Consider the following 72,089-nt stretch of genomic DNA (forward strand, 5'->3'; position numbering starts at 1 on the left):
TTTGAAAATCCATTGGCACTCCTTTTGAAGGAGTAATTTATCTACATTACCACCACGAGGGTTACGCCGCACAACCTCAAGGACACAAAACGAGATTGCCCTACTATCATTCGAATGGGCTAGTCTGACATGTTTTGCTATTGGTGTATCCCGTCCATGCTTGATGTCACCAAGGTGCTCACCAATACGTCTACGTAGCTCTCTTGGTTTTCCCGATGTAGTTAAGTGGACACAAACAGGTGGCCATATATACCACTCCCTCAGATTTACAGTTTGCAAAATCCCTCATACAATAAATCCTGGCTGATGTGGTACTTTAAGGGTATGTGTCCACGTTCAGGATTGCATCAGGATTTGGTCAGGATTTTATGTCAGTATTTGTAAGCCAAAACCAGGAGTGGGTGATAAATACAGAAGTGGTGCATATGTTTATATTATACTTTTCCTCTAATTGTTCCACTCCTGGTTTTGGCTACAAATACTGACATAAAATCCTGACCAAATCCTGATGCAATCCTGAACGTGGACACATACCCTTAAAGACTTTATCCTTTCTGACCCATGGGCAGAATTTACAATCCCCACATTTAAAAGTACCACAAGGCTTGCGATCCAGCCAAGTGCCAGTTGGTTTGGGTCGATCATAAAAGCTATGGACTAAGCGATCCTTAATGGATCTGCCCTTCTTATACGTAATTTGAGGGACAGGTGGAACAAAGTCTTTTAATTCAGGATCCGCTCTAAGGATCCCCCAATGTTTTCTTAGAATGTTCTGTACCACACTAGATTTGTTATCAAACATGCCAATAATTCTCGAGATTTCAGGTGTGTCCACTTTGGGTGATGGATGAAGTAGGTCATGACGGGCACAACCCGCTGCATGCCTCCAAGCTCCGTCGAGCACACCCCCAGGGTAGCCCCTCTGACCAAATCTACACCTCAGATCAAAAGCCTGTGTAGTAAAATCATGATTATCAGAACAGTTCCTCCTAATACGTAAGAATTGACCCTTGGGGATACCTTTACGTAGAGCTCCGGGATGAAAACTATCCCATCTGAGGAGACTATTAGTTGATGTTGGTTTATGAAAAGTCCTGGTGGAAATCCCACCTTTATGATTCTTTGTTATGTTGAGGTCAAGGAAATTGATGGATTCAACTTGTATCTCTGATGTGAACCTCATATTGAGTGTGTTATCATTGATGCACAAAATAAATTGGTTGAACTCATCAATTGTGCCAGTCCACAGCATGAACACATCGTCGATAAATCTCGACCAAAACAAAATCTTGGGGAACCACCAGGCCTCTTCCAGAAAAATAAAAGTCTCCTCCCACCAGCCCAGGAAGAGATTGGCATACGATGGGGCACAAGGACTCCCCATCGCCGTCCCCCTGAGCTGGTGGTAGGTACCTCAAAAAAAAGAGGAAACAGTTGTGATTAAGAATGAACGACATAAGTTCCACCACAAAATTATTGTGTGGAACACATTGGGTAGACCTGGTATTGAGAAAAAATTCTATCCCCCTGATGCCTGCCTCATGTGGGATGTTACTGTATAATGCTTCTACATCAATAGATGCTAGAAAGGTATTACTCCCAATGTCAATGTCTTCAAGTTTCGTAAGAAGATCCATTGTATCCCTCAGATACGAGGGTAATGCGATGACAAAAGGACGAAGGATCTTATCAACATACGTCCCCACAGAGAATCAACACCAGACACTATGGGGCGACCTTTGAGGGGAGTTAGTCCCTTATGTACCTTAGGGAGACAATAAAAGGCAGGCACCAGAGGTAAGGAAGGGCAAAGAAAGTCGAAAAGAAAAGGTGTGAAAGTTTGGGTATAACAGCTGATGACCTTGAAGCCGTTGATGTATTGACGAATTTATTAGCGGATAGCGGAAGATATCCGTGGATATCTTCCTCAAAGTTGTTGAGGAAGAATTATTGAGGATAAATCCTAATGATAAGGGAAATGATGTACATTCTAACCTTTCTAGATCTGAAATGTTGGCTCTAACTGGATTGGAGAATAATAAAGAAATTGTTATCAAGCCCTCCGATAAGGGGGGCAATATGGTTATAATGAGCCATAATCAATATATGTCTATGTGCCAACTGATACTTGATGACAAAGAGACGTATGAAATATTGAACAAGGACCCTACTCCACAATATATTAACATCTTGATGGATATCTTAGGGAAAAAGCAAAATCTATATACTGACTGTTGGTCACATAGACGGTACCACTATAAATAATATATATAACAAAGCATAAGTGGAGAAAATAAAACGTAACTTTTATTGAAACTAAAGCCACACAAAAACTAAACCAAACACCCAAGTGAATTAAAAACTGGGGCAAAGTCTCGACCAAATGGTATGGTGACCACAGAGACTAGTTGTCCCCACATAGGACTAGAAGATTTCCTCTACAAAATGATAGAGAAATCCCAATAACCTAGGTTATGACCTATGGAAAAGCTAGAGTTGGAATAACATCCATAACACTCAGCGTCAAACCTAGCTGCATGAACAGACAATAAAAATACTCTCACTAGTAGCATGTAATATAGGCAATGCTACTGGTGGCAATATAGATAAGGTAAAAGGAACAGTCTCACCAGTTCCAAGACGTGGGCACAGGAGCACCGGATAATATCTGGTCAGAAGATGATCCGGAAACAACGAAGGAGACGACAATCCCTGTGTCAGTCCCTATGGGGCTATCAGTAAGCTATCCCCAGAAGCTCCTGCCCTTACAAGGGCAGTCCACAGCTACCCCTGTATAAACATGCCCTGCACTCTCCCTATAAATCCGTACCGACGCGTTTCATCCAAGCCGATTCTTCAGGGGACTTGCTTGTGCATGGAGCTAGAGTGCCTAAATATGGATGGATATCTTAGCCAGAGGTTTGGACCTTAGATTGATTATTAAGGATGAATTCGACTTTCTTTGCCCTTCCTTACCTCTGGTGCCTGCCTTTTATTGTCTCCCTAAGATACATAAGGGACTAACTCCCCTCAAAGGTCGCCCCATAGTGTCTGGTGTTGATTCTCTGTGTCAGAATGTGGGGACGTATGTTGATAAGATCCTTCGTCCTTTTGTCATCGCATTACCCTCGTATCTGAGGGATACAATGGATCTTCTTACGAAACTTGAAGACACTGACATTGGGAGTAATACCTTTCTAGTATCTATTGATGTAGAAGCATTATACAGTAACATCCCACATGAGGCAGGCATCAGGGGGATAGAATTTTTTCTCAATACCAGGTCTACCCAATGTGTTCCACACAATAATTTTGTGGTGGAACTTATGTCGTTCATTTTTAATCACAACTGTTTCCTCTTTTTTGGGGGTACCTACCACCAGCTCAGGGGGACGGCGATGGGGAGCCCTTGTGTCCCATCGTATGCCAATCTCTTCCTGGGCTGGTGGGAGGAGACTTTTTTTCTGGAAGAGGCCTGGTGGTTCCCCAAGATTTTGTTTTGGTCGAGATTTATCGACGATGTGTTCATGCTGTGGACTGGCACAATTGATGAGTTCAACCAATTTATTTTGTGCATCAATGATAACACACTCAATATGAGGTTCACATCAGAGATACAAGTTGAATCCATCAATTTCCTTGACCTCAACATAACAAAGAATCATAAAGGTGGGATTTCCACCAGGACTTTTCGTAAACCAACATCAACTAATAGTCTCCTCAGATGGGATAGTTTTCATCCCGGAGCTCTACGTAAAGGTATCCCCAAGGGTCAATTCTTACGTATTAGGAGGAACTGTTCTGATAATCATGATTTTACTACACAGGCTTTTGATCTGAGGTGTAGATTTGGTCAGAGGGGCTACCCTGGGGGTGTGCTCGACGGAGCTTGGAGGCATGCAGCGGGTTGTGCCAGTCATGACCTACTTCATCCATCACCCAAAGTGGACACACCTGAAATCTCGAGAATTATTGGCATGTTTGATAACAAATCTAGTGTGGTACAGAACATTCTAAGAAAACATTGGGGGATCCTTAGAGCGGATCCTGAATTAAAAGACTTTGTTCCACCTGTCCCTCAAATTACGTATAAGAAGGGCAGATCCATTAAGGATCGCTTAGTCCATAGCTTTTATGATCGACCCAAACCTGGCACTTGGCTGGATCGCAAGCCTTGTGGTACTTTTAAATGTGGGGATTGTAAATTCTGCCCATGGGTCAGAAAGGATAAAGTCTTTAACCCCTTAGTGACAGAGCCAATTTGGTACTTAATGACCAGGCCAATTTTTGCAATTCTGACCACTGTCACTTTATGAGGTTATAACTCTGGAACGCTTCAACGGATCCCGCTGATTCTGAGATTGTTTTTTCGTGACATATTGTACTTCATGTTAGTGGTAACATTTCTTCGATATTACTTGCGATTATTTATGAAAAAAACGGAAATATGGCGAAAATTTTTAAAATTTTGCAATTTTCAAACTTTGTATTTTTAGGCCCTTAAATCAGAGAGATATGTCATGAAAAATAGTTAATAAATAACATTTCCCACATGTCTACTTTACATCAGCACAATTTTGGAAACAAAATTTTTTTTTGTTAGGGAGTTATAAGGGTTAAAAGTTGACCAGCAATTTCTCATTTTTACAACACCATTTTTTTTTAGGGACCACATCACATTTGAAGTCATTTTGAGGGGTCTATATGATAGAAAATAATGAAGTGTGACACCATTCTAAAAACTACACCCCTCAAGGTTCTCAAAACCACATTCAAGAAGTTTATTAACCCTTTACGTGCTTCACAGGAACTGAAACAATGTGGAAGGAAAAAATGAACATTTAACTTTATTTTGCAAACATCTTAATTCAGAACCATTTTTTTTATTTTCACAAGTGTAAAAACAGAAATGTAACCATAAATTTTGTTATGCAATTTCTCCTGAATACGCCAATACCCCATATGTGGGGGTAAACCACTGTTAGGGCGCACCGCAGAACTTAGAAGTGAAGGAGCGCCGTTTGACTTTTTCAATGCAGAATTGGCTGGAATTGAGATCGGACGCCATGTCACGTTTAGAGAGCCCCTGATGTGCCTAAACAGTGGAAACCCCCCACAAGTGACACCATTTTGGAAACTAGACCCCTTAAGGAACTTATCTAGATGTGTGGTGAGCACTTTGAACCCCCAAGTGCTTCACAGAAGTTTATAACGTAGAGCCGTGAAAATAAAAAATCACTTTTGTTTACACAAAAATGATCTTTTCGCCTACAAATTCTTATTTTCACAAGGGTAACAGGAGAAATTAGACCACTAAAGTTGTTGTGCAATTTCTCCTGAGTACGTCGATACCCAATATGTGGGGGTAAACCACTGTTTGGGCGCACCGCAGAGCTTGGAAGAGAAAGAGTGCCGTTTTACTTTTTCAATGTAGAATTGGCTGGAATTGAGATCGGACGCCATGTCGCGTTTGGAGAGCCCCTGATGTGCCTAAACAGTAGAAATCCCCCACAAGTGACCCCATTTTGGAAACTAGACCCCCCATGGAACTTATCTAGATGTGTGGTGAGAACCTTGAATGCCCAAGTGCTTCACAGAAGTTTATAATGCAGAGCCGTGAAAATAAAAAATATTTTTTTTCTCCACAAAAAAGATTTTTTAGCCACCAAGTTTTTATTTTCACAAGGGTAACAAGAGAAATTGGACCCCAGAAGTTGTTGTCCAATTTATCCCGAGTACGCTGATGCCCCATATGTGGGGGTAACCCACTGTTTGGGCGCACGGCAGAGCTCAGAAGGGAGGGAGCACCATTTGACTTTTTGAGCGCAAAATTGGCTGTCGTGTTTGGAGACCCCCTGATGTACCTAAACAGTGGAAACCCCCCAATTCTAGCTCCAACCCTAACCCCAACACACCCCTAACCCTAATCCCAACCTCATCCATAATCCTAATCACTAACCCTAACCATAATCACAACCCTTACCCCAAAAGAACCCTAATGTCAACCCTAACCATAACCCTAATCAAAACCCTAAATCCAACACACCCCTAATCCTAATCTCCACCCTAACCTCAAACCTAACCCTAATCCCAATACACCCCTAATCACAACCCTAACCTTAACCCTTATCCCAAACCTAACCCTAATCCCAAGCGTAACCCTAATGCCAACCCTAACCCTAATACCAACCCTAATCCCAACTCTAACCCTAACTTTAGCCCCAACCCTAGCCCTGACTTTAGCCCCAACCCTAACCCTAGCCCTAAGGCTACTTTCACACTTGCGTCGTTTGGCATTCCGTCGCAATCCGTCGTTTTGGACAAGAAACGGATCCTGCAAATGTGCCCGCAGGATGCGTTTTTTGCCCATAGACTTGTATTGCCGACGGATCGTGACGGATGGCCACACGTCGCGTCCATCGTGCACTGGATCAGTTGTGTTTTGGCGGAGCGTCGGCACAAAAAAACGTTCAATGAAACGTTTTTTTGTACGTCGCATCCGCCATTTCTGACCGCGCATGTGTGGCCGTAACTCCGCCCCCTCCTCCCCAGGACATAGATTGGGCAGCGGATGTGTTGAAAAACTACAGCTGCTGCCCACATTGTGCACAATTTTCACAACGTGCGTCGGTATGTCGGGCCGACGCATTGCGACGGCCCCGTACCGACGTAAGTGTGAAAGAAGCCTAACCCTAAGTTTAGCCCCAACCCTAAATTTAGCCCCAACCCTAACCCTAAATTTAGCCCCAACCCTAACCCTAAATTTAGCCCCAACCCTAGCCCTAACCCTAGCCCTAACCCTACCCCTAACCCTACCCCTAACCCTAACCCTACCCCTAATTTTAGCCCCAACTGCTGTTCTCCTGCCGGCCGGCAGATGGAGACAGATGGCGGGCGCACTGGGCATGCGTCCGCCATGTTCTGCTGCCGGCGGCCAGGAGGAGCAGCAAGAGGATCCAGGGACCTAGCTGAGTATGCTAGGGTCCCCGAATCCCCCTATTTCTCTGTCCTCTGATGTGCGATCACATCAGAGGACAGAGAATTACACTTTACTTTTTTTTTTTTGCGGTCGCCGGTAAACAGTTAATTACCGGCGATCGCAAAACAGGGGTCGGTAATACCGACCCCAATCATGCTCTTTGGGGTCTCGGCTACCTCCGGCAGCCGAGACCCCAAAGATTCTCCCGGTGCCGGCCGGCGGGCGCACTGCGCATGCGCCCGCCATTTTGAAGATGGCGGCGCCCACCGGGAGACACGAAGAGCATCGGGGGAGCTAGGTGAGTATTGGGGGGCCACCTGGGACCTCTTTTCTCTGTCCTCCGATGTGCGATCATATCGGAGGACAGAGAAATTAAAAAGAGATCGCTTTTTTTTTTTTTTTGCGATCGCCGGTAAACGGTTAATTACCGGCGATCGCAAATGCGGGGTGGGTTAAAACCCCCCCCGAATCATGTTCTCTGGGGTCTCGGCTACCCTCGGCAGCCGAGACCCCGGAGAAAATTGGCCTCTGGGGGCGCTATGGACTTTTTCCACAGCGCCGTTAATTAACGGCGCTGTGGTTTAAGTACCCTTAGCGGCTGCCGTTAAAAGGCGTATCGGCGGTCGCTAAGGGGTTAAAAGTACCACATCAGCCAGGATTTATTGTATGAGGGATTTTGCAAACTGTAAATCTGAGGGAGTGGTATATATGGCCACCTGTTTGTGTCCACTTAACTACATCGGGAAAACCAAGAGAGCTACGTAGACGTATTGGTGAGCACCTTGGTGACATCAAGCATGGACGGGATACACCAATAGCAAAACATGTCAGACTAGCCCATTCGAATGATAGTAGGGCAATCTCGTTTTGTGTCCTTGAGGTTGTGCGGCGTAACCCTCGTGGTGGTAATGTAGATAAATTACTCCTTCAAAAGGAGTGCCAATGGATTTTCAAACTGCGTACTCTTGTGCCGGATGGTCTGAATGAGCAGCAGAATTATTGCTGCTTCCTATGATGCAGTGGTCTATTATCACTAGCCAGTCTATGTATTTGGATATGTTTATCCGCTATTTATCATTATTATTATTTATCTGCTTTATTTATATTTTGTTTGTAGTACCTGGTTGGGTCTCCATATGGTATTTTTATTAGCTATATGTTGTTGTGTGTGAGCAATACTATTGGGATGTTTGGTGTAGGAGCCTGTTTATCTATGTATGGCGTATTAGCGTTTGTTTCCCATCGGCCCTCTAATTGGTGTTGCTATGTGTGGGTAATTTGTGTGGCGCTACAGCGTTCATTGAGTCTTTGCGCCTGCGCATGAGATACACCGCTTTTGAGGTCTTTTGGCCTCTGCTGTTTGGCGCTTGCGTATTCGTCCGCCGCCTGTCAGCGTTACCATTTGGTATGCACTTGCGCACTAGCCTTTTATCGGCCTCTATACCTACTGCTTTTCAGCGCGTGCGCCGTGGTGGGTGGGGGTGTGTTCTACCCCATCTCGGACGCCTGCGTACTCTGTATTTGCTGCTCCACTTTCTATCTAGCCCACGGCGCATGCGCCGTTTCGGGTGGTTTCTCTGTCGTAGCTTCCGCTTTATTCGGCGGCTAGAGCGTGAGAGTGTGTTCTCTGGTATATGGGGGCCTCCTTGTCCTCCTCTTTTATGGAGGCGCGATGTAAGTCCTCATATGCGCCTGTGGCCTTATGGTCTGTCTGCGGTGCTTTCATTTTGGTATACCATGAAACAGGAAACCATCATGCTAGGGCGGATGTTTAAAAACGGGACCCACAGGTAATTTACTGCAGCCCTATCTTTTCAATCCATCACTGCCATGTTGTTATCTGGTCTCTCCTGATGAACCCAGTTCTGTTTGGGGGAAACGCGTCGAGAGGTTTTTTGGAGATGTTGTCAGCGCGGTTATCGTTATTCTGGCCACTGCATCTGGATTGATCTTCAGCTGTGGACTATTTAATACAGTAGATGAGTATATCATTTTTGTCTTTACTATGTTGTACATTAGCTGTATTGTTCACACTGTCGAAAGTATCTAGGTGTCATGTATCTAGATGTATGTGGTAGCGCGACTCTATTTATCTATATGGTATACATGTATTATTTTTAATCAGTCCTGAGCATTTACTGTGTATCTGGTATTACAGCATTTGCTATGTATTATGAATTATAGCACTGGTAGATTTATTTTGTTTCTTCTATAGTATTTGCGCTTAATGTGTGTATAGTTCTATCCCTTGGTCTCACATCACATTTGAGGGGAGGGCCTGTATTATTGGGATCACATATCTCCACAAGTTATTTACAGCCATCTGGCCTTCTGTTTCTATACCTATCTCTTATAGGGAGTAGATAGGAGACCAGGGATAGTCATCGTACGAGCGGGGGCGCCATTCTCGATATTTCTTAGGGTGCCAACCTCCGCACCTAGGTAGGATCAGCGCGTAGATATTCTGTATAGCCTGTAGGGACATTTTCACCTACATCTATTCACCCTTACAGTTGCTTCTTTATATCACAAATTGCTGCGTTACACATCTATTAGGCTATTTGTATTCTACCAGTGTATATTTAGGCTATCTATAGGGCATTATAGTCCTTTTCTTTTGAGGACTGTATATATTGGATAGGGGTTTTTTGTAGGTTTTTATACTTACTTTTTCTATTTTTGGTCATTTAATAAAGTATATATCTTTTTATGGGGGTTTTTTCTAGTTGTTAAACATTGTTACTTTCCCTTAGTGTATCTGTTAGTTTAGTAAGTTGCAGAATAACGTATCCAAGTCCCTTCTGTAACTAATCTACAAAAATGCTACAGTTCCATAAGAGCTCCCGATATCTCTCTTTGCTCTTCCCCTCACTCTTCTCAGTGCTAGGGACAGCAGATTTCCACACTGTGGGAAAGGAAGAATGTGTGTACAGTCTCAGGGAGGGCAGAGAAAACAGGCTGCAGATAAGGAGAAAATCTCAGACATCTGACACAGAGCCAAAAAGCAGAGACATCTGAGACAGTCTGCTTGCTAAAGGAACATTTTCAATTATACTGGATTGTTAGGCAGCATGTCCCTAGTAACCAGTTCCAGGTCCAATCTCAGCAGTATATAGAAATGTGAGTGCAGCTCTGGAGTATAATACAAGAGGTAACTCAGGATCAGTAATGTAATGTACAGGGGTTGGACAAAATAAAGGAAACACCTGGAAACATCAACAAAAGTTAGTGTAATATGGTGTAGGTCCACCTTTTGCGGCGATTCCAGCCTCAATTCTCCGAGGTATGGGTTCATACAAGGTGTGAATTGTTTCCAAAGGAATTTTAGCCCATTCTGCAGTTAAAACACCCTCCAGTTCTTTGAGCGACGATGGCGGCGGAAATCGACGTCTAACTTGAATCTCTAAAATCGACCATAAATGCTCAATGATGTTGACGTCTGGGGATTGTGGGGGCCAGATGAGATGCTCAACTTCATTAGAATGTTCCTCGTGCCATGCTTTAACGATTCTAGCTGTATGAATTGGTGCATTATCATCCTGAAAGATGGCGTTCCCTTCCGGGAACAGTGCTTGAACCATTGGATGCACTTGGTCGGCCAAAATGCCTAAATAATCTCGGCTGTTAATTCTTCCATGAAGGGATATCATTGGCCCGGCGGATCTCCACGGAATAGCACCCCAGATAATCACAGAACCTCCGCCATGTTTTACGGTTGGGAGAAGGCAGTCTGGATGGAATGCTTCTTTCGGCTGTCTCCAAGCGTACACTTGGCCGGAGGTCGGAAATAGGGTAAACGATGATTCGTCTGAGAATATCACGTTTCCACTGCTCGAGACCAATTCTGGAGGTTTCTACACCACTCTAAACACTCGGAAGCATTTGTCATTGAGAGCAGCGGTTTTCTAATTGCAGCTCTTCTGTGGAATCCAGATTTGTGCAGCTCCTGACGAACAGTTTTCGTGGAAACTGGGTTCTGTAGGTGTTCATTGAGCTCAGCAGTGATTTTCGGAGCCGTGGTCTTGCGATCCTCTCCCACAATTCGCTTTAGAGCCCGACGGTCTCTCTCAGTCAACTTTGATTTTCGGACGGACCTGTGCTTTGCTGCGGACGTTTTTCCTTCTCTTTCAAACGCAGTCATTACTTTGGAGACAGCACCTCTTGACACGCCAAGCATTCGGGCACTTTGTTACACTAGCGCCTGCCATACGAGCACCAACAATTTGGCCTCTTTGAAAATCTGAGAGGTCTGCCATTGTATCAGGTTCTCATCAATGTTCTTACAATTCTGCAAAACAAACAGTTAATTTACATACACATCACATAACACAAATAATCAACTACAAAACATTACCATATGTCACGGTTTACATGTTTATCACATGTTCGAAGATTGATGCCAAAACGTTAGGCGTTTCCATTATTTGGTCCAACCCCTGAATGTACACAGTGACTGCACCAGCAGAATAGTGAGTGCAGCTCTGGAGTATAATACAGGATGTAACTCAGGATCAGTAATGTAATGTATGTACACAGTGACTGCACCAGCAGAATAGTGAGTGCAGCTCTGGGGTATAATACAGGATGTAACTCAGGATCAGTAATGTAATGTATGTGCACAGTGACTGCACCAGCAGAATAGTGAGTGCAGCTCTGGGGTATAATACAGGATGTAACTCAGGATCAGTAATATAATGTATGTACACAGTGATCACACCAGCAGAATAGTGAGTGCAGCTCTGGGGTATAATACAGGATGTAACTCAGGATCAGTAATGTATGTACACAGTGACTGCACCAGCAGAATAGTGAGTGCAGCTCTGGGGTATAATACAGGATGTAACTCAGGATCAGTAATGTAATGTATGTGCACAGTGACTGCACCAGCAGAATAGTGAGTGCAGCTCTGGAGTATAATACAGGATGTAACTCAGGATCAGTAATGTAATGTATGTACACAGTGACTGCACCAGCAGAATAGTGAGTGCAGCTCTGGGGTATAATACAGGAGGTAACTTGGTATCAGTAATGTAATGTATGTACACAGTGACTGCACCAGCAGAATAGTGAGTGCAGCTCTGGGGTATAATACAGGATGTAACTCAGGATCAGTAATGTAATGTATGTACACAGTGACTGCACCAGCAGAATAGTGAGTGCAGCTCTGGAGTATACTACAGGAGGTAACTTGGTATCAGTAATGTAATGTATGTACACAGTGACTGCACCAGCAGAATAGTGAGTGCAGCTCTGGAGTATAATACAGGATGTAACTCAGGATCAGTAATGTATGTACACAGTGACTGCACCAGCAGAATAGTGAGTGCAGCTCTGGAGTATAATACAGGATGTAACTCAGGATCAGTAATGTAATGTATGTACACAGTGACTGCACCAGCAGAATAGTGAGTGCAGCTCTGGAGTATAATACAGGATGTAACTCAGGATCAGTAATGTAATGTATGTACACAGTGACTGCACCAGCAGAATAGTGAGTGCAGCTCTGGAGTATAATACAGGATGTAACTCAGGATCAGTAATGTAATGTATGTACACAGTGACTGCTCCAGCAGAATAGTGAGTGCCGCTCTGGAGTATAATACAGGATGTAACTCAGGATCAGTAATGTAATGTATGTACACAGCGACTGCACCAGCAGAATAGTGAGTGCAGCTCTGGGGTATAATACACGATGTAACTCAGGATCAGTAATGTAATGTATGTACACAGCGACTGCACCAGCAGAATAGTGAGTGCAGCTCTGGGGTATAATACACGATGTAACTCAGGATCAGTAATGTAATGTATGTACACAGTGACTGCACCAGCAGAATAGTGAGTGCAGCTCTGGAATATAATACAGGATGTAACCCAGGATCAGTAATGTAATGTATGTACACAGTGACTGCACCAGCAGAATAGTGAGTGCAGCTCTGGAGTATAATACAGGATGTAACTCAGGATCAGTAATGTAATGTATGTACACAGTGACTGCACCAGCAGAATAGTGAGTGCAGCTCTGGAGTATAATACAGGATGTAACTCAGGATCAGTAATGTAATGTATGTACGCAGTGACTGCACCAGCAGAATAGTGAGTGCAGCTCTGGAGTATAATACAGCATGTAACTCAGGATCAGTAATGTAATGTATGTACACAGTGACTGCACCAGCAGAATAGTGAGTGCAGCTCTGGAGTATAATACAGCATGTAACTCAGGATCAGTAATGTAATGTATGTACACAGTGACTGCACCAGCAGAATAGTGAGTGCAGCTCTTGAGTATAGGATCAGTTTTGTATGTGCACAGTGCCTCCTCTATTTATGTAGTACTGCCTCATAGATCAGGCTGGCATATAAATTGGTACATTATATTGCTTTGCTGGATGCATGGCTTTCAGGCACTGACGTGACCTACAAACTGAACTGTATTAGTCAATATGATATGGGACACACAAGGCGTATACACAAAGAACTGGCTTACTGCAGGCATTTTATCTCATTTTATTAATATATTTTTTAGATTTTTATAAAGGATGCCTGCATATTGCAGCATGCTAGTAACCATGGTGGCAGAGTCCGGCCTCACATTCTTACATTACAGGACAGGAAATAGCTGCTTTGGATGAGGATTATGTGATGGTTGAGTTCACACACCACGCGGTTCAGTCGCAGTTTTTTTTATTTTTGCAAGAACTGGGAATAGATCTAGAAGAAAGGAAAACTTAAGGGGATTGACTCAAGAAGACAACTCCTCACCATACGTCCTGTTAGGGCATATGGGCCATCGCCTCTAAATGGGGAGACAATCAGAAGAAATGGCCACCGGGTCTATTGAGAAAATCCCCTTAAAGAGGTATTCCAGCCTAAAATATGTATCCCCTATCCCCAGAGGCCCACTTTAATCACAAGAACGGGAGTCGCCAGCCCCAAATTAGATGTGCTAGGTTACGAGGACAGTGGTCCTTGTCCATATCTCCCATAGAGAGGAGTTTTTTGGAGTTTTTTTTTTTTTTAGGTGCCCCTTGTTGAAGGTCCCAAAAGTCAGACCCCCACGGTCTAATATTCACCACCAAAGGTGTAACTTTAAACTTTTTGACCAAGACTAAGATTGGAGGCGGTCTGACATTTGGCATCTTTGCCGATCAGCTGGTCCTGCCGCCAACGTAGATTCACAGTGTGCAAAACCAGAACAGCGCCGTACGCTGTGTAGTGGTCAATCTCGGGTACTGCAGCTCAGTTCACATTGAACTCCACAGTAGCTGAGCTGTTCTGGTTCTGTACATTTCTAACGGTGATCGTTGTCGGATCACCGCCGATCTGATGCTGATGACCTATTCCAATGATAGCAGTGCTGGACAACTCTTATAATTGTAAATCGGTAACAGAGATCCCCACTATAGATGAGCGAATCGATTTGCTGTTCCCTGATCCGGTGGCTACATTAGTAGTCCATTGCCATCCGATGGGAGTCCGGCAAACCGCCTCCTACCGGCTGGCATCCCCAGCGCCTCTTCTGCTTATTATGTTGCACTGGGCCCGCTAATCAGAAGGGACCCTGATCGTTACAGCAATATAGGAGGCAGTTTGAAGGGCTCCCGTCCAGTAGCCACGGACTACTGACGTAGCCGGTGGACCAGAGTCCTGAGAACGGATTCTCTCATCATAACACTGTCATCTTCTAATATGGCGGGGAGAAATGGAACCATTTGTTGCCACATCGGTGGTAAGTGGATAGGAATACCCCTTTATTAATTTTCCTTTCTTACATGCCATATCCCAGGTTTTCCTTAAAAACTGTATCATGTACCCACGATGGACTGGAAAACCTTAGCTTATTCTTTTATTTCATGAAATGAATTCTCTCCGCAGCAATATAGAGATGTAGCAGAGCCGAGTTTGCAATTTAACATTTTCTTTTCTTTATGCAGTCCTTCGATCCGAGGAAAGTACAGATTCAGCTATCAATGTGATATCCCAATAAGCTGCGCCAAATTACAAACTCAGCTCTGCTACATCCGTACAAGCTAAAACATTACAGTATTAAGAAAAAAAAAATATATATATATATTTAAAAAATATTTTTTTTAAACATAAACTCTGCCATAAAATCCCTCAAACAATACAATAAGTATACATTGTGTGTGATTACAAAAGTAAGTGTCGTCGTAAAAGGAAAGTGATTCAGGTATAATAAACATTGGGGCGACCTCTACAATGTTTGTCCTTAGAATGAAGAGTCTCCCCGAAGTGCAGTTTAGCCACCTTTGGACCCAAAAGCACCCCCACTACTGTACCCTGGGGACAGAGAGGCAGTGAAAATAAAAGTTTGCCCATTTGGTGATTTTTAGATACAAGATACATAGTCTAGTTGCTTTTTTTAACATAATACATAAAAGGAGAGTACAAATTAGGATAAAACACAGATTAAATTATATATATATATATATATATATATATATATATATATATATATATATATATATATATATTATAGCGCTTTATGTGGATTTGGACTACATACAAATGCTTGTTGTGGCCTATGAACAAAACAGAGGGGTATACATAAAAAAAAAAAATGTACCTAGTCGGGATTGTACATGCTTTGACAAAAGGTTTGTGGTTTCTCTGTCCTGTTCTGGCCGTAAGGAAACCATTCCAGCTGCCATAGGTGAAAAATGTGATACCATATTTAAGGTTTCCTAAGAAAAGGCTCAGTCCTTTTGTAAATATTTAGTGGGATTTTTTTTCTATTAATATATATATAATATATATTTATATATATTTAATTTTTTACATTTTTGTTTTTATAATATACCAAAAACTTAAGAGTATAGATAGAAAAAAAAACATATCCAATAGCTTCAGGGCCGCAAAAAAAAAAAAAAATAAAGTTTAACTGTCTTGGTAATACTCGGACCCTAGATCCATCGTGTGGAGCATGGGTTTCTGGTCCATAGAAGACATCTTGCTGAGCATCTCGGCGATCAAGGAGTAGCTATTCCCTGACTTTTCCTCAAACCAACCGTCCAGAGCTCTCTTGGCATCGAAATTAGAGATGGACGGTCCATTCACGGCTATGGTCAAGAGGTCGCTCAACTGGTCTAAAGTCAGCCTTGAGCGGTTGTTTTTGCGCAGCCTTTGGAGAGAGCTGCGCCCTTTTTCGCAGCAGGCCGTAGACGTGGGAAGGACTTTTAGGACCTGTACTATCTTGTTTAAGAGCAGGAATCTCTCTTTGTACTTACAGATATGGTCTATTAAATCTTTGAAACCGTTTATGGTACAGTAGTCAGCCTTAAGCTCTCGCCATTCCATCAATAGGCCGCTTCTGGTGTCAGCACCATCCCTACAGTCCGAAAGAAATGACTGGATGCCGCTCAGGTGCTCGTATATTTGCAGCATTTCCTCCTCTCCGTAGCCTGTGAGGTCCTCTGTGCTCCGGGGCCACATAGACAAATCGAAAACTTGGCAAGCTTTTACAAATATTCGGCTTCGGGAATCAAACCGCTGGGCCAGGGTGAGTTGGGTCTTCTGACAAATCTTCTCACGGATGGACTGAAACTTTGCTTCGGCCACTCGTAAATTCTTCAAGGAGATCCCATTGAAGCTTTCCCTGAAGTTTTCTTCGAACTCCTGAAGATATTCCCCAGGAGAATCTGTCAGGCGGCTGACTTCTTGAATGGCTTCTTCTATTTTGTCATCCACCTGGGACACCAAGAGGTACTCGCCCTGGAAGACGTAGGCCAGGCGGGACAGGACCGCAATTACATCCAAAAGAAAGTATATAAGCTTAATTGACTGATAATCCATGAGAAACTGAAGGAGGGCTAATGCAATAGCAGAGGCGTCGGATCGTTGTGTTTGAACGCTGACGTCTTTCAAATGGGCCACCACTTCCAAGTAGTCCTTAATCAGAGCATTCAGCACGTTCTGCTCGCCTATTATCCATTTCACTGCCCGAATATCACCTAGGAATTCTGTTTCCTCGCAAAGGGTTGCAGCAGTAAGTCGAAGTTCACACATCAGACGGGGAGAGTACCGGTAGAAACTAAGTAGCTGCTTCAGGTTATTTTCTAATTCTTCTAAACATGGAAGTTCGTTTCCACTAATTGCATCCAAAATTTCTAAGTGGGGCCTGTGTACCATAAACGGTAAACACAGTAGCCAAGGCAATGTTTTCCTGATTGTCATATACATATTTGCTCGCAGTCCCGCTGTTATGTTGGCTCCATCAACTCCTAACCCTACGGTTGGCCTCTCGTCCTGCAGTCGGATACCGAGAGCTGAGAAGGCCTTGTCAATTCCTTGGAGATAAGTCTCAGCGGTTGGCAAGCCCAGCTCTTGAAAAGAGAGAAACTCTGTGGCAGGTGGGCCATCGTTACTGGTGTACTGGACGTAGATTGCCACTGTATCGGCAAGAAGCTCTTCACTTTGCCCATCTAAGATAATGCTTAGGAAAGGAGATTGTCGAATGCGCTCTACTAAGTCTTCTCTAAGTGCTCTGGCGATGTGATGAATCAAAATCTGACAATCGCCTTCGTTCATGTACTGGTCAACTACGCGGAGTTCACACTTTCTCAGTAGTTGTGCTAGAGGTCGGAAGTCATAATAAGGCCTGCCTTCCATAGCCAAGTGGTATGCGGTGTTGAAAAGGAGAGTCATGTTCCTGCACATTTCCTCTGTCTTTTCGGGGTGCATTCTGAGCATATAGAGCTGCAAACATTTTTTGTGGAGGTTACTTTGGCTGTGGAGCTTTATAGTGTGAATCTTAAACTGTTTGGAACCGATGATGAAAGCAGAAGTCCTCGAGGACTGCACTGTGTACTGCCTACAAACGTGACACCACATCTCATTCAACGTAGACGAGTATCTCAAGAACCAGAACTTTTTTAACCATTCTTGTTTGAAGCGACGGATCCGTCTACCGGTGGATGCAGACATCTTAGAAGGCTCGTCGGTAAATGCCAGTATCTCATTGGAGACCGACTTGTCCGCAGAGTCTACTTCCTGATCGTCGTCTTCCATTATTGTGGGTGTGATGGACATATTTTCTGGAGCTGGGAGACAAAAGTCAACAGATCAAAACAAAAAAAAAAATCACTTGGACATTGAAAAGAAAAAAATTAGATGGGTAGTAAAGAGATTATTATGCACCATGTGACCCTGTAAGACTAAAAACTTTTGCTTCATTAAAAAATTGCATCCAAGAACCCCCTAAATTAGAAAAACACTAGCTAGTTTTTGATCTGTAAATTGATTGTGTCAAGGATAGCTAGCTAATCTACCATGAGAACAGACAATACTAAATGTAAACTGTCGGCAAGTGCCAATTCCATACCTGAGATATCGGAAAACTCTGGAACCTCAGTTTTATGAGGAAGCAACTGAGGAACTTCAGGGACTTTTCCAGATCTTAGCCTTTCCACCTCGGCCTGAAGCTCACGGATTTTCTTCTTTAACCTGATACAGTTTGGGCAGAAAGAAGTGGTGGGGATTTCATCAGTATCACCAAGGGTGGCAAACTCATCGGGACTTTCTACTTTGATAGACGAGTGGTCTTCTAGATCATCTTCTGGTAGGTTGGTATCCCTGTCTAGACCTTGAATGGAAGCATGAGGGGCCTTCCACTCAGTCGAGATTCTTGTTTGGTTTTGGGCAGAAAACTTTTGGCTTGTTTTACATCTATCTCCGTGGTTCTCATACTGATACTTAGGAACCTTCTTCCCGAGTATAGGACTACTTGTCACCAGGGGATAGTCTTCCATTTTAGAAGACTCTAGAGAAGCCTCTAAGACATCTTTGAAGATTAAGTCAATTTTTTTCTTCTTGGTATGAGGGTGTAGCTCGCCCTCCTCACAGCTTCGCTTGTAGAGGCTCTTCCCTTGTTTAAGGGCAGTGAGTGGAAACGGGCCTTTCACATCTTTTTGGTTTTCCAAGATTCTGTCATTGTTTTCCATTAACAAACCTCTTTCTCCTGGAAAGGAAAATTAGGTGTGTTACCATATTGCCACATGTTCCCTCATTAAAGCCTTACATTTTTTTAAGCTTTCCTCAGTAGAAGATGGCCATTATTCTTTGGTGATACCCATGGTGTCATATTACATTGGTTACCTAAGTTCTGATAACCCTTCTCGATTAGGTCTAGGCCTACATTTTGATCAATGCTTAGGACCTCCCAACTAGAACATTGGTTACCTAAGTTCTGATTACCCCTCTCGATTAGGTCTAGGCCTACATTTGGATCAATGCTTAGGACCTCCCAACTAGAACATTGGTTACCTAAGTTCTGATTACCCCCCTCGATAAGGTCTAGGCCTACATTTGGATCAATGCTTAGGACCTCCCAACTAAAACATTGGTTACCTAAGTTCTGATTACCCCTCTCGATTAGGTCTAGGCCTACATTTGGATCAATGCTTAGGACCTCCCAACTAAAACATTGGTTACCCAAGTTCTGATTACCCCTCTCGAATAGGTCTAGGCCTACATTTGGATCGAAGCTTAGGACCTCCCAACTAGAAATGAGCCATGACCCAAAAAATCCTGAGATGCTAGAGAACCACAGAACTGTACATTTTACACAACTGGTACTAACATCTATTAATAACTATCATTATTGGTGCCTTGACATTAACACCTTCCCAATTTTTGTGTTTAATTTTTTACTCCTCTTCTTTCAAAAGTAATGAGGCTCAATTCATTATCACATTTGCGCTTTTTTTTTTCTAGTTTTGGTGCATTTCGCCTTTTTTTTGCCTTTGCATCTCATTTTTCTTTTAATTTGCCCTTTTTTAAGTCTATTTTATATGTCCTTGCCTGTTTGTTTGTTTTTTTTAACTTCCTGCCAGCCATATAAAATTCAGATATATCATCATTTTATGATCCAGCGCATTTTCTTCCCTCCTCAGCCACGCTCCCAGCCATGGAACTGCAGCACTGTACCGTTTTAAGTGAAAGGGTCAACTTTATTCCGATTACATTATGTTGGAGGGAGTGCTGCTGTGGAGGGAAGCTTTAGAAATGCTGAGGCACGTTCATTCTCAGGATAGGTAGGGTTGTCAATATTCGGCTGACCAGCACTAATCATAAAGTGGCTAAAAAATACGCCTAAAAAAGGAAAAAAGTGAGTAAGAAACTGGAAAAGTAAATTTAAAAAATCACTGTGTCCTGAAGGCCAAAACATTTATGTACTAAAGGTTTAACAAAACTGATACTTTGTGTTAAATCTAGTGTAGAGACTGAGGGGGCGGAGCACGACAGATACTTTTCTTGGAATCCGTGTTAGACACCGCCCCCGAGGAGCCTGCTCTGTCCGCAATATGGTGTTTATGCAATGTTAGGGAGAAAAAGTCACATGTAAATGAACTAGGATATTTCTCACTTTAAAATAGAACAGTCTGGACTGAAGGCTAAGTGCTAATTATTGTGTGGGGGGGTTGATTTGGGGATTTTTTTTTTTTTACTGATATAATCATTCCATTATAGAGTGCTACAGTCAGACTCTTCTCCCTGATATGACTGATAACATGGAACAAAAAAAAAACACTTGACTGCAATAAAAATGTACATAAGACAGACAGGTTATTAACGGATATAGCATACACTTCCTGGCAGCTAATAAGAGCAGTTGAAAACTAATTATGTTTACAGATTTTTTCACATTTTAAACCATTTTTTCCAACATTCACAGAATAAAATGAGTAAGAAAAAAACCCAGGTACACATGGTGCATAACTGTAAAATCATCATAATTAAAGGGAACCAACCATGCATAATATTACCACCCTTTACATTGAGCTAATTTGCATAGTAGATGTGATTGGGGGCCCCCAGTACAGTTATGGTGCCGGTGCATGTCCCTTTAAATTGCACAAAAAACATTTCTGGAGCTCATGGGCACTGCTGTGGGTGGCTCCTGTCCTCTGATGGGTCAGTCCACTATCAGTATAGTGTGAGAGGGTGGGAGTAAACTGATGCAAATAGAAAGGAGGGGAGAAGTAAGGATGGGCGTGGGACAGTCCGCATAAGTTTTAAAATCACTTTAAAGTGGATTTTGACTCAAAATGTTAAATTAACCAATTATTAGTAAAGCAGAAGTTAGAGATATTGAGAACAATATTCCTTTTGGTTACAGAGATATTAGCATTTTTCAGTTCTGTTGGGAGAACCATTTTGAAAAAGCGATGACAGAAAGTGCCGCAAAATTACTTGTCGCTTTAGCACCAGCTTCTAGGATAGTAAATTGTCACTTTATTAATAATAAGTGACGGGTTTAAAGACAAATGTTATGGCTAAGCATTAGGAAAAATGGCTGCCTACATCTGGAAAAAACAAATGCCATTATTTCTGGATTTAAAATTAATATGGCAACCAAATTTTTGCACCTGCTCAAAGTTCTGGTTTGTTAAAACTTGGTGACTTTTAAGATTTGGGTAAAAATCACTTGCAAGTGTTTGTCGCCAATTAAAGTGTCATAATTACATTTATCAAGAATATTAAGATTCCCTTTAATTTATGCAGTAAAGTATAAATAGTCACAAAGGAGGAAACTCAAGAGACAATAGCAAAAATGGAAAAAGGTGATGAGTCACGTCTCTTACCTCTGCTGAGGTTGCGAATGATTGTCTCCTGAGACATGCTATGCAGCCTTTTCATGTAATCGTCGCTGTACCAAACCCGCAGCTTCTCTCCGGGATGAATGTCACGACACACACGGAAATAAATCTTCATGCTGTGCTGAAATGCCATGAGGTTTTGCTCCCGTTCCTCTCGAGATATCCCCACGTATCTGAAGGACAGAAGTGTCATTGCTTCCAATTATGCAGTAAGAGAGTTACTTGTGCTAAACTTTACTAACTGGAGGACAGATCGTAGGTTAGAGCTTTGCTTCCACCACAAGTCCCTACAAGTTGCACAGCTGCGCTCTGAAATGGAGTGCCTCCACACGGTCTCCCTGAGCTATCCTACAGAGGACCTCCATGAAATATAAAGAGACCAAGATAAAAAAAAAAATCTCAAATATATATATATATATATATATATATATATATATATATATATATATATATATATATATATATATAAGCTCTGGGCCTTTCAGAAAGGGAGGCAGAAGAGACTGAAGTTGGGGCTCTCCATTGTCTCTTAATCTTGAAAGATGTGGGAGCCTTCCTGCTTCTGAAATGGGAGATATCATGGGGTTAGCGTGCTGAGAAGAAGCACTTCTCCTTCATTTTAAATGTGTTTATTCCTTCTGGCAGAATAGGGGTTAATCGGCCATGTTGAAAATCCCTGTGTTCACAGCTGAGCTCAGTTAGCCACTCCTTTTCCCTTTAGAATCTGGGCTCTGATACTAATCCTTGTCAGAGCTAGCATTTGCTGCATGGCTTCAGGAGGGAGAGGAGTTCGTATGAGAACGAGAGTTGGATGAGTTATCACTGACTGTTGCTTGGTTTGTAAGTGTGGTAGTAGTTCCCTATCCTTCTCTGTTTAGGTTTATTCCCCTACCCCCATGCCCCGGTGCATTCCTCTGTTACATGTGAGTGAATATTTTGTATGCCTGGAGTTTTCTGTTAACCTTTGTTTGTGTTGCCTTGTTTGTCGGGTTGGTGTACTACGGTGCACAGTAGTGCACCTATTCCCTGGGTGGGGGAAGAGAACAGACAGAGGGCTAACTCAGGAGATAATGCAAGGGTTGAGGCCCCGGCATCTTCACCTTCAGAAGTATCGAGTTAGGACGCCCTCTAATGTTAGGGACAGGGAAGGAGCCCCTGGTCCCAGGTCACCCGACAGATGTCATGACAGAAGATATCTCAGCGTGGGAGAACGAGAGTATGCTGTGTGGGACCTCGGGGATGGTCTACGCTGCAGTCTTACTTCATGCTGGATGCAGCTATGTATGAAGCAAGAAGGGTTCCTGTGTATTATGAAACAGCAGGTGCAACTGCAGAGGTTAAACATGTAAGAATTCTCTTCATTATGGAGGCAACTGTTTTCCTTCTCTTTCAGATTAACTCTTTAAAAAGCAACTATGTTCACTCTATTTCACTCTAGGCAGTAAAGGGAAGCACTAGAAGAGCATGGATTAGTCTATGGGAGAAGCTTGCGATTGGTCCTAAGGTGGCCAAGACAGCCGAAAAATGGGAGAGCGATCTGAGAATGTGGAAAAATCCAAAGCACTTGCTTGTCTATTCTCGGAATTCTTACACATAATATAGGACCCCCAACCTAATGAACAGTATATAGACAGACATGGAAGTAATGACAGTCAATAACAGTGATACATTGTATAAGTAGCATTTGCTACATTGTAACAAAACACTGACCTCATCCAGTTGGCGCAGCTCTCGTCCGTGCAGTCAATGGATTTATACTTGTTGTCGTTATCCACTATCTACAAAAAAAAAAGTTAAAAAAAAAGAACAGTTACCTCTTCACCCTTTGAGGAGCCATAACTTTTTTCTTGATTTTTTGCAGATATGAGGGCTTAGGTAAGTGTTATTGTTTAAACATCACCTCTTAATTTACGTAAATGATACAATGAATATATTTCTCTTGAACAGAAGCTGTTCTGCAGTCCCTGGCAGCGGCAACTACACAAGTAATGGAGATGAGCATTGCACCTTTCCACGTGTTCACATCACCAGAGCGGGTGGGGGGGTACCGGGTGTTCGATCCCCACAGATCTGATATGGATGACCTATCCTGAGACTATATCCAGTGACTGGACAACCCCTTTAATGTTTAACCCCTTAATGACCACCAATACGTCTTTTAACTGACCTGAGATATAAGAGAATAGCCTCCCCATACAGATGACAATCCAGCATCTGTCGGGTGTACACTATAGCTGACAACTTGCTGTACCAGCCACGATCAGTATTTGCACCATCTAAATCTGTTTAACCCCTTAGATGCTGCTGTCAATAGTGACTACATCATTATAAATGGTTAACAGTGTGGGGGCTTCTTCGTTGTCACAATTGGTGCCCTCCGATCATGATTGTGTGGTCCTGATGTTTGCCATGGCAATTCATGACCAAATAGTGGCCTTAGAGTCTGACGGCTGTAGTAATCTGTTCAGAAGTTAGCAACATTTAGGTGGTAAAAATACACATTTTCATTTCTGTCATACCACTTTGCATTAATTCCTGTAAAGCACCTGAAGGGTTAATAAACTACCTGACAGCAGTTTTCAATATGTTTAGGGGTGCTGTTTTTAAAATGGTATCACGTTTGTGGGTTTCCCACTATATGGGACCCCTAAAGTCACTTCAAACATGGATAAGTCCCTAAAAAAATAAATTTTGTAAATTTCTTTGAAAAAATGAAAAATTGCTGCTACATTTTTAAACCTCCTAAAATGCTAACAAAATAAAATAACATTTTACAAATGGTGCTGATGTAAAGCCGACAGGAGGGAAATGTTATTTATTAATGTTTTGCTGTTGTATGACCATCTGGATTAAAGGGATAATCATTCAAATTTAGAAAATTGCTAATTTTTTAACATTTTTCTCAAATTTTTGATATTTTTTATAAATAAACACAAAAAATGTTGAACAAAATTTACCATTATCATAAAGTATAATGTGTCACGAAAAAACAATCTCAAAATCACTGGGATTTGTTGAAGCGTTGCAGAGTTATTACCACATAAAGTGACACTGGTCAGATTTCAAAAATTTGGCTCCGTCACTAAGGGGTTAATATAATGTGTTGGGGAAAAAAATGCAATTCTATTGCAATTTTTGGGCTTCATTTTGCTTTATCCTATGGGTCACTGCCTTTAGGGCAATACCAAATTTACGTATTTTTTGTAATGGGAATTTCTGTTTTGCAGCGTAAGCAGAAAGTATATAATTAGCACCACTTTTTGATTGATTGTTATTCCGTATCCTGGGATGATAGAAATTCTGGCAATTTTTTTAGGGTGGAATAAACATGTAATATTTACATACTTCAGACTTTTACGCAAATGATGGATGTTATTGTCCTGGAGTATTTATGTTGTTTTTTTAAATAATTTAATTTTTTTTACTCACTCTATTACTACTTGATTACAGGTACTAGACTATTATATTCAGACCAATAGGAGGCGAGGCGCAGTTTTCAGAGACGGCAGCGCTGTGTGTACAGGGCTGTGCCATTGTGGTCTGTCCACTGTCATCCAGCCATTGCAGGAGATTAAATCAGCTGATTGTGGGGGGGGATACCAGATCAGCCCCCCATCGATCTGATATCGAGGACCTGATATTGTCCAGTGCTGGACAACCCTTATAAAGGGCCAGTTTATGCTCTTGTTTCAGTTTTTTTTCATTCGCCATACTTAGATTACAAAGATATGAGCCTTTTTATTTTATGCTAATTTTTATGGTCTTTTACAAGGGGGGGTGTTCCAGAGCCGCCTAAAGAGACGCCCCCAGAGAATCTGTGAACATATGACGGATTAATGTAAAAGAAAACCGCAAGTGAGCAGCGGAAATAAAAGAAGAGCAAAAACTGCACACTCAGGACCTCCTCTAAGATCTACTCAGAGACGGAAATGTGTCATTTAAAGGGGTATTCTCATCTCCAAGATCCTATCCCAATATGTAGTAGGTGTAATAATAATATCAGCATATACCTCCAATTAGAAATGTGTAGTTCTTCTGATTAGGATTAGCTATGTCGCTTACCCAATGTGCAGAACATTGAAGTAGCTTAGGTATCCATAGTTATGACCACTGACAACTGTCACTATATGAATGCTCGTAACCATGGATACCAAAGCTACTGCAATGCTTATCAGAAGAACTATACTACATTTCTGATTGCTAATACTACATATTGGGATATCATCTTGAGACTGAAGAATGATGGCCGGCAGGGAAGCAAGGGCACCCCGCTACAAGACCAATGTGGGACCCCCTGCGGCCACGACATGCCATTAGACGACCCCTGGAACCGGAGGATTCCATGTTCCTTTTTAATGTGCTGCATGTTTCGATGCCTCACTATCTGGAAGTTCTCCGCTTGCTGTCAGTAAATGGCGACATCCTTGTTTATATACAGAAGACACAATTCTTGGGGCTGAGAGTTCCTTACAGTCTTGGCCAAGTGTATCAGCAGCACAAACCTCTCTCCAGACCTGATAGTTTGTTACAGTGTATCAGTGCAGTGTCCAGGTATCAGATGCCTGAGGTCAAACACTCAGAGATACAACTGGAGCAAACACTCAGCTAAGAAGATTTAACCTGTACAGGTTTTATCCTCGGTGTAAGTTCTTCCATTCACTGACAGCGAGAGGAATCTTGAAACTGGCGAGGAAGTGAAACGCAAAGTTGCAGAATGTTTGCTTTTGCAGGTGATACTCTAATACTCCCACAGGCTTTAACCCCTTATATGCTACATCTGGTATTAAGACTTTATTCAGTATACGCACCAGCCAGGAGAAGAATCCCGATGACTGGTCCTGGGACGAGATCTTCCCCTCGTACGGCCCGTACATCTGCCCTTTGGGGATGACATCATTCACACAGCGCACTTCACTCTCCCCGGTGTCGTCCTTCACCACCTCGATCCCACATGGAGCTGTTAGCGCTGCCCGGTCCGGCACGCCGAGGGGAACATGTGTGTCCGGAACCAGGACCGGGGGACCATGACTGGGACACTCATCGACAAAGTATTCCTGGCAAAGCTCACAGACTGGAGGGGGAGAGAAAAGGGCCGAAATGAGCTTAAGCCCCCAACAGTGACTGCTGACCGCCACCATTTATTACCGATTAATTCAGATTTCTAACACATGTCCTGTATCAATTCCTTAAATTTCAAGATCTCTGCTGGCTTCACTAAATGGTAATCTGAGCGTTCCCTCTTTTTTAATAAAAGCACAAGTCAGTACAGATTTATATTCCCTATATGATAAACTTTTCAGTACAAACATTTTTACAGAAACTCTGATACAACTTTTTTTTTCTTAAAACACCTAGCGAGGCGTTTATAGAGGGGGATACAGTGTCTCCCTCTCTCTGGAGGACCCGTCCTGTATGACAGACAACCCACTGATGGGAATGACAACTGTGTAATGCTACACTTCCCCTGAGGTGGCGCTGCAGGGAAATTACCCAACAAACTACAGCTATTTCTGGGGGTCTCAGCAGGAGGACACCTCGTGATACCTTTATACCTTTATTGTCATGGACCCTTCTCAGAAAATAGTGAGTCGAGTCTCCCACGGAGTGGAGTACCCTAAAGCATGTCACTGGTGGGCAGAAAGTGACCGACCAATGTCACCAAAAACTATGAAAACTCATTTTATAACCTGCCGAAATGCTAGATGATATATGTCCCCGGTTCTGCAGCTGTTCTTTAATGCATAGAAAAAAGTAAACCATTATACTCACCTTCCCTCCGCTCGGCGTCCTCTTCTGAAGCTGGCAGCTGACTTCAGCGCGCAAGCGACGGAAGCGAATGACATCCCTGCCATGTGCCCCCAGTCACGTGCACGCCGAGGTCAGCTTTTATTACTGCGCATGGACCCAACGGGTCTCTGTGCCGCAATACACTTCAGCTGAATGTGCGCTCGAGGATGCACATCCAGTTGAAGTTTGTACAAGCATCAGCGGACCCCTCACCCGCACGGGCCCAGTTGCGACCGCGGTCATTACACCCCTGATCCCAAACCATTCATATATTTCCAGGAGGAATAACAGAGGAGTAGCAAAATTGCAGCGTTTACTATATTATGATGAGGCTACACACTGTCTGCTCTGATTGCAATGCCTCCTATTAAGGGTTCAACTTACACCAAAAATCCACCTGCTGGAGACTTTTAGACATTGCAGCGTCCCTCTTCTCCTTTAGCCTTTTGGGCTCAAAGTCCTTGCAGCGTGAATTGGACCCTGGAGAGCTGAACAGAACAAATGAAATTAAGCATCTGCATTTGATTTTTTTTATTTTTCTTTCCAGTTTTGGTCATCAATCATCGAGTCGTTATAATGGGGTTGCTCGATAGATATAAAGTGACAGGTCTGACAGCTGAGACCCTCATATTATTAGACAACAGGAACAATCTTGTCTAATGTGCTCAAGTGAATAGGCTGAGCTGCAGTACCAGAAACAGCACACTGACACGGGGGGGGCGCTGTGCCGGACTACAGGAAGGGATGACAAAACTGCACCTCAGGCGGACTGCTGGGCAAGTGCAGACGTGGCCCCTATGAAAATCCCCGGGCATCTGCATGCTACACGATACCATTAGTCCTGCAGAGACTGTGGCTGTCATTACCAGCTCAGAGTTGTCATTTTTCAACACCTGTAGTATATTAGAATGTGGCCAATAGATGGCAGTCTTGTACCGCTGACTCAGAATGATTGTCTGGTTTTATGTAACTACAGCTGACAGCCCAAGTAATAAAAAGTGAAATTTTAGTGCTTTTTTTTTGCCTTTTTTTTTAACATCTATTTTTTCATTTGAGCCTTTTTTTAAAGTCTTTTTTTTTTTTTTTTTTTTTATTCCATATTTTTTTTGGTTGTTGATTTTTTTCTTAAACGATCATCATTGTGAACGAGGTTTTTGTTTTCCAGATGTTTTCTGCTAATTCATCGATTGGGGTCTTTTTTTTAAGGAAGTCAAAAAAGGTTTGCAAAAATATACTCTAGCGCCTCCCTCCTTGGAGTGATCTTATGCACGTCTGTCATTTTTTTTGCACAAATGTTATGACGTGTGACTTTTTGGTGCTAAAAAATTGGTAGGGGGGGGGGGGGGGGAACATAAAAATAAAGAGCATTTTGGATTTTGGGCAAAATTCCTGCACCGTTTTGAAGAATTTTAAACGAATACCAGAAAGTAAAAAAAATAAAAATGACCTATAAAAAAAAATTGAAAATGATGACTCCGGCCCGTAGACGTTCCGTACACCTTTTGACGCTCTTTAGGCCTATAGACATGCTTAGCGGGCACGTCAGGAGTTTTCCTGGCATACGCGGTAAACGTAGGGCACGAAATATAACGGCGGCTTAAGGCCGGATGTAGTTTTTATCGGACTCACCATTGTTTGCTGTACTTCCTCTCTTCCACTGTTGATCCCAATTCTGTCTTCGCCCTCATCCGCTCCCCTAGACTGGGGCTATACGCCACCCGGCATTCCTTGCCGCTCTCGCTCATGATGCCCTATAACAAAAGATACAGACATGTCAGCGTCAGCCATGTTCTTGCCCCCTTTGGTCTGACGGCCCATTGCTCAGTTTCCAGAGGCCCATGGTGGTTTTTACACACACACAGGTTGCAATGAGCCAGACATGGAGGAGGAGGGGGATGGTTAGCGCTGGTATGTGACATGTTGCGGCGCCGCCCGTGTCTTATTCTTACAACGCTCAGGAATGCAGCTTCCAACCTCTTTACCTGCAAACAGTTCTCAACTTGTCCTCCTTCGGATCTATACCCCCCTTACATTGGCACCAGGTGACCCCGCTGCCAAGTTCACTCCTGTGCAGATAATGATAAGAAATGTCATTAGAATTCTCTTTTCGGAGGAGAGGAATCCTTGTACCTGGGGCAAATTGCGTGCGCTAGGGCACGTTTCATTTCTGCCACCTCCGGGTGCATCTTGTGGCACAAATTGATTCATGAAAAATTGGTAGCAAGTAGCGATCAGCGAACGTGCTCGGATAAGGTGTTATCTGAGCATGCTCATGTACTAACTGAGTGTCTTCGGCCTGCTCAAATAATAGGTTGGAGTCCCCTCTGCTGCATGTCTCGCGGCTGCTCGACACATGCATGGATTGCCTATTTGCAGGGCCGGACTGGGACTAAAATTCAGCCCTGGCATTTGAAGGTACACAGGCCCACGTGTCACATGGTGACTGTATAATATATTTGTACACTTGTAGGTTACAAGAAGTGAGGGGACTGTAACACGACTATATAACATATAATCACCGCTGTATCCAGCATTACAGCTCGGTCCTATTTATGGCTTTTAGTTGCAGTACAAAGAAAAGCCGCTACTTTACCTACATAATCGGATCTCGTAGATAATGGAAGGATTGTGGAACCTCATTCTGATGCTCCATACACTTTGCCTACAGCCACTTTTGGTTCCGCTGCGCAGCACGAGACCCGGTGACTCTGAAGAGCAGTGACATCAGTAACGTCAGCGCTCTTCAGATATTCCGGGTCTTGCGCTGAGCTCGGCGACTATGAAGAGCGGTATTGTTACTACCGTCACCGCTCTTCAGAGTCGCTGGGTCTCGCCAGGTCTGGGCTAGTAGTGGGGGAGTCTGATAGACACCTCTCCATTACTTACACCAGGGATTGATAGCGGCTGACATTACGCAGCTGACATCAACCCTAAACATCATTACACATACCAGAATGAAATGCTCTGGCGCCAGGGAAAACCAGTAGAGTTAGCGCTATTCCCAGGCACCGGGTGCTAACTACAACTGTCATCATCCTTGCCTGGTCTCCCTGCGAAGCATTTCTGCTGTATTTACATGCGCTGATCTCAGGCCGCTAAACGAGTGTGATCGACAATAGTGAAGTCGTTCTCTTGTTTCCCGGCCTCTTTACACCAACTGAGAAAGAATGAAGGGAACAGAACAATCACAATTAGATCAATCTGTCCCCATACAGTATCATGTTATCAGCAGCACAACTACAGTTTACACCGGCGATGTGCTGCCGAGAACAAGGATTTCTGTTCCCACATAAACAATCCAATCACTCGATGAATAGGCAGCATTTTGCTTGTTTAGTATAATACACCCCATAGTCCTCCATATATTATAATGTGCACCTTAGTCCTCCATATAGTATAAAACACTCCTCAGTCCTCCGTATAGTAGAATACACTCCTCAGTCCTCCATATAGTATAATACACTCCTCCATATAGTATAATACACTCCTCAGTCCTCCATATAGTATAATACACTCCTCAGTCCTCCATATAGTATAATACACTCCTTAGTCCTCCATATAGTAGAATGTACTGCCACAGTCCTCCATATAGCATAATACACTCCTCATAGTCCTTCATGTAGTATAATACACTCCTCAGTCCTCCATATAGTAGAATGTACTGCCACAGTCCTCCATATAGTATTATACACTCCTCATAGTCCTTCATATAGTATAATACACTCCTCAGTCCTCCATATGGTAGAATGTACTGCCAGTCCTCCATATAGTATTATACACTCCTCAGTCCTCTATATAGTATAATACACTCCTCGGTCCTCCATATAGTATAATACAATCATCAGTGCTCCATATAGTATAATACACTCCTCCATATAGTATAATACACTCCTCAGTGCTCCATATAGTATAATACACTCCTCAGTCCTCCATATAGTATAATACACTCCTCAGTCCTCCATATAGTATAATACACTCCTCAGTCCTCCATATATTAAAATACACTGCTCAGTCCTCCATATAGTATAATACACTCCTCAGTCCTCCATATAGTATAATACACTCCTCAGTCCTCCATATATTAAAATACACTGCTCAGTCCTCCATATAGTATAATACACTCCTCAGTCCTCCATATAATATAATACACTCCTCAGTCCTCCATATATTAAAATACACTGCTCAGTCCTCCATATAGTATAATACACTCCTCAGTGCTCCATATAGTATAATACACTCCTCCATATAGTATAATACACTCCTCAGTCCTCCATATAGTATAATACACTCCTCAGTCCTCCATATAGTATAATACACCCTCATAGTCCTCCATATATTAAAGGGAACCTGTCACCCCCAAAATCGATGGTGAGGTAAGCTCACCGTCATCAGGGGCTTATCTACAGCATTCTCTGCCGGAGCCGCGGCGTGAAGATCAGAAGAGGATGTCATGGAATGAAGATGGGAGGCGCCGGAGCAATTCCTCCATATAGTGTAATACACTCCTCAGTCCTCTATATAGCATAATTTACTGCCACAGTCCTCCATACTGTATAATACACTCTTCAGTCCTCCAAATAGTATAATACACTCCTCATAGTGCTCCATATAGTATAATGCAGCGCCATAGTCATCCATGTAGTACAATTCACTTCCCATAGTATAATGCACCCCATAGTTCTTCATATAGTATAATGTATTCCCCATAGTCCTCGATACAGTATAACGCAGCCCACATATAGTATAATGCAGCCACCCCACAGAATATATTGTAGCCCCCTGAGTATAATGTAACCCCCCAGAGAACATAATGCAGCCCCCTCATATAGTATAATGCAGCCCCTGCATATACAATATATGGTAGCCCCCTCATAGAGCATAATGCAGCCCCCCCACAGAATATAATGTAGCCCCTCCATAGAATACAATGCAGCCCTCCTCATATGTATAATGCAGCTCCCCATAGAATATAATGTAGCCCCCTCAAAGAGTGTGATGCAATCACCCCTCATAGAATATAATACAGCCCCCCATAGAATATAATGTAGCCCCCAGAGAATGTAATACAGCCTCCATAGAATATAATACAGTCCCCCAAAGAATATAATACAACCCCCATAGATTATAATACAGCCCACCTCCCCATAGAATATAATGCTGTCAGTAAATGGCGACATCCTTGTTTATATACAGAAGACACAATTCTTGCTGCTGAGTTCCTTACTATTATATGCAGTCTTGGCCAAGTGCATCAGCAGCACAAACCTCTCTCCAGACCTGATAGTTTGTTACAGTGTATCAGTGCAGTGTCCAGGTATCAGATGCCTGAGGTCAAACACTCAGAGATACAACTGGAGCAAACACTCAGCTAAGAAGATTTAACCTGTACAGGTTTTCATCCTCGGTGTAAGTTCTTCCATTCACTGACAGCGAGAGGAATCTTGAAACTGGCGAGGAAGTGAAACGCAAAGTTGCAGAATGTTTGCTTTTGCAGGTGATACTCTAATACTCCCACAGGCTTTAACCCCTTATATGCTACATCTGGTATTAAGACTTTATTCAGTATACGCACCAGCCAGGAGAAGAATCCCGATGACTGGTCCTGGGACGAGATCTTCCCCTCGTACGGCCCGTACATCTGCCCTTTGGGGATGACATCATTCACACAGCGCACTTCACTCTCCCCGGTGTCGTCCTTCACCACCTCGATCCCACATGGAGCTGTTAGCGCTGCCCGGTCCGGCACGCCGAGGGGAACATGTGTGTCCGGAACCAGGCCCGGGGGACCATGACTGGGACACTCATCGACAAAGTATTCCTGGCAAAGCTCACAGACTGGAGGGGGAGAGAAAAGGGCCGAAATGAGCTTAAGCCCCCAACAGTGACTGCTGACCGCCACCATTTATTATTGATTAATTCAGCTTTCTAACACATGTCCTGTATCAATTCCTTAAATTTCAAGATCTCTGCTGGCTTCACTAAACGGTAATCTGAGCGTTCCCTCTTTAGTAATAAAAGCACAAGTCAGTACAGATTTATATTCCCCATATGATAAACTTTTCAGTACAAGCATTTTTACAGAAACTCTGATACGACTTTTTTTTTTGCTTAAATTGGTTGTTTAGTTCAGAAGATCCATTTCCATCCACATAGCGAGGCGTTTATAGAGGGGGATACAGTGTCTCCCTCTCTCTGGAGGACCCGTCCTGTATGACAGACAACCCACTGATGGGAATGACAACTGTATAATGCTACACTTCCCCCTAGGTGGCGCTGCAGGGAAATTACCCAACAAACTACAGCTATTTCTGGGGGTCTCAGCAAGAGGTCTCTCCCAAGGAGCTGAGTACCCAGAAGCATGTCACTGCTGGGCGGAAAGTGACCGACCAATGTCACCAAAAACTATGAAAACTCATTTTATAATCTGCTGAAATGCTAGAAAAAAGTAAACCATTACACTCACCTTCCCTCCACTCGGCGTCCTCTTCTGAAGCTGGCAGCTGACTTCAGCGCGCAAGCGACGGAGGCGAATGACATCACTGCCATGTGCCCCCAGTCACGTGCACGCCGACGTCAGCTTGTATTACTGCGCATGGACCCAACGGGTCTCTGTGCCGCAATACACTTCAGCTGAATGTGCGCTCGAGGACGCACATCCAGTTGAAGTTTGTACAAGCATCACCGGACCCCTCACCCGCACGGGCCCAGCTGCGATCTCTGCGACCGCGGTCATTACACCCCTGATCCCAAACCATTCATATATTTCCAGGAGGAATAACAGAGGAGTAGCAAAATTGCAGCGTTTACTATATTATGATGAGGCTACACACTGTCTGCTCTGATTGCAATGCCTCCTATTAAGGATTCAACTTACACCAAAAATCCACCTGCTGGGGACTTTTAGACATTGCAGCGTCCCTCTTCTCCTTTAGCCTTTTGGGCTCCAAGTCCTTGCAGCGTGAATTGGACCCTGAAGAGCTGAACAGAACAAATGAAATTAAGCATCTGCATTTGATTTTTTTTCCAATTTTTAAATTTTTCTTTCCAGTTTTGGTCATCAATCATCGAGTCGCTATAATGGGGTTGCTCGACAGATATATAGTGACAGGTCTGACAGCTGAGACCCTCATATTATTAGACAACAGGAACAATCTTGCCTAATGTGCTCAAGTGAATAGGCTGAGCTGCAGTACCAGAAACAGCACACTGACACGGGGGGCGCTGTGCCGGACTACAGGAAGCAATGACAAAACTGCACCTGGGATCGATCAGCAGGCGGACTGCTGGGCAAGTGCAGACGTGGCCCCTATGAAAATCCCTGGGCTTCTGCATAATCCATGATGCCACTAGTCCTGCAGCTTAGAGTTGTCATTTTTCATCACCTGTTGTATTTTAGAATGTGGCCATTAGATGGCAGTCTTGTACCGCTGAATCCAAGGTGTGCGGGATGCAGAATGAGTAAAAAGTTATGCAGCTGCGCAGATTGGCGCAGGAATCAGCGGAACTCTGCAGCCTATGTGGAATGAATGGAGCGGAGGTAGAGCGCGCACAATCAGGCCGTACTCTGCTATGCCCTGTTTTTAGGATCACTGGGTGCCCGGCAGTCAATGAGCTATCTTGTATCTACTGGATAATTGTGGTGAGACCCCTTTATGTACTGATGATCAGTGAAGTTTGGGGTCCTGACACAAGGATACAGTAAGGGGTAGCCTACCTGTGATGTACGAACTCATTGGACCTGATTCATTAATGCTTTTGCACCTTTTTTTTGTGTCTAGATTTTAGTGTTTTTTTTTTGCCTGTTTTTTTAACATCTATTTTTTCATTTGAGTCTTTTTTAAAGACTTTTTTTCTATTCCGTATTTTTGTTTCTTGTTGATTTTTTTTCTTAAACGATCATCATTGTGAACGAGGTTTTTAGTTTCCAGATGTTTTCTGCTAATTCACCGATTGGGCTCTTTTTTTTAGGAAGTCAAAAAAGGTTTGCAAAAATATACTCTAGCGCCTCCCTCCTTGGAGTGATCTTACGCACGCCTGTCATTTGTTTTTTTACACAAATGTTATGACGTGTGGTATGTGCTAAAAAAAATTGGGACCCCCTACATAAAAATATGAGCATTTTTGATTTTGGGCAAAGAATTTTAGACGAATACCACAAGGTAAAAAAGAAAAAATGACCTATAAACATTTTTGCAAATGATGACTCCGGCCCGTAGACGTTCCGCACATCTTTTGACGCTCTTTAGGCCTATAGACATGCTTAGCGGGCACGTCAGGAGTTTTCCTGGCATACGCGGTAAACGTAGGGCACGAAATATAACGGCGGCTTAAGGCCGGATGTAGTTTTTATCGGACTCACCATTGTTTGCTGTACTTCCTCTCTTCCACTGTTGATCCCAATTCTGTCTTCGCCCTCATCCGCTCCCCTAGACTGGGGCTATACGCCACCCGGCATTCCTTGCCGCTCTCGCTCATGATGCCCTATAACAAAAGATACAGACATGTCAGCGTCGGCCATGTTCTTGCCCCCTTTGGTCTGACGGCCCATTGCTCAGTTTCCAGAGGCCCATGGTGGTTTTTACACACACACAGGTTGCAATGAGCCAGACATGGAGGAGGAGGGGGATGGTTAGCGCTGGTATGTGACATGTTGCGGCGCCGCCCGTGTCTTATTCTTACAACGCTCAGGAATGCAGCTTCCAACCTCTTTACCTGCGAACAGTTCTCAACTTGTCCTCCTTCGGATCTATACCCCCCTTACATTGGCACCAGGTGACCCCGCTGCCAAGTTCACTCCTGTGCAGATAATGATAAGAAATGTCATTAGAATTCTCTTTTCGGAGGAGAGGAATCCTTGTACCTGGGGAAAATTGCGTGCGCTAGGGCACGTTTCATTTCTGCCACCTCCGGGTGCATCTTGTGGCACAAATTGATTCATGAAAAATTGGTAGCAAGTAGCGATCAGCGAACGTGCTCGGATAAGGTGTTATCTGAGCATGCTCGGGTGCCAACCGTCTTCGGCCTGCTCAAATAATATGTTGGGAGTCCCCGCTGCCGCTTGTCTCGCGGCTGTTCGACACATGCATGGATTGCCTATTTGTTACGGATGTTGAACACTCGCGAGACATGCAGGCACGGGAATGCGAACATATTTGAGCACTTGGTCAGTACTTGAGCATGCTCAGATAACACCTTATCAGAGCATGATCGCTCATCACTAGTAGCAACTATTCAAAAAGAGATTCTGCAGCAGTGCTGCTATGATTCTACCGTAATCACTGCAGGTCAGGAGACACACAATCTCGCCTCTTAACACCTTCCCGGCACATTTATGAGACGGGCTCAGGAGCTGAGACTGCATCTTCCCTGGCATATAATGGCTATATAACCTACCCTAACAGCAGCAAGCGGAGCTGAGCTCTGACTCCTGCTGTTAACCCCTTATCGGCTGCCGTCAATCTCGGACAGTGGCATTTACAAGGCGTTGAAAGCGATTTGCGCCGTTCCACACACCCTCACGAAGCGATTACAGGGTGCTGATGGGTTACCAAGGCAGTAGGGGGCCGGGTGACGTCTCTCATTTCCGTCTTCCATGGCGTCTAGTGTGGCTGGCATTTGTAGGAGACAGTGATATTGACCACTTACTGCAGTATTGTGGGATTGCAGCGTATAATATAAGCGATCAGGCAATCACAGGTTCAAGTTCCCTAAGGTGAATAAAAAACACAGTAAAAATGAAAAAAAAAAAAAAAGTCATTAAAAAAAAAAGGGTGCAAAAATGGAAAGTCGCCCGGTCGGGAAGAGGGTGGCACTTTCTTCTGTCGGCTTGTTTCCATGGCAACAGTAAAACTTACACATAGGGAATTTCTCATTATCGAAAAGCTGCCGGGACAACCCCGTCTTTATTGTCCACGGAGAGACGACTGGGGGAGGGGAAACGCAGAGGGTGGGCACATGAAACCCCTCACTGGCCGGTCACCATTCTCTGCTGGGCCCCGATCAGCACCCGATGGGCCACAGAGAAACAAGAAACATAATGGGCCGACACCAATGTGACAGGGGCACACGTTCCCGATCAATGGCCGCCACATTGCATGAAGCCCCCCGTACTGGAGCACCACATGCTGAGAGGGGCCCTTGTCTAGTCTGGCTCCTACAAAGAGGGCCACTTGTGTGCGTTATACAGGCCTCATTCACCACAACTGCCTGTCGCCTGTAGCAACCAGAGCACAGCTTTCGTTTTACCATCGCAACCAACCAGAGTTCAGCTTTCATTTTCACAAAAGCAACCAATCAGGACTCAGCTTCCATTTTACCAATCAGAAAACAGCTGCCTTTTCATCAGAGAAACCAATCGCGGCTCAGCTTCCATTTTACCAATCGGAGCTCAGTTTGCATTACACCAGAGGAACCAGTTGGAGGTCAGCTTTCGTTTTACCTCAGCGGCGGGTACAATATGGCGTCACACAACACGCGACGCTCCTGTTAGGCAATATCCGGACCTTCTCCTTCCATTAAAAAGCAGTTTGGTGGAGAAATGACGTAACACAGGATCTGCGGCCGAGGCCAACGTTCGGACATGTCGCCGTGTAGTGAAATGACTTCCCCTGATGCCATCGGCATAGAGTGGCCCCTGGTTGTGGTGACGGACGGAGGCTTGTCCTCCCAGCATCGCCTGTAATGGGTGCCTTCGTCATCCTCTCAGGGCCGCCTCGTACATGTCACTAGTGATCGATCTCTGGCCTCCTCACGCCTCACCAAACCGTCCACAGGGGTTTTCCTGTTGTAGAACACAAAAAAACCCACTTCCCCTGTGACTTCTGCAGGGCTCACCACAAGACACCCTGAGCGGTGCCGGCCGCCCGCTGAGCGCTCACTTCCCTTTTTGTCAGGATCAGAGGTGAGAAGACGTCGGTTTTTTAACCTTCTATTAAACAAATGTTCCATTTTCTACATCTCCAAGAGCTGAGAAACTTATTAAGTGACGGAGGATCACCCCTTTAAATAAGACCCGTCCCCAGGTCTTAAGGTGCTAGTTCTTGCTCTTATTTTATTCCCACTGCTCCCTTAAATTTTCCACTTCTTTCTTTTTTTTAAATCCACCACACGGTTTCTGAGATTTGATGCTACTTTTTATTGTCTTTATAAGGGGGCATTATCGCACAGTGTAATAATACAGAGCGGCCCAAAAACATCGCCCCTGAGGATCCGGTCAGCCACTCCCACTTAGTAAAGACCATAAGAATGAGAAATAAATAAAAAGCATCATATCGCTGGAACCGTATGGCGGATTTAAAGGGAACCTGTCACCAGTTTTTTTGTGTCAGAATTAAGACTAGCACCTTAAGCAGTGCCTGTGCTGCATTCGATAAAAGGGGTGTATAACCTCCTGACTCCCCCCAAAAACCTTTTGAAACTCTCCTGCGCTTTATGTAAATCCTGCAGCTCCGGTCCAATAGGCGCCCTTGCTGAGAAGTCTATCCTTCCTCCCGGCATCTAATCGGCATTCTCCTGCTTTGACACGTGGACGACGCCTCTCGCGCCTGCGCAGAGACGTCGCCGGCTTGCTCCTGTACAAATTTGCTCTGCCCTGCTGCGGGCAGAGCCTAAAACATAAGGGCGCATGTGGGCAAAGCCTAAAACATCTGCGAACAGAGCCTAATGCATACATAAGTGCGCATGCGCCCTACTGCCGGCAGAGCCTAACTCAAAAGGGCACATGCGCCCTACTGCGGACAGAGCCTAATATATATGTGAGCATGCACCCTACTGCCGGCAGAGCCTCAATCAAAATTGTGCATGCGCCCTACTGCCAGCAGAGCCTAAATCAAAACTGCGCATGCGCCCTATTGCCGGCAGAGCCTAACTCAAAAGGGCACATGCGCCCTACTGCGGACAGAGCATAATGCATGTATAAGTGTGCATGCGCCCTACTACCAGCAGAGCCTAAATCATAAGTGCACATGCGCCCTTCTGCGGACAGAGCCTAATACATATATAAGTGCACATACGTCTTACTGCCGGCAGAGCCTCAATCAAAAGTGCGCATGCGCCTTACTGCCTGCAGAGCCTAAATCAAAACTTTGCATGCACCTACTACTGCCGGCAGAGCCTAACTCAAAAGGGCACATGCGCCCTACTGCTTACAGAGCCTAATACATATATAAGTGCTTTGCAAAAAAGAAAAAAAAAAAGAAAAAAAGAGCATGAACCGCACATCCCAAAATCATACGTTGATCTAAAGCCGCTAGGCAAAAATTAATATAACTGAATATGAGGTTTTCAGTTTAACATTCTGATCAGACTGTATGAAGCCCACTGCCCCTTCACGGCAAACCTCGTAGTGGGTCCTATCGCCCTAACGGAGCGGAGCCGTGCGGCGCCCACCGCCACAGCGGCCATGCACCAGCAGGGCGGACGGCCTGTTGCCCCACAGCACCCATGCTGCAAGACTGAGTCCCCAAGACTCCAGACTGCGCCGCCCCACCAGCACAAAGCCACAGCAACAATGGCCGCCACACAGCACCAACACCAAAATGAAAGGAGCACTTAAACTCACCTTCCTCCAGCTCTTCAGTGAGAGCCAAAATGGGCTAGACCATATATAAGTGCGCATGTGCCCTACTGCCGGCAGAGCCTAAATAAAAAGTGCACATGCGCCTACTACTGCTGGCAGAGCCTAAATCATAAGTGCATACGCGCCTACTACTGCCGGAAGAGCCTAAATCATAAGTGCATACGCGCCTACTACTGCTGGCAGAGCCTAAATTAAAAGTGCGCATGCGCCCTACTGACAGCAGAGCCTAAATCATAAGTGCACATGCGCCCTACTGAGAGCAGAGTTGGCTTTGGCTGCAGTAGGGTGCATGTCCCCTTATGATTTAGGCTTTTCCTGCAGTAGAGCGCATGTACACTTAAGTTTTAGCTCTGCCTGCAGTAGAGTGCGTGCACTCTTATGTTAAATCATAAGTGCGCAAGTGCTCTACTGCAGGCAGAGCATAGAACGTAAGTGTGCATGAGCCATAATGTTTTCGGCTCTGCCGGCAGTGGGCCAGAGCTAAGTGCGCAGCCCGGCGCAGGTCATCCACATCAACCAAAACAGGAGGACAGCGATCATAAGCCGGTAGGAGGGATCGTCTCCTCAGCAAGGACGCCTACTGGACCAGACCAGCAGGATTAACATAAAAAATGGGAGAGTTTAAAAAGGTATTTGGCGGTATACAGGGATAATCAGGGAGTTAGATACCCTTTTATGACATGCAGCACAGGCGCGGATTAAGGTGCTAGTCTTAGTTCAGACATCAATAACTGGTGACAGGTTCTTTTTAAAAAAAAAGAAAAATACAGAATAATCAGGGAAGCAGGGAGAATACAATAAGAGCAAAAATGGCCACTTTTGACCTGGTGATTGCTATTTTTTAAATATTCATGTAACAACAGCAGATCCATCCCGGGACAGCATCAATGAAAACTGTTTATTTCATAAATCAATAGTACACATGAAAATAAGAAACTTTGTAACGTATCTTATAAGAGAAATCTGCCTTTTCTCCTTCTGTACTGGTCATTTTCTGTCTTCAGTGAATACAGACTGTCCCATTCCTGAGAAAGGAGATGACAGGTGATGGAAGGAGCTGGAAGCAGATACAGGCATTCTGCTGCAGGTTCTCCTGAAATGTCAGCTACAGATCTCCATAGAACTTTATGAGCACCAACTGTCGTCTCCTGTCCAAGTAATGAGGACATCTGTATTCATCGAAGGCACAATACCGCTCACTTGAGAATTTTGAGAATCAGTCCCGGAATAGAAAGAAGAGAATCTCTTTGATAAGTTGTGTTACAAAGTTTCTTATTTTCACGTGACCGATTTAGGAAAAAAATTCTAACAACGGTCGCTGTTTCAGTATGGGAAGCTCTAGGTGTTCAGATGGGTGGTGACCCAGACAGGAAATAAGGTGGGCAATAGGCAGAATATACTAAAGGGTGGTCACACAAGCCCACTTATTACGTTACGTCAACGTGGATAGGGGGTGTCCTGACTCTTCGCCAATGACAGATGTTAGGGGAAAAATGGATCAGACATATTGAATTTTAACACGCCCGATCCGTTGGTCTCATGGGAGATAAGACACAACCCCATGGCATATATTGAAGCTCCTAGACCCCTGTGCAAAATCTTAACAGACGTCTGGTCTATTATGTGACATTTAGAATATTACCATCTTCTTATGTGGTTTGAGGAGTATTTGAGCCCCTTCCGGTACTAGGGTCAGCGAGTGACTTCTACCTCTGCACCTTGTATAGCTACACCCCTGATTCGTCTCAGAGCCGATCCTTCCATCAGGCACACATCACTGCAGTCAAGTACCTTAAATACTCTGTGCTGCCCCCAGTCTGTTACCTCACTGTCTTCTCTCCACTGCATCCTTGTCCTCGTTAAGATAGGGGTTAGGAGGTCCCTGACGCCTTCTAGCAGTGTACTATGAGTATATACACACAGTAGTAGTATAGCAGTGTATTGAGTATATACACAAAGTAGTAGTATAGCAGTGTATTGAGTATATACACAAAGTAGTAGTATAGCAGTGTATTGAGTATATACACACAGTAGTAGTATAGCAGTGTATTGAGTATATACACACAGTAGTAGTATAGCAGTGTAGTAGGAGTATATACACAAAGTAGTAGTATAGCAGTGTATTGAGTATATACACAAAGTAGTAGTATAGCAGTGTAGTAGGAGTATATACACAAAGTAGTAGTATAGCAGTGTATTGAGTATATACACACAGTAGTAGTATAGCAGTGTAGTAGGAGTATATACACACAGTAGTAGTATAGCAGTGTACTATGAGTATATACACACAGTAGTAGTATAGCAGTATATTGAGTATATACACAAAGTAGTAGTATAGCAGTGTATTGAGTATATACACACAGTAGTAGTAGAGCAGTGTACTATGAGTATATACACACAGTAGTAGTATAGCAGTATATTGAGTATATACACAAAGTAGTAGTATAGCAGTGTATTGAGTATATACACAAAGTAGTAGTATAGCAGTGTATTGAGTATATACACACAGTAGTAGTATAGCAGTGTAGTATGAGTATATACACACAGTAGTAGTATAGCAGTGTACTATGAGTATATACACACAGTAGTAGTATAGCAGTGTATTGAGTATATACACACAGTAGTAGTATAGCAGTGTAGTAGGAGTATATACACACAGTAGTAGTATAGCAGTGTATTGAGTATATACACACAGTAGTAGTATAGCAGTGTAGTAGGAGTATATACACACAGTAGTTGTATAGCAGTGTACTATGAGTATATACACACAGTAGTAGTATAGCAGTATATTGAGTATATACACACAGTAGTAGTATAGCAGTATATTGAGTATATACACACAGTAGTAGTATAGCAGTATATTGAGTATATACACACAGTAGTAGTATAGCAGTGTATTGAGTATATACACACAGTAGTAGTATAGCAGTGTATTGAGTATATGCACACAGTAGTAGTATAGCAGTGTATTGAGTATACTACAACTGTGTGTATATAGCAGTGTATTGAGTATATACACACAGTAGTAGTATAGCAGTGTATTGAGTATATACACACAGTAGTAGTATAGCAGTGTATTGAGTATATACACACAGTATTAGTATAGCAGTGTATTGAGTATATACACACAGTAGTAGTATAGCAGTGTATTGAGTATATACACACAGTAGTATAGCAGTATAGTATGAGTATATGCACACAGTAGTAGTATAGCAGTGTATTGAGTATACTACAACTGTGTGTATATAGCAGTGTATTGAGTATATACACACAGTAGTAGTATAGCAGTGTAGTAGAGCATACAGTAGTACAGCTGTGCAGCACGGTGACACAGACAGTATTATATATACTGTAGCAGTATGGCAGTGTAGTAGCAGTATACAGTAGTACAGCTGTGCAGATCGGTGACACGGGCAGTATTATATACTGTAGCAGTATAGCAGTGTAGTAGAGCATACAGTAGCACAGCTGTGCAGCTCGGTGACACAGGCAGTATTATATATACTGTAGTAGTATAGCAGTGTAGTAGCAGTATACAGTAGTACAGCTGTGCAGATCGGTGACACAGGCAGTATTATATATACTGTAGTAGTATAGCAGTGTAGTAGAGTATACAGTAGTACAGCTGTGCAGCTCGGTGACACTGGCAGTATTATATATACTGTAGTAGTATAGCAGTGTAATAGCAGTATACAGCTGTGCAGCTCGGTGACACAGGCAGTATTATATATACTATAGTAGTATAGCAGTGTAGTAGCAGTATACAGTAGTACAGCTGTGCAGCTCGGTGACACAGGCAGTATTATATATACTGTAGTAGTATAGCAGTGTAGTAGCAGTATACAGTAGTACAGCTCGGTGACACACGCAATATTATATATACTGTAGTAGTATAACAGTGTAGTAGCAGTATACAGTAGTACAGCTGTGCAGCACGGTGACACAGGCAGTATTATACATACATACAAAGTTTCTTATTTTCACGTGACCGATTTATGAAAAAAATTCTAACAACGGTCGCTGTTTCAGTATGGGAAGCTCTAGGTGTTCAGATGGGTGGTGACCCAGACAGGAAATAAGGTGGGCAATAGGCAGAATATACTAAAGGGTGGTCACACAAGCCCACTTATTACGTTACGTCAACGTGGATAGGGGGTGTCCTGACTCTTCGCCAATGACAGATGTTAGGGGAAAAATGGATCAGACATATTGAATTTTAACACGCCCGATCCGTTGGTCTCATGGGAGATAAGACACAACCCCATGGCATATATTGAAGCTCCTAGACCCCTGTGCAAAATCTTAACAGACGTCTGGTCTATTATGTGACATTTAGAATATTACCATCTTCTTATGTGGTTTGAGGAGTATTTGAGCCCCTTCCGGTACTAGGGTCAGCGAGTGACTTCTACCTCTGCACCTTGTATAGCTACACCCCTGATTCGTCTCAGAGCCGATCCTTCCATCAGGCACACATCACTGCAGTCAAGTACCTTAAATGCTCTGTGCTGCCCCCAGTCTGTTACCTCACTGTCTTCTCTCCACTGCATCCTTGTCCTCGTTAAGATAGGGGTTAGGAGGTCCCTGACGCCTTCTAGCAGTGTACTATGAGTATATACACACAGTAGTAGTATAGCAGTGTATTGAGTATATACACACAGTAGTAGTATAGCAGTGTATTGAGTATATACACAAAGTAGTAGTATAGCAGTGTATTGAGTATATACACAAAGTAGTAGTATAGCAGTGTATTGAGTATATACACACAGTAGTAGTATAGCAGTGTATTGAGTATATACACACAGTAGTAGTATAGCAGTGTAGGAGTATATACACAAAGTAGTAGTATAGCAGTGTATTGAGTATATACACAAAGTAGTAGTATAGCAGTGTAGTAGGAGTATATACACAAAGTAGTAGTATAGCAGTGTATTGAGTATATACACACAGTAGTAGTATAGCAGTGTAGTAGGAGTATATACACACAGTAGTAGTATAGCAGTGTACTATGAGTATATACACACAGTAGTAGTATAGCAGTATATTGAGTATATACACAAAGTAGTAGTATAGCAGTGTATTGAGTATATACACACAGTAGTAGTAGAGCAGTGTACTATGAGTATATACACACACAGTAGTAGTATAGCAGTATATTGAGTATATACACAAAGTAGTAGTATAGCAGTGTATTGAGTATATACACAAAGTAGTAGTATAGCAGTGTATTGAGTATATACACACAGTAGTAGTATAGCAGTGTAGTATGAGTATATACACACAGTAGTAGTATAGCAGTGTACTATGAGTATATACACACAGTAGTAGTATAGCAGTGTATTGAGTATATACACACAGTAGTAGTATAGCAGTGTAGTAGGAGTATATACACACAGTAGTAGTATAGCAGTGTATTGAGTATATACACACAGTAGTAGTATAGCAGTGTAGTAGGAGTATATACACACAGTAGTTGTATAGCAGTGTACTATGAGTATATACACACAGTAGTAGTATAGCAGTATATTGAGTATATACACACAGTAGTAGTATAGCAGTATATTGAGTATATACACACAGTAGTAGTATAGCAGTATATTGAGTATATACACACAGTAGTAGTATAGCAGTGTATTGAGTATATACACACAGTAGTAGTATAGCAGTGTATTGAGTATATGCACACAGTAGTAGTATAGCAGTGTATTGAGTATACTACAACTGTGTGTATATAGCAGTGTATTGAGTATATACACACAGTAGTAGTATAGCAGTGTATTGAGTATATACACACAGTAGTAGTATAGCAGTGTATTGAGTATATACACACAGTATTAGTATAGCAGTGTATTGAGTATATACACACAGTAGTAGTATAGCAGTGTATTGAGTATATACACACAGTAGTATAGCAGTATAGTATGAGTATATGCACACAGTAGTAGTATAGCAGTGTATTGAGTATACTACAACTGTGTGTATATAGCAGTGTATTGAGTATATACACACAGTAGTAGTATAGCAGTGTAGTAGAGCATACAGTAGTACAGCTGTGCAGCACGGTGACACAGACAGTATTATATATACTGTAGCAGTATGGCAGTGTAGTAGCAGTATACAGTAGTACAGCTGTGCAGATCGGTGACACGGGCAGTATTATATACTGTAGCAGTATAGCAGTGTAGTAGAGCATACAGTAGCACAGCTGTGCAGCTCGGTGACACAGGCAGTATTATATATACTGTAGTAGTATAGCAGTGTAGTAGCAGTATACAGTAGTACAGCTGTGCAGATCGGTGACACAGGCAGTATTATATATACTGTAGTAGTATAGCAGTGTAGTAGAGTATACAGTAGTACAGCTGTGCAGCTCGGTGACACTGGCAGTATTATATATACTGTAGTAGTATAGCAGTGTAATAGCAGTATACAGCTGTGCAGCTCGGTGACACAGGCAGTATTATATATACTGTAGTAGTATAGCAGTGTAGTAGCAGTATACAGTAGTACAGCTCGGTGACACACGCAATATTATATATACTGTAGTAGTATAACAGTGTAGTAGCAGTATACAGTAGTACAGCTGTGCAGCACGGTGACACAGGCAGTATTATACATACTGTAGTAGTATAGCAGTGTAATAGAGTATACAGTAGTACAGCTGTGCAGCTCGGTGACACAGGCAGTATTATATATACTGTAGTAGTATAGCAGTGTAGTAGCAGTATACAGCTGTGCAGCTCGGTGACACAGGCAGTATTATATATACTGTAGTAGTATAGCAGTGTAGTAGCAGTATACAGCTGTGCAGCTCGGTGACACAGGCAGTATAATATATACTGTAGTAGTATAGCAGTGTAGTAGCAGTATACAGTAGTACAGCTCGGTGACACAGGCAATATTATATATACTGTAGTAGCATAGCAGTGTAGTAGCAGTATACAGCTCGGTGACACAGGCAGTATTATATATACTGTAGTAGTATAGCAGTGTAGTAGCAGTATACAGCTGTGCAGCTCGGTGACACGGGCAGTATTATATATACTGTAGTAGTATAGCAGTGTAGTAGCAGTATACAGTAGTACAGCACGGTGACACGGGCAGTATTATATATACTGTAGTAGTATAGCAGTGTAGTAGCAGTATACAGCTGTGCAGCTCGGTGACACAGGCAGTATTATGTATACTGTAGTAGTATAGCAGTGTAGTAGCAGTATACAGTAGTACAGCTCGGTGACACGGGCAGTATTATATATACTGTAGTAGTATAGCAGTGTAGTAGCAGTATACAGCTGTGCAGCTCGGTGACACGGGCAGTATTATATATACTGTAGTAGTATAGCAGTGTAGTAGCAGTATACAGCTGTGCAGCTCGGTGACACAGGCAGTATTATATATACTGTAGTAGTATAGCAGTGTAGTAGCAGTATACAGTAGTACAGCTCGGTGACACAGGCAGTATTATATATACTGTAGTAGTATAGCAGTGTGTTATGATTAAGCAATTCAGTACCACAGTGAACATAGAGGTCAGAGCACATACAGTGATCTGACAATAATCCAAAAACATAGAACGAGCTCTGAGACGTGGGAACTCTGTTGACCGCAATCCCTGATCCTCTCCAACAACACTAGAGGCAGCCGTGGATTGCGCCTAACGCTACCTATGCAACTCGGCACAGCCGAGAAACTAGCTAGCCTGAAGATAGAAAATAAGCCTACCTTGCCTCAGAGAAATACCCCAAAGGAAAAGGCAGCCCCCCACATATAATGACTGTGAGTTAAGATGAAAAGACAAACGTAGAGATGAAATAGATTTAGCAAAGTGAGGCCCGACTTTCTGAACAGAGCGAGGATAGGAAAGGTAACTTTGCGGTCAACACAAAACCCTAAAAACCACGCAAAGGGGGCAAAAAGACCCTCCGTACCGAACTAACGGCACGGAGGTACACCCTCTGCGTCCCAGAGCTTCCAGCAAACAAATAGATAAGCTGGACAGAAGAAAAGCAAACAAAATAGCAAAGGAAAACTTAGCTATGCAGAGCAGCAGGCCACAGGAACGATCCAGGAGGAAAACAAGTCCAATACTGGAACATTGACAGGAAGCCAGGATCAAAGCACTAGGTGGAGTTAAGCAGAGCAGCACCTAACGACCTCACCACATCACCTGAGGGAGGAAACTCAGAAGCCGCAGTACCACTTCCCTCCACCAACGGAAGCTCACAGAGAGAATCAGCCGAAGTACCACTTGTGACCACAGGAGGGAGCTCTGCCACAGAATTCACAACAGTACCCCCCCCTTGAGGAGGGGTCACCGAACCCTCACCAGAGCCCCCAGGCCGACCAGGATGAGCCACATGAAAGGCACGAACAAGATCGGGAGCATGGACATCAGAGGCAAAGACCCAGGAATTATCTTCCTGAGCATAACCCTTCCACTTAACCAGATACTGGAGTTTCCGTCTTGAAACACGAGAATCCAAAATCTTCTCCACAATATACTCCAACTCCCCCTCCACCAAAACCGGGGCAGGAGGGTCAACAGATGGAACCATAGGGGCCACGTATCTCCGCAACAATGACCTATGGAATACGTTATGTATGGAAAGAGAATCTGGAAGGGTCAGACGAAAAGACACAGGATTAAGAACCTCAGAAATCCTATACGGACCAATGAAACGAGGTTTAAACTTAGGAGAGGAAACCTTCATAGGAATATGACGAGAAGATAACCAAACCAGATCCCCAACACGAAGTCGGGGACCCACACGGCGTCTGCGATTAGCAAAACGTTGAGCCTTCTCCTGGGACAAGGTCAAATTGTCCACTACCTGAGTCCAAATCTGCTGCAACCTGTCCACCACAGTATCCACACCAGGACAGTCCAAAGACTCAACCTGTCCTGACGAGAAACGAGGATGGAACCCAGAGTTGCAGAAAAATGGCGAAACCAAGGTAGCCGAGCTGGCCCGATTATTAAGGGCGAACTCAGCCAAAGGCAAAAAGGACACCCAGTCATCCTGATCAGCAGAAACAAAACATCTCAGATATGTTTCCAAGGTCTGATTGGTTCGTTCGGTCTGGCCATTAGTCTGAGGATGGAAAGCCGAGGAAAAAGACAAGTCAATGCCCATCCTACCACAAAAAGCTCGCCAAAACCTCGAAACAAACTGGGAACCTCTGTCAGAAACGATATTCTCTGGAATGCCATGCAAACGAACCACATGCTGGAAGAACAATGGCACCAAATCAGAGGAGGAAGGCAATTTAGACAAGGGTACCAAATGGACCATCTTAGAAAAGCGATCACAGACCACCCAAATGACTGACATCTTTTGAGAAACGGGAAGATCTGAAATAAAATCCATAGAGATATGTGTCCAAGGCCTCTTCGGGACTGGCAAGGGCAAAAGCAACCCACTGGCACGAGAACAGCAGGGCTTAGCCCGAGCACAAATCCCACAGGACTGCACAAAAGTACGCACATCCCACGACAGAGACGGCCACCAAAAGGATCTAGCCACCAAATCTCTGGTACCAAAGATTCCAGGATGACCAGCCAAGACCGAACAATGAACCTCAGAGATAACTTTATTCGTCCACCTATCAGGGACAAACAGTTTCTCCGCTGGACAACGATCAGGTTTATTAGCCTGAAATTTTTGCAGCACTCGCCGCAAATCAGGGGAGATGGCAGACACAATTACTCCTTCCTTGAGGATACCCGCCGGCTCAGATACACCCGGAGAGTCAGGCACAAAACTCCTAGACAGAGCATCCGCCTTCACATTTTTAGAGCCCGGAAGGTACGAAATCACAAAGTCAAAACGGGCAAAAAACAGCGACCAACGAGCCTGTCTAGGATTCAACCGCTTGGCAGACTCGAGATAAGTCAAGTTCTTATGATCAGTCAATACCACCACGCGATGCTTAGCTCCTTCAAGCCAATGACGCCACTCCTCGAATGCCCACTTCATGGCCAGCAACTCTCGGTTGCCCACATCATAATTTCGCTCAGCAGGCGAAAACTTCCTGGAAAAGAAGGCACATGGTTTCATCACTGAGCAATCAGAACCTCTCTGCGACAAAACAGCCCCTGCTCCAATCTCAGAAGCATCAACCTCGACCTGGAACGGAAGCGAAACATCTGGTTGACACAACACAGGGGCAGAAGAAAAACGACGCTTCAACTCTTGAAAAGCTTCCACAGCAGCAGAAGACCAATTGACCACATCAGCACCCTTCTTGGTCAAATCGGTCAATGGTTTAGCAATACTAGAAAAATTGCAGACGAAGCGACGATAAAAATTAGCAAAGCCCAGGAACTTTTGCAGACTTTTCAGAGATGTCGGCTGAGTCCAATCATGGATGGCTTGGACCTTAACAGGATCCATCTCGATAGTAGAAGGGGAAAAGATGAACCCCAAAAATGAAACCTTCTGCACACCAAAGAGACACTTTGATCCCTTCACAAACAAAGAATTAGCACGCAGGACCTGAAAAATCGTTCTGACCTGCTTCACATGAGACTCCCAATCATCCGAGAAGATCAAAATGTCATCCAAGTACACAATCAGGAATTTATCCAGGTACTCACGGAAGATGTCATGCATAAAGGACTGAAACACTGATGGAGCATTGGCAAGTCCGAATGGCATTACTAGATACTCAAAATGACCCTCGGGCGTATTAAATGCAGTTTTCCATTCATCGCCTCACTTAATTCGCACAAGATTATACGCACCACGAAGATCTATCTTGGTGAACCAACTAGCCCCCTTAATCCGAGCAAACAAATCAGATAACAGCGGCAAGGGGTACTGAAATTTAACCGTGATCTTATTTAGAAGGCGGTAATCTATACAAGGTCTCAGCGAACCATCCTTCTTGGCTACAAAAAAGAACCCTGCTCCTAATGGCGACGATGACGGGCGAATATGCCCCTTCTCCAGGGACTCCTTCACATAACTGCGCATAGCGGCGTGCTCAGGCACAGATAAATTAAACAATCGGCCTTTTGGGAACTTACTACCAGGAATCAAATTGATAGCACAATCACAATCCCTATGCGGAGGTAGGGCATCGGACTTGGGCTCATCAAATACATCCCGGTAATCAGACAAGAACTCTGGAACCTCAGAAGGGGTGGATGACGAAATTGACAGAAATGGAACATCACCATGTACCCCCTGACAACCCCAGCTGGACACCGACATGGATTTCCAATCTAATATTGGATTATGGACTTGTAGCCATGGCAACCCCAACACGACCACATCATGCAGATTATGCAACACCAGAAAGCGAATAACCTCCTGATGTGCAGGAGCCATGCACATGGTCAGCTGGGTCCAGTACTGAGGCTTATTCTTGGCCAAAGGTGTAGCATCAATTCCTCTCAATGGAATAGGACACTGCAAGGGCTCCAAGAAAAACCCACAACGCTTAGCATACTCCAAGTCCATCAAATTCAGGGAAGCGCCTGAATCCACAAATGCCATGACAGAAAACGATGACAAAGAGCAGATCAAGGTAACGGACAAAAGAAATTTTGACTGTACCGTACCAATGGTGGCAGACCTAGCGAACCGCTTAGTGCGCTTAGGACAATCAGAGATAGCATGAGTGGAATCACCACAGTAGAAACACAGCCCATTCAGACGTCTGTGTTCTTGCCGTTCAACTCTGGTCAAAGTCCTATCGCACTGCATAGGCTCAGGTTTAAGCTCAGGTAATACCGCCAAATGGTGCACAGATTTGCGCTCACGCAAGCGTCGACCAATCTGAATGGCCAAAGACATAGACTCATTCAAACCAGCAGGCATAGGAAATCCCACCATGACATCCTTAAGGGCTTCAGAGAAACCCTTTCTGAAAATAGCTGCGAGCGCAGATTCATTCCACTGAGTGAGTACGGACCACTTTCTAAATTTCTGACAATATACCTCTATCTCATCCTGACCCTGACAAAGAGCCAGCAAATTTTTTTCTGCCTGATCCACAGAATTAGGCTCATCGTACAGCAATCCGAGCGCCAGAAAAAAATGCATCGATATTACTTAATGCAGGATCTCCTGGCGCAAGAGAAAATGCCCAGTCCTGAGGGTCGCCACGCAAAAAAGAAATAATGATCAAAACCTGTTGAACTGGATCACCAGAGGAGCGAGGTTTCAAAGCTAGAAATAGTTTACAATTATATTTGAAACTCAGAAACTTAGTTCTATCACCAAAAAACAAATCAGGAATAGGAATTCTTGGTTCTAACATAGATTTCTGATCAATAGTGTCTTGAATCTTTTGTACTCTTGCCGAGAGCTGATCCACACATGAAGACAGACTTCTAATGTCCATTGCTACACCTGTGTCCTGAACCACCCAAATGTCTAGGGGAAAAAAAGGCAAAACACAGTGCAGAGAAAAAAAAATGGTCTCAGAACTTCTTTCTTCCCTCTATTGAGAATCATTAGTACTTTTGGCTTCCTGTACTGTTATGATTAGGCAATTCAGTACTACAATGGACATAGCGGTCAGATCACATACAGTGATCTGACAATAACCCAAAATCATAGAACGAGCTCTGAGACGTGGGAACTCTGTTGACCGCAATCCCTGATCCTCTCCAACAACACTAGAGGCAGCCGTGGATTGCGCCTAACGCTACCTATGCAACTCGGCACAGCCGAGAAACTAGCTAGCCTGAAGATAGAAAATAAGCCTACCTTGCCTCAGAGAAATACCCCAAAGGAAAAGGCAGCCCCCCACATATAATGACTGTGAGTTAAGATGAAAAGACAAACGTAGAGATGAAATAGATTCAGCAAAGTGAGGCCCGACTTTCTGAACAGAGCGAGGATAGGAAAGGTAACTTTGCGGTCAACACAAAACCCTAAAAACCACGCAAAGGGGGTAAAAAGACCCTCCGTACCGAACTAACGGCACGGAGGTACACCCTCTGCATCCCAGAGCTTCCAGCAAACAAATAGATAAGCTGGACAGAAGAAAAGCAAACAAAATAGCAAAGGAAAACTTAGCTATGCAGAGCAGCAGGCCACAGGAACGATCCAGGAGGAAAACAAGTCCAATACTGGAACATTGACAGGAAGCCAGGATCAAAGCACTAGGTGGAGTTAAGTAGAGCAGCACCTAACGACCTCACCACATCACCTGAGGGAGGAAACTCAGAAGCCGCAGTACCACTTCCCTCCCCCAACGGAAGCTCACAGAGAGAATCAGCCGAAGTACCACTTGTGACCACAGGAGGGAGCTCTGCCACAGAATTCACAACAGCAGTGTAGTAGCAGTATACAGCTGTGCAGCTCGGTGACACGGGCAGTATTATATATACTGTAGTAGTATAGCAGTGTAGTAGCAGTATACAGCTGTGCAGCTCGGTGAAACGGGCAGTATTATATATACTGTAGTAGTATAGCAGTGTAGTAGCAGTATACAGCTGTGCAGCTCGGTGACACGGGCAGTATTATATATACTGTAGTAGTATAGCAGTGTAGTAGCAGTATACAGCTGTGCAGCTCGGTGACACGGGCAGTATTATGTATACTGTAGTAGTATAGCAGTGTAGCAGCAGTATACATTAGTACAGCTCGGTGACACAGGCAGTATTATATATACTGTAGTAGTATAGCAGTGTAGTAGCAGTATACAGCTGTGCAGCTTGGTGACACGGGCAGTATTATGTATACTGTAGTAGTATAGCAGTGTAGCAGCAGTATACATTAGTACAGCTCGGTGACACGGGCAGTATTATATATACTGTAGTAGTATAGCAGTGTAGTAGCAGTATACAGTAGTACAGCTCGGTGACACAGGCAGTATTATATATACTGTAGTAGTATAGCAGTGTAGTAGCAGTATACAGCTGTGCAGCTCGGTGACACGGGCAGTATTACATATACTGTAGTAGTATAGCAGTGTAGTAGCAGTATACAGCTGTGCAGCTCGGTGACACGGGCAGTATTATATATACTGTAGTAGTATAGCAGTGTAGTAGCAGTATACAGTAGTACAGCTCGGTGACACAGGCAGTATTATATATACTGTAGTAGTATAGCAGTGTAGTAGCAGTATACAGCTGTGCAGCTCTGTGACACGGGCAGTATTATATATACTGTAGTAGTATAGCAGTGTAGTAGCAGTATACAGCTGTGCAGCTCTGTGACACGGGCAGTATTATATATACTGTAGTAGTATAGCAGTGTAGGAGCAGTATACAGTAGTACAGCTCGGTGACACAGGCAGTATTATATATACTGTAGTAGTATAGCAGTGTAGTAGCAGTATATAGTAGTACAGCTCGGTGACACAGGCAGTATTTTATATACTGTAGTAGTATAGCAGTGTAGTAGCAGTATTCAGCTGTGCAGCTCGGTGACACGGGCTGTATTATATATACTGTAGTAGTATAGCAGTATACAGCTGTGCAGCTCGGTGACACAGGCAGTATTATATATACTGTAGTAGTATAGCAGTATACAGCTGTGCAGCTTGGTGACACGGGCTGTATTACATATACTGTAGTAGTATAGCAGTATACAGCTGTGCAGCTCGGTGACACGGGCTGTATTACATATACTGTAGTAGTATAGCAGTATACAGCTGTGCAGCTCGGTGACACGGGCTGTATTACATATACTGTAGTAGTATAGCAGTATACAGCTGTGCAGCACGGTGACACAGGCAGTATTACATATTTCACAATTGGTGCAGAATCCAACCAGAGGAGCAGCACTTTTAGACCTAATACTATCTAATAGACCTGACAGAATAACAAATCTGCAGGTGGTCGGGCATTTAGGAAATAGCGACCACAATATTGTGCAGTTTCACCTGTCTTTCACTAGGGGGACTTGTCAGGGAGTCACAAAAACATTGAACTTTAGGAAGGCAAAGTTTAAACAGCTTAGAGATGCCCTTAATCTGGTAGACTGGGACAATATCCTCAGAAATGAGAATACAGATAATAAATGGGAAATGTTTAAGAACATCCTAAATAGGCAGTGTAAGCGGTTTATACCTTGTGGGAATAAAAGGACTAGAAATAGGAAAAACCCAATGTGGCTAAACAAAGAAGTAAGACAGGCAATTAACAGTAAAAAGAAAGCATTTGCACTACTAAAGCAGGATGGCACCATTGAAGCTCTAAAAAACTATAGGGAGAAAAATACTTTATCTAAAAAACTAATTAAAGCTGCCAAAAAGGAAACAGAGAAGCACATTGCTAAGGAGAGTAAAACTAATCCCAAACTGTTCTTCAACTATATCAATAGTAAAAGAATAAAAACTGAAAATGTAGGCCCCTTAAAAAATAGTGAGGAAAGAATGGTTGTAGATGACGAGGAAAAAGCTAACATATTAAACACCTTCTTCTCCACGGTATTCACGGTGGAAAATGAAATGCTAGGTGAAATCCCAAGAAACAATGAAAACCCTATATTAAGGGTCACCAATCTAACCCAAGAAGAGGTGCGAAACCGGCTAAATAAGATTAAAATAGATAAATCTCCGGGTCCGGATGGCATACACCCACGAGTACTAAGAGAACTAAGTAATGTAAAAGATAAACCATTATTTCTTATTTTTAGTGACTCTATAGCGACAGGGTCTGTTCCGCAGGACTGGCGCATAGCAAATGTGGTGCCAATATTCAAAAAGGGCTCTAAAAGTGAACCTGGAAATTATAGGCCAGTAAGTCTAACCTCTATTGTTGGTAAAATATTTGAAGGGTTTCTGAGGGATGTTATTCTGGATTATCTCAATGAGAATAACTGTTTAACTCCATATCAGCATGGGTTTATGAGAAATCGCTCCTGTCAAACCAATCTAATCAGTTTTTATGAAGAGGTAAGCTATAGGCTGGACCACGGTGAGTCATTGGACGTGGTATATCTCGATTTTTCCAAAGCGTTTGATACCGTGCCGCACAAGAGGTTGGTACACAAAATGAGAATGCTTGGTCTGGGGGAAAATGTGTGTAAATGGGTTAGTAACTGGCTTAGTGATAGAAAGCAGAGGGTGGTTATAAATGGTATAGTCTCTAACTGGGTCGCTGTGACCAGTGGGGTACCGCAGGGGTCAGTATTGGGACCTGTTCTCTTCAACATATTCATTAATGATCTGGTAGAAGGTTTACACAGTAAAATATCGATATTTGCAGATGATACAAAACTATGTAAAGCAGTTAATACAAGAGAAGATAGTATTCTGCTACAGATGGATCTGGATAAGTTGGAAACTTGGGCTGAAAGGTGGCAGATGAGGTTTAACAATGATAAATGTAAGGTTATACACATGGGAAGAAGGAATCAATGTCACCATTACACACTGAATGGGAAACCACTGGGTAAATCTGACAGGGAGAAGGACTTGGGGATCCTAGTTAATGATAAACTTACCTGGAGCAGCCAGTGCCAGGCAGCAGCTGCCAAGGCAAACAGGATCATGGGGTGCATTAAAAGAGGTCTGGATACACATGATGAGAGCATTATACTGCCTCTGTACAAATCCCTAGTTAGCCCGCACATGGAGTACTGTGTCCAGTTTTGGGCACCGGTGCTCAGGAAGGATATAATGGAACTAGAGAGAGTACAAAGGAGGGCAACAAAATTAATAAAGGGGATGGGAGAACTACAATACCCAGATAGATTAGCGAAATTAGGATTATTTAGTCTAGAAAAAAGACGACTGAGGGGCGATCTAATAACCATGTATAAGTATATAAGGGGACAATACAAATATCTCGCTGAGGATCTGTTTATACCAAGGAAGGTGACGGGCACAAGGGGGCATTCTTTGCGTCTGGAGGAGAGAAGGTTTTTCCACCAACATAGAAGAGGATTCTTTACTGTTAGGGCGGTGAGAATCTGGAATTGCTTGCCTGAGGAGGTGGTGATGGCGAACTCAGTCGAGGGGTTCAAGAGAGGCCTGGATGTCTTCCTGGAGCAGAACAATATTGTATCATACAATTAGGTTCTGTAGAAGGACGTAGATCTGGGGATTTATTATGATGGAATATAGGCTGAACTGGATGGACAAATGTCTTTTTTCGGCCTTACTAACTATGTTACTATGTTACTATGTTACATATACTGTAGTAGTATAGCAGTGTAGTAGCAGTATACAGCTGTGCAGCTCGGTGACACGGGCAGTATTATGTATACTGTAGTAGTATAGCAGTGTAGTAGCAGTATACAGCTGTGCAGCTCGGTGACACGGGCAGTATTATATATACTGTAGTAGTATAGCAGTATAGGAGCAGTATACAGTAGTACAGCTCGGTGACACGGGCAGTATTATATATACTGTAGTAGTATAGCAGTGTAGTATAGCAGTATAGGAGCAGTATACAGTAGTACAGCTCGGTGACACGGGCAGTATTATATATACTGTAGTAGTATAGCAGTGTAGTAGCAGTATACAGCTGTGCAGCTCGGTGACACGGGCAGTATTATGTATACTGTAGTAGTATAGCAGTGTAGTATAGCAGTATACAGCTGTGCAGCTCGGTGACACGGGCAGTATTATGTATACTGTAGTAGTATAGCAGTGTAGTAGCAGTATACAGCTGTGCAGCTCGGTGACACGGGCTGTATTACATATACTGTAGTAGTATAGCAGTATACAGCTGTGCAGCTCGGTGACACAGGCAGTATTACATATACTGTAGTAGTATAGCAGTATACAGCTGTGCAGCACGGTGACACGGGCAGTGTGAGCCCAGGCAGGGCCGGATGTTGCACACACAGCAGGAATATGACACCCTCCCTCACCCTGACCTCACAGGGCCTCTTCTCTCTGCTGCACCCAGAGCCCACCTGGTTTATGACCCCGCCTTTTCCTACTTCAACCACGCCCCCTCAGTGCACATACACTTACTTAGCCACGCCTTTCATGGTGTCATTGGCTGCCGCTCCTGTCATTCGCAGAACAGAGGCGGAGCTATACTCAGTATCGACTGTGCCAAAAACCAACGGGAACGCGCATTGGTAAAAGGCTGTGCGCGGTCCCGCCGATCCCTGCACCCAGGGACCCCCGACACCCGGCAGCCCCCAGCCCCTGTGTCCGTCCCCGGCCCTCTGTGTGGCGGCGCAGGTGTCTCTCCGCCCCGCTGTCTGCCACGCAGTCGCCCGTCAGGCCACTCGCCACATTGGCTAGTGCGGATCCTCACCTCTCCGGGCGCCTCCGGATTAGAGGGTCCCCGGGCCGGGGGTGGGGTACCCGCCATGGGGGGTGTGCGGGGCTCAGCGGTGCCGGCTCCTCATCTCCCCTCCGCCGCTGCCAGCTGTGACCACCATCTTCTTCCACAGGAAATGACGGGGACGGAGGAAGAACCGGCGTGTGCGGGGCAGAGCCGGACCCCCGAGCACCGGCCGCTCATTAACCCCCGCCGTGCTGCCGCCGCCTGCTGGGAGGTGCAGTGCTGCACTCGTCCCCTGTAGGGTCAGGTCTCCGACTGCTGCCTGTTAACCCCTGCAGCGCTGCCTGCTGCTACTGATGGGTGGTGGGATCCCTGCTCCGTGTAACCCCCGCACAGTGGAAGGGTGCTCCTCACTATGTAGGGGCAGTATGATAGCAGTCATATAATACTACATAGGGCAGTATGATAGCAGTCATATAATACTACATAGGGGCAGTATGATAGCAGTCATATAATACTACATAGGGCAGTATGATAGCAGTCATATAATACTACATAGGGGCAGTATGATAGCAGTCATATAATACTACATAGGGCAGTATGATAGCAGTCATATAATACTACATAGGGGCAGTATGATAGCAGTCATATAATACTACATAGGGCAGTATGATAGCAGTCATATAATACTACATAGGGGCAGTATGATAGCAGTCATATAATACTACATAGGGCAGTATGATAGCAGTCATATAATACTACATAGGGCAGTATGATAGCAGTCATATAATACTACATAGGGCAGTATGATAGCAGTCATATTATACTACATAGGGCAGTATGATAGCAGTCATATTATACTACATAGGGCAGTATGATAGCAGTCATATTATACTACATAGGGCAGTATGATAGCAGTCATATTATACTACATAGGGGCAGTATGATAGCAGTCATATTATACTACATAGGAGCAGTATGATAGCAGTCATATTATACTACATAGGGCAGTATGATAGCAGTCATATAATACTACATAGGGCAGTATGATAGCAGTCATATTATACTACATAGGGGCAGTGTGATAGCAGTCATATTATACTACATAGGGGCAGTATGATAGCAGTCATATAATACTACATAGGGCAGTATGATAGCAGTCATATTATACTACATAGGGGCAGTGTGATAGCAGTCATATTATACTACATAGGGGCAGTATGATAGCAGTCATATAATACTACATAGAGCAGTATGATAGCAGTCATATAATACTACATAGGGCAGTATGATAGCAGTCATATAATACTACATAGGGCAGTATGATAGCAGTCATATAATACTACATAGGGCAGTATGATAGCAGTCATATACTACATAGGGCAGTATGATAGCAGTCATATTATACTACATAGGGGCAGTATGATAGCAGTCATATAATACTACATAGGGCAGTATGATAGCAGTCATATAATACTACATAGGGGCAGTATGATAGCAGTCATATAATACTACATAGGGCAGTATGATAGCAGTCATATAATACTACATAGGGCAGTATGATAGCAGTCATATAATACTACATAGGGCAGTATGATAGCAGTCATATAATACTACATAGGGCAGTATGATAGCAGTCATATTATACTACATAGGGCAGTATGATAGCAGTCATATTATACTACATAGGGGCAGTATGATAGCAGTCATATTATACTACATAGGAGCAGTATGATAGCAGTCATATTATACTACATAGGGCAGTATGATAGCAGTCATATTATACTACATAGGGCAGTATGATAGCAGTCATATTATACTACATAGGGCAGTATGATAGCAGTCATATAATACTACATAGGGCAGTATGATAGCAGTCATATTATACTACATAGGGGCAGTGTGATAGCAGTCATATTATACTACATAGGGGCAGTATGATAGCAGTCATATAATACTACATAGGGCAGTATGATAGCAGTCATATTATACTACATAGGGGCAGTGTGATAGCAGTCATATTATACTACATAGGGGCAGTATGATAGCAGTCATATAATACTACATAGGGCAGTATGATAGCAGTCATATAACACTACATAGGGCAGTATGATAGCAGTCATATAATACTACATAGGGCAGTATGATAGCAGTCATATAATACTACATAGGGCAGTATGATAGCAGTCATATACTACATAGGGCAGTATGATAGCAGTCATATTATACTACATAGGGCAGTATGATAGCAGTCATATTATACTACATAGGGCAGTATGATAGCAGTCATATAATACTACATAGGGCAGTGTGATAGCAGTCATATTATACTACATAGGGCAGTGTGATAGCAGTCATATTATACTACATAGGGCAGTATGATAGCAGTCATATTATACTACATAGGGCAGTATGATAGCAGTCATATTATACTACATAGGGCAGTGTGATAGCAGTCATATTATACTACATAGGAGCAGTATGATAGCAGTCATATACTACATAGGGCAGTATGATAGCAGTCATATTATACTACATAGGGCAGTATGATAGCAGTCATATTATACTACATAGGGCAGTATGATAGCAGTCATATAATACTACATAGGGCAGTGTGATAGCAGTCATATTATACTACATAGGGCAGTGTGATAGCAGTCATATTATACTACATAGGGCAGTATGATAGCAGTCATATTATACTACATAGGGCAGTATGATAGCAGTCATATAATACTACATAGGGCAGTATGATAGCAGTCATATAATACTACATAGGGCAGTATGATAGCAGTCATATAATACTACATAGGGCAGTATGATAGCAGTCATATTATACTACATAGGGCAGTATGATAGCAGTCATATAATACTACATAGGGGCAGTGTGATAGCAGTCATATAATACTACATAGGGCAGTATGATAGCAGTCATATAATACTACATAGGGGCAGTATGATAGCAGTCATATAATACTACATAGGGCAGTATGATAGCAGTCATATAATACTACATAGGGCAGTATGATAGCAGTCATATAATACTACATAGGGCAGTATGATAGCAGTCATATTATACTACATAGGGCAGTATGATAGCAGTCATATAATACTACATAGGGCAGTATGATAGCAGTCATATAATACTACATAGGGCAGTATGATAGCAGTCATATTATACTACATAGGGCAGTATGATAGCAGTCATATAATACTACATAGGGGCAGTGTGATAGCAGTCATATAATACTACATAGGGCAGTATGATAGCAGTCATATAATACTACATAGGGGCAGTATGATAGCAGTCATATAATACTACATAGGGCAGTATGATAGCAGTCATATAATACTACATAGGGCAGTATGATAGCAGTCATATAATACTACATAGGGCAGTATGATAGCAGTCATATAATACTACATAGGGCAGTATGATAGCAGTCATATAATACTACATAGGGGCAGTATGATAGCAGTCATATAATACTACATAGGGCAGTATGATAGCAGTCATATAATACTACATAGGGCAGTATGATAGCAGTCATATAATACTACATAGGGCAGTATGATAGCAGTCATATAATACTACATAGGGCAGTATGATAGCAGTCATATTATACTACATAGGGCAGTATGATAGCAGTCATATAATACTACATAGGGGCAGTGTGATAGCAGTCATATAATACTACATAGGGGCAGTATGATAGCAGTCATATAATACTACATAGGGCAGTATGATAGCAGTCATATAATACTACATAGGGCAGTGTGATAGCAGTCATATAATACTACATAGGGCAGTATGATAGCAGTCATATAATACTACATAGGGGCAGTGTGATAGCAGTCATATTATACTACACAGGGCAGTATGATAGCAGTCATATAATACTACACAGGGCAGTATGATAGCAGTCATATAATACTACATAGGGCAGTGTGATAGCAGTCATATTATACTACATAGGGCAGTATGATAGCAGTCATATTATACTACATAGGGCAGTATGATAGCAGTCATATTATACTACATAGGGCAGTATGATAGCAGTCATATTATACTACATAGGGCAGTATGATAGCAGTCATATTATACTACATAGGGCAGTATGATAGCAGTCATATTATACTACATAGGGCAGTATGATAGCAGTCATATTATACTACATAGGGCAGTATGATAGCAGTCATAATACTACATAGGGCAGTGTGATAGCAGTCATATACTACATAGGGCAGTATGATAGCAGTCATATAATACTACATAGGGGCAGTGTGATAGCAGTCATATTATACTACACAGGGCAGTATGATAGCAGTCATATAATACTACACAGGGCAGTATGATAGCAGTCATATAATACTACATAGGGCAGTGTGATAGCAGTCATATTATACTACATAGGGCAGTATGATAGCAGTCATATTATACTACATAGGGCAGTATGATAGCAGTCATATAATACTACACAGGGCAGTATGATAGCAGTCATATTATACTACATAGGGCAGTGTGATAGCAGTCATATAATACTACATAGGGCAGTATGATAGCAGTCATATAATACTACATAGGGGCAGTGTGATAGCAGTCATATTATACTACACAGGGCAGTATGATAGCAGTCATATAATACTACACAGGGCAGTATGATAGCAGTCATATAATACTACATAGGGCAGTGTGATAGCAGTCATATACTACATAGGGCAGTATGATAGCAGTCATATTATACTACATAGGGCAGTATGATAGCAGTCATATTATACTACATAGGGCAGTATGATAGCAGTCATATTATACTACACAGGGCAGTGTGATAGCAGTCATATAATACTACATAGGGCAGTGTGATAGCAGTCATATAATACTACATAGGGCAGTGTGATAGCAGTCATATAATACTACATAGGGCAGTGTGATAGCAGTCATATAATACTACACAGGGCAGTGTGATAGCAGTCATATAATACTACATAGGGCAGTGTGATAGCAGTCATATAATACTACATAGGGCAGTGTGATAGCAGTCATATAATACTACATAGGGCAGTGTGATAGCAGTCATATAATACTACATAGAGCAGTATGATAGCAGTCATATAATACTACATAGGACAGTATGATAGCAGTCATATTATACTACATAGGGCAGTATGATAGCAGTCATATAATACTACAAAGGGCAGTATGATAGCAGTCATATAATACTACATAGAGCAGTATGATAGCAGTCATATAATACTACATAGGGCAGTATGATAGCAGTCATATAATACTACATAGGGCAGTGTGATAGCAGTCATATAATACTACATAGGGCAGTGTGATAGCAGTCATATAATACTACATAGAGCAGTATGATAGCAGTCATATAATACTACATAGGACAGTATGATAGCAGTCATATTATACTACATAGGGCAGTATGATAGCAGTCATATAATACTACATAGGGCAGTATGATAGCAGTCATATAATACTACATAGGGCAGTATGATAGCAGTCATATAATACTACATAGGGCAGTATGATAGCAGTCATATTATACTACATAGGGCAGTATGATAGCAGTCATATTATACTACATAGGGCAGTATGATAGCAGTCATATTATACTACATAGGGCAGTATGATAACAGTCATATACTACATAGGGCAGTATGATAGCAGTCATATTATACTACATAGGGCAGTATGATAGCAGTCATATAATACTACATAGGGCAGTATGATAGCAGTCATATTATATTACATAGGGCAGTATGATAACAGTCATATTATACTACATAGGGCAGTATGATAGCAGTCATATTATACTACATAGGGGCAGTATGATAGCAGTCATATTATACTACATAGGGCAGTATGATAGCAGTCATATTATACTACATAGGGCAGTATGATAGCAGTCATATTATACTACATAGGGCAGTGTGATAGCAGTCATATAATACTACATAGGGCAGTATGATAGCAGTCATATTATACTACATAGGGCAGTATGATAGCAGTCATATAATACTACATAGGGCAGTGTGATAGCAGTCATATAATACTACATAGGGCAGTATGATAGCAGTCATATTATACTACATAGGGCAGTATGATAGCAGTCATATAATACTACATAGGGCAGTATGATAGCAGTCATATTATACTACATAGGGCAGTATGATAACAGTCATATTATACTACATAGGGCAGTATGATAGCAGTCATATTATACTACATAGGGGCAGTATGATAGCAGTCATATACTACATAGGGCAGTATGATAGCAGTCATATAATACTACATAGGGCAGTATGATAGCAGTCATATTATACTACATAGGGCAGTGTGATAGCAGTCATATTTTACTACATAGGGCAGTGTGATAGCAGTCATATAATACTACATAGGGCAGTATGATAGCAGTCATATTATACTACATAGGGCAGTATGATAGCAGTCATATAATACTACATAGGGCAGTATGATAGCAGTCATATTATACTACATAGGGCAGTATGATAACAGTCATATTATACTACATAGGGGCAGTATGATAGCAGTCATATTATACTACATAGGGCAGTATGATAGCAGTCATATTATACTACATAGGGCAGTATGATAGCAGTCATATTATACTACATAGGGCAGTATGATAGCAGTCATATTATACTACATAGGGCAGTATGATAGCAGTCATATTATACTACATAGGCCAGTATGATAGCAGTCATATAATACTACATAGGGCAGTATGATAGCAGTCATATTATACTACATAGGGCAGTATGATAGCAGTCATATAATACTACATAGGGCAGTATGATAGCAGTCATATAATACTACATAGGGCAGTATGATAGCAGTCATATAATACTACATAGGGCAGTATGATAGCAGTCATATTATACTACATAGGGCAGTATGATAGCAGTCATATAATACTACATAGGGCAGTATGATAGCAGTCATATTATACTACATAGGGCAGTATGATAGCAGTCATATTATACTACATAGGGCAGTATGATAGCAGTCATATTATACTACATAGGGCAGTATGATAGCAGTCATATAATACTACATAGGGCAGTATGATAGCAGTTATATTATACTACATAGGGCAGTATGATAGCAGTCATATAATACTACATAGGGCAGTGTGATAGCAGTCATATTATACTACATAGGGCAGTATGATAGCAGTCATATTATACTACATAGGGCAGTATGATAGCAGTCATATAATACTACATAGGGCAGTATGATAGCAGTTATATTATACTACATAGGGCAGTATGATAGCAGTCATATTATACTACATAGGGCAGTATGATAGCAGTTATATTATACATAGGGCAGTATGATAGCAGTCATATTATACTACATAGGGCAGTATGATAGCAGTCATATAATACTACATAGGGCAGTATGATAGCAGTCATATAATACTACATAGGGCAGCATGATAGCAGTCATATAATACTACATAGGGCAGTATGATAGCAGTCATATTATACTACATAGGGCAGTATGATAGCAGTCATATTATACTACATAGGGCAGTATGATAGCAGTCATATAATACTACATAGGGCAGTATGATAGCAGTCATATTATATTACATAGGGCAGTATGATAACAGTCATATTATACTACATAGGGCAGTATGATAGCAGTCATATTATACTACATAGGGGCAGTATGATAGCAGTCATATTATACTACATAGGGCAGTATGATAGCAGTCATATTATACTACATAGGGCAGTATGATAGCAGTCATATTATACTACATAGGGCAGTATGATAGCAGTCATATTATACTACATAGGGCAGTGTGATAGCAGTCATATAATACTACATAGGGCAGTATGATAGCAGTCATATTATACTACATAGGGCAGTATGATAGCAGTCATATAATACTACATAGGGCAGTGTGATAGCAGTCATATAATACTACATAGGGCAGTATGATAGCAGTCATATTATACTACATAGGGCAGTATGATAGCAGTCATATAATACTACATAGGGCAGTATGATAGCAGTCATATTATACTACATAGGGCAGTATGATAACAGTCATATTATACTACATAGGGCAGTATGATAGCAGTCATATTATACTACATAGGGGCAGTATGATAGCAGTCATATACTACATAGGGCAGTATGATAGCAGTCATATAATACTACATAGGGCAGTATGATAGCAGTCATATTATACTACATAGGGCAGTGTGATAGCAGTCATATAATACTACATAGGGCAGTGTGATAGCAGTCATATAATACTACATAGGGCAGTATGATAGCAGTCATATTATACTACATAGGGCAGTATGATAGCAGTCATATAATACTACATAGGGCAGTATGATAGCAGTCATATTATACTACATAGGGCAGTATGATAACAGTCATATTATACTACATAGGGGCAGTATGATAGCAGTCATACTACATAGGGCAGTATGATAGCAGTCATATAATACTACATAGGGCAGTGTGATAGCAGTCATATTATACTACATAGGGCAGTATGATAGCAGTCATATTATACTACATAGGGCAGTATGATAGCAGTCATATAATACTACATAGGGCAGTATGATAGCAGTTATATTATACTACATAGGGCAGTATGATAGCAGTCATATTATACTACATAGGGCAGTATGATAGCAGTTATATTATACTACATAGGGCAGTATGATAGCAGTCATATTATACTACATAGGGGCAGTATGATAGCAGTCATATAATACTACATAGGGCAGTATGATAGCAGTCATATTATACTACATAGGGCAGTATGATAGCAGTCATATAATACTACATAGGGCAGTATGATAGCAGTCATATAATACTACATAGGGCAGTATGATAGCAGTCATATAATACTACATAGGGCAGTATGATAGCAGTCATATTATACTACATAGGGCAGTATGATAGCAGTCATATAATAGCACATAGGGGCAGTATGATAGCAGTCATATTATACTACATAGGGCAGTATGATAGCAGTCATATTATACTACATAGGGCAGTATGATAGCAGTCATATTATACTACATAGGGCAGTATGATAGCAGTCATATTATACTACATAGGGCAGTTTGATAGCAGTCATATAATACTACATAGGGCAGTATGATAGCAGTCATATAATACTACATAGGGCAGTATGATAGCAGTCATATTATACTACATAGGGCAGTATGATAGCAGTCATATTATACTACATAGGGCAGTATGATAGCAGTCATATTATACTACATAGGAGCAGTATGATAGCAGTCATATTATACTACATAGGGCAGTATGATAGCAGTCATATTATACTACATAGGGCAGTATGATAGCAGTCATATTATACTACATAGGAGCAGTATGATAGCAGTCATATTATACTACATAGGAGCAGTATGATAGCAGTCATATTATACTATATAGGGGCAGTATGATAGCAGTCATATTATACTACATGGGGGGCAGTATGATAGCAGTCATATTATACTACATAGGGCAGTATGATAGCAGTCATATTATACTACATAGGGCAGTATGATAGCAGTCATATTATACTACATAGGGCAGTATGATAGCAGTCATATTATACTACATAGGGACAGTATGATAGCAGTCATATTATACTACATAGGGCAGTATGATAGCAGTCATATTATACTACATAGGGCAGTATGATAGCAGTCATATTATACTACATAGGGCAGTATGATAGCAGTCATATTATACTACATAGGAGCAGTATGATAGCAGTCATATTATACTACATAGGGCAGTATGATAGCAGTCATATTATACTACATAGGGCAGTATGATAGCAGTCATATTATACTACATAGGAGCAGTATGATAGCAGTCATATTATACTACATAGGAGCAGTATGATAGCAGTCATATAATACTACATAGGGCAGTGTGATAGCAGTCATATTGTACTACATAGGGCAGTATGATAGCAATCATTATACTACATAGGGCAGTATGATAGCAGTCATATTATACTACATAGGGCAGTATGATAGCAGTCATATTATACTACATAGGGCAGTATGATAGCAGTCATATTATACTACATAGGGCAGTATGATAGCAGTCATATTATACTACATAGGGGCAGTATGATAGCAGTCATATTATACTACATAGGGGCAGTATGATAGCAGTCATATTATACTACATAGGGGGCAGTATGATAGCAGTCATATTATAGCACATAGGGGCAGTATGATAGCAGTCATATTATACTACATAGGGGCAGTATGATAGCAGTCATATTATAGTACATAGGAGCAGTATGATAGCAGTCATTATAGTACATAGGAGCAGTATGATAGCAGTCATATTATAGCACATAGGGCAGTATGATAGCAGTCATATAATACTACATAGGGCAGTATGATAGCAGTCATATTATACTACATAGGGGCAGTATGATAGCAGTCATATTATACTACATAGGGCAGTGTGATAGCAGTCATATTATACTACATAGGGGCAGTATGATAGCAGTCATATTATAGTACATAGGAGCAGTATGATAGCAGTCATATTATACTACATAGGGGGCAGTATGATAGCAGTCATATTATACTACATAGGGGGCAGTATGATAGCAGTCATATTATAGTACATAGGAGCAGTATGATAGCAGTCATATTATAGTACATAGGAGCAGTATGATAGCAGTCATATTATAGCACATAGGGCAGTATGATAGCAGTCATATAATACTACATAGGGCAGTATGATAGCAGTCATATTATAGCACATAGGGCAGTGTGATAGCAGTCATATTATAGTACATAGGAGCAGTATGATAGCAGTCATATTATAGTACATAGGAGCAGTATGATAACAGTCATATTATAGCACATAGGGGCAGTATGATAGCAGTCATATTATACTACATAGGGGCAGTATGATAGCAGTCATATTATAGCACATAGGGCAGTATGATAGCAGTCATATTATACTACATAGGGCAGTGTGATAGCAGTCATATTATAGTACATAGGAGCAGTATGATAGCAGTCATATTATAGTACATAGGAGCAGTATGATAGCAGTCATATTATAGCACATAGGGCAGTATGATAGCAGTCATATAATACTACATAGGGCAGTATGATAGCAGTCATATAATACTACATAGGGCAGTATGATAGCAGTCATATTATACTACATAGGGGCAGTATGATAGCAGTCATGTTATACTACATAGGGCAGTGTGATAGCAGTCATATTATAGTACATAGGAGCAGTATGATAGCAGTCATATTATAGTACATAGGAGCAGTATGATAGCAGTCATATTATAGCACATAGGGCAGTATGATAGCAGTCATATAATACTACATAGGGCAGTATGATAGCAGTCATATTATAGCACATAGGGCAGTGTGATAGCAGTCATATTATAGTACATAGGAGCAGTATGATAGCAGTCATATTATAGTACATAGGAGCAGTATGATAACAGTCATATTATAGCACATAGGGGCAGTATGATAGCAGTCATATTATACTACATAGGGGCAGTATGATAGCAGTCATATTATAGCACATAGGGCAGTATGATAGCAGTCATATTATAGCACATAGGGGCAGTATGATAGCAGTCATATTATACTACATAGGAGCAGTATGATAGCAGTCATATTATAGTACATAGGGGCAGTATGATAGCAGTCATATTATAGTACATAGGAGCAGTATGATAGCAGTCATATTATAGCACATAGGGCAGTATGATAGCAGTCATATAATACTACATAGGGCAGTATGATAGCAGTCATATTATAGCACATAGGGCAGTATGATAACAGTCATATTATAGCACATAGGGGCAGTATGATAGCAGTCATATTATACTACATAGGGGCAGTATGATAGCAGTCATATTATAGCACATAGGGGCAGTATGATAGCAGTCATATTATACTACATAGGAGCAGTATGATAGCAGTCATATTATAGTACATAGGAGCAGTGTGATAGCAGTCATATTATAGTACATAGGAGCAGTATGATAGCAGTCATATTATAGCACATAGGGCAGTATGATAGCAGTCATATAATACTACATAGGGCAGTATGATAGCAGTCATATTATAGCACATAGGGCAGTATGATAACAGTCATATTATACTACATAGGAGCAGTATGATAGCAGTCATATTATACTACATAGGGCAGTGTGATAGCAGTCATATTATAGTACATAGGAGCAGTATGATAGCAGTCATATTATAGTACATAGGAGCAGTATGATAACAGTCATATTATAGCACATAGGGGCAGTATGATAGCAGTCATATTATACTACATAGGGGCAGTATGATAGCAGTCATATTATAGCACATAGGGCAGTATGATAGCAGTCATATTATAGCACATAGGGGCAGTATGATAGCAGTCATATTATACTACATAGGAGCAGTATGATAGCAGTCATATTATAGTACATAGGAGCAGTATGATAGCAGTCATATTATAGTACATAGGAGCAGTATGATAGCAGTCATATTATAGCACATAGGGCAGTATGATAGCAGTCATATAATACTACATAGGGCAGTATGATAGCAGTCATATAATACTACATAGGGCAGTATGATAGCAGTCATATTATACTACATAGGGCAGTATGATAGCAGTCATATAATACTACATAGGGCAGTATGATAGCAGTCATATTATACTACATAGGGCAGTATGATAGCAGTCATATTATACTACATAGGGCAGTATGATAGCAGTCATATACTACATAGGGCAGTATGATAGCAGTCATATAATACTACATAGGGCAGTATGATAGCAGTTATATTATACTACATAGGGCAGTATGATAGCAGTCATATAATACTACATAGGGCAGTGTGATAGCAGTCATATTATACTACATAGGGCAGTATGATAGCAGTCATATTATACTACATAGGGCAGTATGATAGCAGTCATATAATACTACATAGGGCAGTATGATAGCAGCTATATTATACTACATAGGGCAGTATGATAGCAGTCATATTATACTACATAGGGCAGTATGATAGCAGTTATATTATACTACATAGGGCAGTATGATAGCAGTCATATTATACTACATAGGGGCAGTATGATAGCAGTCATATAATACTACATAGGGCAGTATGATAGCAGTCATATAATACTACATAGGGGCAGTATGATAGCAGTTATATTATACTACATAGGGCAGTATGATAGCAGTCATATTATACTACATAGGGCAGTATGATAGCAGTCATATAATAGCACATAGGGGCAGTATGATAGCAGTCATATTATACTACATAGGGCAGTATGATAGCAGTCATATTATACTACATAGGGCAGTATGATAGCAGTCATATTATACTACATAGGGCAGTATGATAGCAGTCATATTATACTACATAGGGCAGTTTGATAGCAGTCATATAATACTACATAGGGCAGTATGATAGCAGTCATATAATACTACATAGGGCAGTATGATAGCAGTCATATAATACTACATAGGGCAGTATGATAGCAGTCATATTATACTACATAGGGCAGTATGATAGCAGTCATATTATACTACATAGGGCAGTATGATAGCAGTCATATTATACTACATAGGGCAGTATGATAACAGTCATATTATACTACATAGGGCAGTATGATAGCAGTCATATTATACTACATAGGGCAGTATGATAGCAGTCATATAATACTACATAGGGCAGTATGATAGCAGTCATATTATATTACATAGGGCAGTATGATAACAGTCATATTATACTACATAGGGCAGTATGATAGCAGTCATATTATACTACATAGGGGCAGTATGATAGCAGTCATATTATACTACATAGGGCAGTATGATAGCAGTCATATTATACTACATAGGGCAGTATGATAGCAGTCATATTATACTACATAGG

General features: G+C 42.3%; 1 protein-coding gene across 2 annotated transcripts; it reads right to left on the bottom strand.

The window, feature by feature from the left end:
* Positions 1-15,736: 15,736 nt before the first annotated feature.
* Positions 15,737-58,286, bottom strand: PRDM11 (PR/SET domain 11). 2 transcript variants are annotated; one of them, XM_069739893.1, is made up of 11 exons: positions 58,140-58,286; positions 35,741-35,862; positions 34,256-34,359; positions 32,954-33,216; positions 29,011-29,132; positions 27,766-27,869; positions 26,403-26,665; positions 23,305-23,372; positions 21,580-21,767; positions 18,318-18,953; positions 15,737-18,036 (listed from the first exon to the last, which is right to left on the bottom strand). In XM_069739893.1, the coding sequence occupies exons 1-11, from the start codon at positions 58,194-58,196 to the stop codon at positions 15,875-15,877; spliced, it is 4,089 nt and encodes a 1,362-aa protein (XP_069595994.1). In that variant the 5' UTR covers positions 58,197-58,286; the 3' UTR covers positions 15,737-15,874. The 2 variants fall into 2 exon arrangements, with proteins under 2 accessions (XP_069595994.1, XP_069595995.1); XM_069739894.1 differs by lacking the exon at positions 18,318-18,953.
* Between the last annotated feature and the right edge of the window lie 13,803 nt (positions 58,287-72,089).

This window comes from Ranitomeya imitator, chromosome 9, assembly GCF_032444005.1.
Source record: "Ranitomeya imitator isolate aRanImi1 chromosome 9, aRanImi1.pri, whole genome shotgun sequence".
NCBI lineage: Eukaryota > Metazoa > Chordata > Amphibia > Anura > Dendrobatidae > Ranitomeya > Ranitomeya imitator.

What these genes read in the sequence shown, in the direction of transcription:
- PRDM11 (XM_069739893.1), bottom strand. Translation starts at nt 58,196, where the DNA reads ATGGCGGGTACCCCACCCCCGGCCCGGGGACCCTCTAATCCGGAGGCG. An exon ending in CGGGATTCTTCTCCTGGCTG is followed by an intron (nt 29,133 to 32,953) that starts GTGCGTATACTG and finishes CTTTTGTTATAG; the next exon opens with GGCATCATGAGCGAGAGCGG. An exon ending in CCAGCAGGTGGATTTTTGGT is followed by an intron (nt 26,666 to 27,765) that starts GTAAGTTGAACC and finishes CTCCCCCTCCAG; the next exon opens with TCTGTGAGCTTTGCCAGGAA.